This window comes from Teleopsis dalmanni, chromosome X (assembly GCF_002237135.1).
Source record: "Teleopsis dalmanni isolate 2A chromosome X, ASM223713v2, whole genome shotgun sequence".
Classification (NCBI taxonomy): Eukaryota; Metazoa; Arthropoda; class Insecta; order Diptera; family Diopsidae; genus Teleopsis; species Teleopsis dalmanni.
Genome location: NC_051848.1, coordinates 85,750,159 through 85,804,781, shown reverse-complemented (window position 1 = coordinate 85,804,781; position 54,623 = coordinate 85,750,159). Strand labels below are relative to the sequence as shown.

Genomic DNA, 54,623 nt, shown 5'->3' with positions numbered 1-54,623 from the left:
CAGAATAATAATAATAATGACAAAGAAATAAAGAATATAGTGAATGATATAATGGCGTACAAAATATTTAGAACTGATCCAACTCTAACTCTACAAACAAAAAATAATGCAATAGTTACAAAACATTTTAAAAATCAGATAATAAACAAAAAAGAGAAACAAAAATTATGCACATATACAGCAAATCCACTTTGAATATATAGGGTACCCAAAATATATAAAGAAAATATGTCTATTTGCTCTCCAATTAACTCACCATCTTACGGATGTCGAAACTTAGAAGTAGGGGGAATACGTTATAGTTGGAATTCTGTTTTGATTATATTGTGAACACCTTGCCAAAAAGCTGACGCCTCGTTACTGCTGTACGGAGATGACGTTCATACTCCACTATGGACGTTGAAGCGATAAGTAAATGAATAATTTAATTTTTTTTATAAATTTTTTAAATATATGAAATATGTATAAGTATTTATTTTTTGTTGTTTTTATTATTAATTTATAAGTTACTAGTTTTATTATTAGTTATTAATTAAAATAAAACTTACTGAAAATTCGAACTAAACATCGCCTTATTTTTTTTCCATTTGGATTTTGATTTTTTAGTGTTCAAAGTTGTTCTGAAGCCCCTGTTGTCTTCTCAGAACCGATATACGCGTCATTTTTTGGCAATCCTCTTCCCAAAATTTTTTCATTCTTTTCTCAAAAAGTAACTCATTTAAATTTTACTCTTTATTTAATAAAAATTACTGCCCAAATTTACCAAAGTCCAGCACTTTCTTCCGTTTCTAGAAATCAATGAAAAAAGCACTGTAATTAATTGTTTTTGAATAATTAGTAATTTTTTATAAATCGTTGCAAGTTGCAATTTAAATTTGCTGCGTTTTCTTCCATGCTGATATATTTTTTTCTGATAATATAACATTTAATATCATCTGCTTACAATTAAAATGTAAACAAAGAAAAGCTCTACAACTAAAAATTTTGACACATAAACGCTCTTTCCAATTGCTTAAGTATTTTGTGCTAATGTAAATGACAAGAAGCTCAATGTTACTAAGTAACTTACAAGGTAAGCAGTGGAAACGCAGTATAATACTACGTTTCCACTACGTACTTAGTAAGTCATATAGTAACATAGAGCTTTTTGAGTTTACATTATCATGAGTTACTTAAGGAATGGGAAAGAGATTTTATGTGTCAAAAAGTTCTAGTTTTAGAGCTTTTATGTGTCAAAAAGTTCTAGTTATAGAGCTTTTCTGTGTTTACATATTAATTGTGCGGAGAGTGATTACTCTAAGATTAGAAAATGGTAAGGAGGATAGCCTGTCAGTTTTCGCATATAACTTCAGGGCTCTGTCCCTTATGTATTTTTTGATCGGGTCTATTCTAAGGTCTCTTAGCATGTCGTTTATGCGGATGTACTAAGGCACTTTGAAGAGCCTTCGGAGAGCCTGACTTTGAGCGACTTGTAGCTTTTGTATAGTAGAGTCGGCAGCTTTGCTAAACGCGACACACCCATAAAGTAATGCTGGACTAATTATTTGTGTATAGATCAGTTTTCTGTTCTTCACGCTAAGGTTGTTGTATTTGAAAAGTGGTACGTACGTACTGGAAACATACTATAAGATTCATTTTTTGAGAAAACGTATTATTCGACAGATGGCAACAGTGATGTCAATTTGTTACTTCGCAATTTTAGCAACAACTTGTGTTTCGCCACACTTCAGAGCTCTTCGACATGCATCTATATTTAAGAGTAATGGATTTTTTATTTCACAGTCTTGGTTAAATAATATAGTTTTCATTAATTAAAACCCAATAAAACATTTCATATTTGTCGCAAGACTGCTTTATCGCACAATTCTTTTAGGTCGTGTGCGAGTTCGAGTTAATTGAGGTAAAGTAAATTGAAATTTTCTATTGATTTTTCGCACTGCATTTAAATAAATATGTAAATATTTATTTATTTATTGAACTCATTTATTATCTTTGGTTAAACATTTTCAAATTTATTTATTTATTTATAAAGAGGTTTTTTCGGACAGTAGTGAACTACAACAACAAAAATTTTATTATTTATATTATTTTAATTAATTGAATTTTTGGCTGACCATACAGCTGTTTTGAGTATTGCCAAATACCCATCATCAGTGGTCTTAGAAATAATTCTTGTATTTAATTGTTCGTAAATAATTATTTTTTGAGACTGCAAGTACCAGGAATCGAACTCGGGTCCTGCCAAATTTGAAGCTCAAAGTCAGCGCACCTCAACCAACTGATCCAAAGCCGTACTTAACTTTAATGTTCACATATTTTTCTGGAATTTTGTTACTTTGATGTGGAAGTTTTATGAACAAATTTTATTTGCTGTGTTTATATTAGAACGAAATCATAAACCAGCTGTAGAATAATTGAATTAATTCATTAATTATATTTTTATTTTTTAATTGTTAAATTTCAATACTATTCTGTTTGTAGAGGCATTTTTTTTTACATATTTATTTATTAAACATCTTATAAAATTTTCACAATTGTAACATCAAATTTACTTAATTTTTATCTAATTTACCCTTTTCGAAATTCTGGCAAATACCAACATTCGCTGCCATGTTGATATAATTTACTATTTCTCTCAATTTACCATCAATTTACTCGAACTCCCGCACGGCCTTAAATGAGATATATTGTAAAAAAAACACAAATTCTACTATAAAAGGTTATTAACAAATTTGTAACCAAACCTTCTTGAATTGATTTTTGATATTCATTTCAATTTAAATAAAAAATAAATTGTGAAAATATATACATATTTGATTTTTCATGAGGAAAAAAATATTCATTTCTATTTTGCACTTATCGTTGAGGCTGTCTCAACCCACTTGTGTTCTCTGCTTATAACAATCAAAGAACATCTGTACAAGTATTCTTTGTTGACAATCATATTCTCTTGCTAACAGCTGATTATGAACTGTCAATGCATAACAGCACCAAAAGTAAGAGAAAACACAATATAGAAGCGAATCAATTTGTGATAAAAGCATAATTTTGTTGAAACAAAATCTTGCAAAAATAGTGTACAAAAATTATGAGCGGTAACATACATGGCATTGGTTGGTTTCCAAATTTTTCTACAAAATTCGTAGCATGGGGCCAAGAAATCGGTTTGTATGAAGTTTGCGGAAAAGAAAACGCCTCTTCAAGAAGTAAGTATTTATATATTTTTATAAGTTATTTGTGTAAGCACTGCAAAGCTGTATTAAAGGTCGTCTACACAATATACCAGCAACATTTTTAGCAACAGAAGTACGTTATCAGTATGCGCGTTGTGTGCAACCTTCTTATCATCGTGATCGACCTATAATTGCAGTGGGTTTGAGTGATGGAAAAATTGGCATAAGTAATTTTTATGATGCAATTGATAGCAGTTGGGAATATAGTAAGTAACAGTTAAAATTTTCCTCACGTTTCAAATGATAATGTATTTAAACATTTAGCTCCTCGTCAGCAACGTATGTGTCTTTGTTTGGCTTGGAATGAGACAGAGCCCAATATATTAGCAATTGGACATGATCGACATCGTTCCGATTCGTGCATAACGATTTGGGATATTGAACGTGGCTTACCAAAAGATACAGGTACAGGTTTATTTAATTTATAAAATAAAATTAAAAGTTTTAATTAAAATTTTTTTTTAAAAGCGAATTTTTTTGGCGTGTCAGAGTCTGCACATTCAATTTGTTGGGATAAAAACTATCGATTACTAATAGCTGGCATGAGCCAAAAACATATTAAAATGTTTGATTTAAGACGTGAGTCAATTGTTTAACAGATTCCTTATCTTTAATTTTGATTTTGTACGCTATCTAGAGGCTAATGCCGCTAGCCAATATGTGCAAACAAAAACAGTACATGGGCTATCGGTAGCTCCAAATGGAAACTATTTATGCAGTTACGTGGATTCACTTATAATGTTATGGGATTTGCGGGCAATTGATCGTCCCCTTAAACAGATACAATCTGCAAAAAACCACTTACAGCTAAGTTGGTGTCCAACAAGGCGAGTTATTATTATTTTTTATTTTTAAGTAAAATAAATATTTTACAACACAATATTTATTGTATCTTACAGAACAAGTTTTCTTTCTTCATTGCAACGTGAATCACCTTTCATGACTTTATATGATGTACGATCCGTTGATGTAGAAAAAAGTCGTGAAGTTTATCATGTAAAGAAACAATTATTACCATTTAGTAATAAACTTCAATCGTCTATAAAGGGGTATTCCCTATCCTGCTTGTCCTGGCATCCAACTGATTTTGAACGTGCCTTAGTATTATCTGAAGCTGGTAAGTCTTTTTTTGAACTTAATATAGTATGGTACTTAAATATTAAATTAGGTAACATTTTGGACTTCAAGCTACCAGTCTCCATATTAACTGCCTACAGCAATCACAAAAAATTACCACTTCTATTGCAACGCCCATTATCCGCACCAAATACTCCAATACGTAGTAATTTATTAAATGAAAAACAAAGTATTGGAACAAATCCTGCCTTAAATTTTGATATAATAGATACGGATCTACTTGAGCGGGATCTCGTTGATATGACACGACAACGTGCGTTACGTGACTATGGTCTAAAGATTGAAGTCAAGCGTTTTAATGATCTTGATAACTATTTAAAAAATGTTTGGCTTAGTCTTAACAACTTGTATCGTGATGAATGCTTAACAGGACTAAAGTCAATATTAGGTATTAGTTTGAGCTATCAATCGGATCCCTTGTCAACATCCCGAATTGAATCACATGTGTTACAATGGCCAGAATTCATCAATAATTCGAATAGTTTAGTTTGTTATCGGTGAGAAACATTATTATTATCGTTTTTAAACAGTTAAAAAAATAAATAATTACAAATTAAAATGAATATCTCACATTCAAATTTGTATTTTTCAAGCAGAAGCGAACAACGAGATTTAGCCATTAAACTTTGTGGCTGGTCTACAGAACAGGATTTTGAAAGCTATATAACCTCACTGTGTGATAATAAGGTAATGATCGTGTACTATTATTATTATTATTGTTTTTTTACTGTCTTCATAAATTTCAAAGGAATACAGTCGCGCAGCAATGATAAGTGTTTTTCATTTAAAAATTCTTTCCGCTTGTGATATTTTATCAAAGACTGCAGATATTTTACGCGATCCCAGCATGTTTCGAATTGCTGCTATAGCCTTATCCAGTTTTAATGCGGATCGTTGTAGTTCGACATGGCGTAACCAACGTTCAAATGCAAACATGCAAATACAGGATGCACATCTACGTGCAATATTTTCTTTCCTTACAATAGAAAATGATAGTTTCGATGCTGTTTTGGTGAGTTTATTAGTTTCAATCTTATAATATCAATATGTTATAATTTTTCGAATGCGTTTACAGACTGAAGAAGGTGTATCACTAGCAGATCGGATCGCATTTGCCTGTAAATATTTATCTGAAAGCAAACTTTCTGAGTTCGTTAAACAGCAAATACAGAAATCAATAGAAAGGGGTGATTTAAATGGTTTGCTATTAACTGGAGAGTCTCTAGATGGTATTAATATATTACAAGCTTATTTGGATAGGACATTTGATGTACAAACAGTGGCTTTAATTGCAATTAATTACTTTCATAAAGAATATTTTAATAGTAAATCAATTCAATTTTGGATTTCCAGGTCAATAGTTACTAATTCTTACGCTACAGTTTTTGTGTTTAAATTCTTTTTTAATTTCTCAGCTATTTGGATTGCTTGAACTCATGGGGATTTTGGGAGAAACGTGCAGAGTTAGAAATAAAAATTGAAAATGCCCGCTCAACAAGTCGTACAGCACGCACTGTTTTTCTTTCATGTAATTTTTGTGGTAAATCTGTTTCGAATGCGCTGCAGGATGATAACCGCGTACGTACTGCTTCAACAAATGTAAATAAGGTAAGAAATGTGTATGTATTTACAAGCATTATAAAATATAGATTAAATCTTATATTAATATAGTTATCATCCTGTCCTAATTGCCGTAAGCCTCTGCCTCGCTGTTCATTGTGCCTTCTTCATATGGGTACCATGTTAAACAACTTTTCACCTATTGAGAATGGAACTGAAAATATTGGGTGGCAATCAAAACCATTTTCGAAATGGTTTTCTTGGTGTCAAACTTGTAGACATGGCGGTCATACAGAACATATTATGCAGTGGTTCAAGTGAGTATATGAAATACGATAGAATTATATGCATTAAAGACATTGCAAGTTAAAAATCATTTCAAAACAAACAAAATTTTTGTTGACCAATGGCATTTTAAGTGATTATAAATGAATTCTCTTGTAGTTGAGAGTTAGAAGAACACAAATAACAAAAATTATTTATTAAACATAACCCTGGTATAGAGGATTTTTGTAATAAAATTTCGAATGGAAGCAATGCTCAACGATAAAGCAAAGAAGTTTTCTCCTGATATGGTTGTTGTTATTGTTATAACCCGTGAGGATCTCCTTTATCCCTTTGGGTGGTAATGAACAGCACTTAGTCATCAAAATTAACGATGACTAAGTGCTCCTGGACGTAGATCCGGCAGTTCTACAAAATTAAAAGTATGTTTACTATACATGAATTTAATGTATGGTTACTTAAAAAATTTTCTCTACTCTCTTCATGATAATGGAGTTTCATTTTTTTTTTTAATTTGTATTTAACTTCACATTGGACGAGGAATTTATTATAATTCTTTGAAATATATCGAAACTTGATAAGTTGGACTAATTATTTTTTTTTAGTAATAGCATCAATCGCAGCGATTTATACTTTATACAGGGGCGTAACATTACAAAGACTTATTGTTTAATTTTTTCAGAAAAGTTTGTTCTTTTCTAAATAATTGATTTATTAATTAATTATTAATTATTATAAATTTAAAAAATTATTAAAAGTATTGATGTTATTTTTCTTTTCAGACAAAATGCTGAATGCCCAGTTTCTTCGTGCTCCTGCAGGTGCTTCGACATGGATACAATTGTACAAAATAATCATTGTCAGGAAATATAAGCCATACATTTTTATCTTCTTAAGAATTAACTTGATTTTTTGTGTGATTGCAATTTATTTACGACTTTCGCTAGGAGAACAAAATTTAAATATTGCAAACAAAGAGAAAAACAAATTTACAATTACAAAAATTCATTGATTATGACAAATGTCTATTTTCGTGAATGTTTCTTCATTTGTATTTATGATCTTAAGTTAGTTTTCAGAAATTAACCGAAAATATTTTTTTATTATTATTAGACATCGCAATTCTGCAAAATGGGATATTTATATTTTACATCCTAGCGATGTCGAGCCTATACACAAAGTCGATTCATAGAAAAATGAAGAGATTTAAAATTGTCGAATGGAGAAGATTTTCACAGCATTGAGGAAACTTCATTCCAGTAATCAGGGGAGAGAGATGTGAACATACATTAAGACCGAAAAGTTTTCGGAAATTCTCATTTAAAATTCGCGCGCTGTATATTTTTCGATATTTTAAGTTTATGTAGTTTGGCAGCAATTAAGGACAATTAATATGACAAAAATGAGCGCGATCTGTCAGACAGTTCGTTTACGGCAGCTGTTGAAACCAGTTCACCTCAGTAGTGCGTTGCGAAAAAAACAATGGAAAAAAATATTGAACAAAGAGTTTGCATCAAATTTTGTGTTTCGAACGAAATTTCGTGTGCAGAATCGTTGCGAATGCTACAAAAGGCTTATGGGGAATCAGTTTTATCGAAAACTCAAGTTTATGAGTGGTACAAAGCCTTTCAGGACGGTCGTACGACCGTCGAAGACATTTCGCAACGCACTACTGAGGGTGAACTGGTTTCAACAGCTGCCGTAAACGAACTGTCTGACAGATCGCGCTCATTTTTGGCATAGTAATTAAGGACAGTGCTGCCAAACTGCATAAACTTAAAATATCGAAAAATATACAGCGCGCGAATTTTAAATGAGAATTTCCGAAAACTTTTCAGTCTTAATGTATAGGCTTAATACTTAGTGAGCTAGGTTCATCTAAGCCAGAAAGCACGGGCATAAACTAGAGAGATAGGGTAATGGTGAAGAGAGTGGGGTTAAAGCTCATACACGCCGGTGAGATTAGCGATAAAGTTTGTGAATAGGGTCACGAATGCCGCGGAGGAATGGTGTGAAGATTACGGTCGCACTTATTGAAGTAGTGTACTCGTCAACACTAGTGATCTTGACATTGTCATAAAGAATAAATATGGGGAAGTGCTTGCGCTTGTAGTTGGTGCAATCCCGAAGAAGTTTCCGCTCAAATAGGCGAATTCTTTCTTTTTGGGCCAAAGAGATTACAGACTATATGGGAAATATGCAAACGAGTAGGGGCAAATAAGTTGTTTATAGCAGAGCAGCTTAACTTTGCAGCTAAGCTGATTGTGCCTTCGAAGAGCATTTTTGAGTTGAATGTGCCTAAAGCGGGCGTTACGGATAACGTAATCAACGTGAGGAATGAAATTATGTTGTGAAGAAAGGTCAATGCCAAGATATTTCAGCATAGGTACAAACTGAATGAAAGAACGGTTGAGCTTTAGCTTAGTATCAGAGGTAACAAAGGGTCTGGGGCGATCTCGCTGCTGGCCTAGAAGGCTATGTTATGTTTTCCCGTCCTGTTCAAAGGAAAATACACACGTTCAAGTTTATGACTTATTTTCGTTCAATATTTATTCACTCAAAAAATCAATTTGAAATGGGAATTCTTGTCCCACACTTTGGTATCGTAAGATTAATAAAAATGCAATTATTATTTTATTTAGTTTTTATTTTTTAATTATTTTATATAAATATTATATATTATATAAATATATAAATTCATTACATAAGTTTTCAACCATTTAAAAGTGTTTTATTTTATGTTTTTTAAGTTTTTCAATTTCTCCTCAGTACTTATCTTATTAGAGTTAACCGCGGGCCTTTAGTATTTATGCAATTAAAGTTAACCCCAGCACTTATGATTTCTTTCCATCGTCAAAGCCCACACTTTTTTAACAATCGCAAAACGCACTCTCCTCTCGAACAGACTAAAGAACTCTGAACTTCAAATACTTCCACCTATATTTTCACCTTTAGAAAAGAGTGAAAAACATTGATCATGGGCGGGAATTTCCATTACTTTTCCGCAATCACGCAGAAAAATAGAAAGTAAAATATTGACCTAATTACCTACTGATAACTGTCAATATTTGGAAAACATGCAACTCCTCATATAGTAAATGTTGAGGTCAATGGCTGAACTCAATAATATTTAGTAACAATACTTCCGCGTTGTTTGCAGAATTGACTTTAGTATTTTCTTATGTTAAATTACCTACCAAGAAAAATGGTTTGCAAATAACATAACTTTTATATTAATATATCAAGTGACATAACACAACAATAGCTATAGCAGAGATCTTGTCGGGGTTGAGCTTAATTTTCCACCTGGTGTAGTAGTCAGAAAGGAATCCAAGGTAGGCATTAAGCTCACTAGAAATGCGACTGGGATTGGGCGATCGCATGAAGACAATGCATTCGTCGTCGAAGCAGATATGCTTGACAGGGGCCTGCCGGAGAGGAATGTCTGCTATAAACAAACTAAAGAGTAGGGGGCCGAGAACCGAGCCCTGAGGGACACCGGCGTCAATGGAGGAATCGCGAGATTAAAAGGAACCGACTCGGACTTGAAAGGTCCTATAAGAAAGGAATTTCTGGACCACACTGCAGAATGTTGGGGAAAAGCCGAAATGGTGGAACAAATTTTAAAAACTTTAAATATTATGTCGATGTAAGAGTTTAATGCTGGAGTTAGATAATTTTCACAATACCTCTGTCTTTAAAGTTCATTTCTGCAGCACAAAATGACAAAAATAAATATAATAATTTATGAGCTTATAATAATAATTATAAGTAAATAATAAAAAAAATTTATTTTAAGTATTTATTTTAGTTTTTAAATATCAACATAATTTATTTTCTTTTTTAAACAATAAAACAAAGTAAAAAATCTTATATAATAATTGGAATTATTAATGGTTCAAACTAAAGTTTGAGTTCCTCTATTTTTAGGGTCGATAATCATTTTTATAATTAGGATAAAAATGTCCTTCAATTAATAACTATTATCAATTAATAATAATAGTTTCTGATAGCGCAAATATTACAATTTAAAAGAAGCAATGTTTTACCTGCGCATAATTACAAAAGATTATTTAAACTTATTCAAGGAGTCCCATTCATTGCAGAATTTGGGTGCCTTTCATTATTCTATTGTTTTAAATAACAATAGTTAAGAATAGTTTAATAAATAAAAATTTAAATATATTAAATTTATTATAATAATTTTATTATAATAATAATTTTATAATAATAATAATTTTATTATTATAATAATTTTATTAAAATATATTCGAAAAACTGACCAGTGTGGATAAAATAAAAACTTAAAAATTTAAAAATATTATATTTATTCTAATAATTTTATTATAATAATAATTTTATTATAATAATAATTTTATAATAGTAAAAATTTTATTAAAGTATGGTATATTCAAAAATCTGGTCGTTATAAGTTATTTACATATTAAATTAAACTCTTTTTAACTTATCTCCCACACAATTTGGTTGGAAAAGCTTTTGTGCAAAATAGGAAAAAAAAACTCCCATTCCCATTTGATTCAGAAAAAGGGTATATGTAATTACTAATATGTTAATTAAATAAATAACATTCAGTGATGGTATTTGTTATTTTTCAAATTTACTAGATGATAATTGCATTTAATAAATTCTTTTATAGGAACATGAAAATATAAAAATATGATGTAGGTGAGCCTGCTGGGGAATAATTCCAGATAAGTATTTATATATTATTTCGATGTAAATTTTATTGCACTTTATTTCTTGAAGGTAACGAATAAAGCCTTTGTATGTCCGGATGTAACTTAAATTAGTTTATGCTTTATTTAACACCAAACAAATACACCCTATTTTTCAGTAAAAAAAAGGCATGTATCAAACAATTTTTATTTTTATTATAAAAATATAATATATTATATTATCCCTATAAACCCATGGCTCTTGTTATTGAAGAGACAATGCAGCAAGCTGGTGGGCGCAGCTTTGCAGTGGTGCAGTTTAATCTATAGTATAAATTCAGATGTAACCAAAATATTTCTATATTTTTTTTATAACACCTATTCAACGGTTTGCCTGACCGAAAGTTTGGAGCTCTGTATAGCCGAACCCTCCCCTATTGAAGAATTTTTGTTTTTAGGTTCATTCAAACTTTAAACCCACGAGTTGCGGAGAAAAGGAAAGTCCATCCAGACAGAGAACAGCTATACCCACACAAGGGTAAATTACAACCGAAGAGCGCCAGTTATCAGGAGATATTCATTTAAATACACACTAACTTAGTGCAATTTGTCTCATGGGCGCGGGTTGAATAATACCGAAGATTACAGGTTTTATCGAGTTTTTCTCTAGATCCATGATCTTTTGCTATGTCGACGCGATAGTTAACATGAAAAACAGGTTCACCTCGAGGAGGATGTGATAAAGTATCAGGCATCATGGTCTTGATATACCATAGATTTAAGGTATTTACATACTGTATGTTATTACGCATAACCATATCCCGTTCAAAAAAGAATTTTTTATATTATTAAAACCCCAAAAGAGAGTAATTTGATGTTATCGTAGTAAGATCATATATATTCAATCCGGTGTGCCAAAATGTTAAAAAAATAATTTTTTTCAGTAATTTCTTTATATTACGGTAGAAGTGGGCGGAGTTTCCGTTCTTTGAAATGTGTTCTTTGGTATTTACTTAAAAAAAAAAACTATTTCCAATGAGGTATTTACTTAAAAAAAAAAACTATTTCCAATGAGGTTTCTAGACGTATTTAAAACAAATTGAAATAATTTTCTACAAAAAACGACAAAATGTTTATTTTCTATTTCTGAATTGAATGTATCACTATACTAGGTAGACATGGAAATAAAACATTTTAAATTAGTTCCACATCATCTTTTGTTTTAAATCACGAATTTTAAAAAATCTGAGGTACTAATTTCAAAAAGGTTCATTACGACACGCCTTGTGAACCTTTTTCTATATTGATGAATTAACAAAACTTCATTAATTCTATACGAGCTGTACACTATCGGAACTATTCGTCTACTGAAGACGTCAAACTTTTAAATATGATTCTGTTTTGACGAACCCTTTGTTTATATGTAATAGTTTTAATGATGTAATCAAAGAAGTTGTAATCCTGAAGTTGTTAATTTGTAGTTCCAGGATATTTAACGCCGGTTCAAAAAAAAATCCTGTGCGTAAATTACCGCAAATCATGCGGTGTAGCCAATCTTTATAGTCATTTATCGGATCTGTAGTGCACTAGTACAGTAAATGCAGTAAATGCTTTTGATGTGAGTTTGAAAGCTCCATCAGATTACTTAGAATGAGACATTTTTACATTTGTGTCCTTTTTCCATCAATTTTCACGACTTCGTAATCTTTTTCCCAGTCATTGTGTATCTGTTTTCATTACATTCGGAAAAGTTTAAAACCGCATCGGTTACATGTTTTCCTACAGATGGGTAGCTTAGTGAATCTGAAGCAATTTTTAAGCTACAGTTATTAATGCTTTGTAGCATTTGGGAATTGTGTCTTGAATTTTTAGAAAAACCAGTTACGTACTACTTAATTGTTTGAACTATTTTGAAATTGAAAGGATTAAAAGGTTCAATCAATTATTTTTAAAATGGAACAAATTTTAAATGTCAATAATTTACATAGCTTGAGATATGGCCGCTTAAAAATGTGTCTACAAAGATAGTTGGCAAAATACCCATGAGTCCAAAATTTTCTACCTATTTGTGGTCAGGACTTACCATGTTGTTTTGCGTTTAATAGTTTGGCGATTACTAGCTATACTGATTCACCTTTTACTGTTATTCTTAATCTGCCCATGACACAATATCGTAAGAGTCATTTCATTAGTGATGAATTTCCTGCAATGTCCTTTCAGTTCAATTTGCTATTATACACAGAACATTAATATTTGACGAGAAGAAACTATTTAAAAATTAGAAGAATTCAAATAGAAATGAATTCAATTCGTTGAACTTGTGTTTTCAATTAAAGCTATAGCTTATAAGCTCGTTCGACTTTATAAAAAGGCACAGCAAGTGCTTTGGTCAGTGTCACTTAGAAAGCAAAAAAGTGCCAAAATCCTGAAACTTCAGCACTCAAAGTTTGTGCAGCCTAGGCTACTTGTTGAAAAATAAGATTGGTCATCGCGAGTTCTAAGCTTGACACTTGCAGTCCAAACAAATTATATACGGACTATAAATTAATAAAGAAATTTGAATATTTCCTAAGACTACTGACGATGAGTACTTGGCAATACTCGAAACAGCGTTGTATGGTCAACCAAATTTCAATAAATTAAATAAAATTTTTGTTGTTATTATTTTCAATTTATTTTAAAAATTGTGATGGGCGACCTTAATGCTAAAATTGGAGAAGTAAATGAAAATTTAGAGCACATCATTGGGAAACATGGCCTTGGTGACATGAATGACAATGGCGAACGCCTTGTAGAGCTATGTGGTATGAATGAACTCAAAATTGGAGGCACACTTTTCCCGCATAAAACAATACATAAAGTAACTTGGGTATCACCTGATATGAGAACACAAAATCAAATAGACCATATTTGTGTTACGGCAAAGTGGAGTAACTGTTTAATTGATGTAAGAAATAAACGAGGTGCCGATATCAGCTCCGATCACCACCTATTAGTTGGAAAAATACTAGTGAACCCAATAAGAATTACGAAGGCGGTTAACTGTAGCAGAATTAAATACAAGGTCTCTAAATTGAAAATACCAAATATAAAGCAAAATTTTTCACGTTTCATCCCTGAAAAAGTGTCTGCTGCTACTGACAACGTAAATCCCCAACATTGCTGGAACAAAATAAAAATGGCTATTAATGAAACCTGTATGGAAACTTTAGGTAGAGCGTCAAATAATACCAAAGACGATTTCATCTCAGCACAAACTTGGATAATGCTAAAAACGAGCAAAACTTAAAAATGAAATAAATGCCATGAAGAAGCCTAATGATCGAAAGAGAGCCCAAACGGAGTACACACATCTGGACAAACTTGTCAAAAGGACAATTCGGGACGATAAGAAAGAATTCTCTAACAAAATGGCAAATGAAGCGGAAAATGCAGAGGCGTCAAATAATATGAAAAGTCTCTTTGATATAACAAAGAAACTAACAGGCGAGAGCGTCAAAAGAACACTACCTGTCAAGAATCTCTCTGGTGAGCTATTAACAAACATAAATGATCAGCTAAACCGATGGCGTCAACATTTTATTCAAATATTGAACCTAGAACGCGAAGGTATCGTGATAACGCAAAATGACAACGTAAATGAGTTACCGATTAGGGTTGATCATCCCTCAAAAAGAGAAATAACTAATGCAATAAAACTGCTGAAAAACGGAAAAGCTGCAGGTCTTGACAATATCCCGGCCGAAGCGTTGAAAGTTGATTTGCAACTAACAACGGATATCTTATACCCGCTCTTCAAAACTATTTGGGAAACAGAAACTTATCCTTCTGACTGGCTTCATGGCATTGTAATCAAAATACCCAAGAAAGGAGACCTAAGTGACTGTAAAAACTGGCGCGGCATTACGGTTCTAAGTTCTGTGATGAAAATATTTATGAAAATTATTCTAGAAAGAATGGTAAAAGTTGTTGAAGTACTACTTCGACCAGAGCAAACAACAAACTGTCTGAGCCCTTTTGTACAATTTCTGGCGTACGTCAAGGATGCGTCCTTTCCCCACTGCTGTTTCTACGAGGAATTGTATGGAACCCACTGTCACCGAACACTAGGCTAGAGTGTTTGGACTATGCTGACGACAAATGCGAGTTGTCACATCGTCTTGATGATATGCAACAGAAACTTAAACTTAACTGACCTATCTTTAGAGTCGTGCAAAGTCGGACTAAAAATCAATGCACAGAAAACAAAAGAAGCTCAAATAAACAATCGAATTGACGAACCTTTGAAGTTGGAAACGGAGACTATTGAGCGCGTAAATGAATTCCAGTATCTAGGGAGTATTGTGTCTGAAAATGGAGGTACAGCGCAAGATATGATAAGTAGAATAAAGAAAGCCCTTGGTGCTTTTACAAGGCTTCGTAAAGTGTGGAGCTCCAATACTTATAGTTTGAGCACAAAGATAAAAATCTTTAAAGCATGCGTTCTTTCAGTTCTCCTGTATGGTTGCGAAACCTGGTTTCTTACAGAAAACATACAAAGTAAGCTGAGAGTATTTGTTAACCGCTGTCTCCGCAGAATTTTACGTATCTTCTGGCCAAACAGAATATCAAATCACGATCTTTGGACCAAAACAAATGTTAGAGATGTCAATCTTAAAATTCGTAAAAGAAAATTTCGATGGATCGGACATACACTTCGAAAAGCTCCCACCGAAATTTGTCAACAGGCATTGGTATACAACCCGCAAGGTAGTAGAGGAAGAGGCCGTCCAAAAACAACATGGAGAAGGTCAACGTTGACTGAAATAAACACCATTTTGCAACCCCTAGGAAGAAACATAAGCAACATTACAGATATAAAGGACGTAGCGTTACGGCGCGAAAGGTGGAAGCGGGTTATAGACAGCCTATGCCCAGTATAAGAGGCTGCTCGAAATCATAGACGTCGAGCAAGGCGTATTATTATATTATTATTATTTTCAATAGCCATTGCACGCTCGAAGTTGCAGACTTATCGTCAGCCATTGTGATAGGAAAAAGAATTTTGATGGTGCGTTTACGACCACCATATAATAATAATAGTAAAATAAAATATAAAATAAAATATAATTATAATAATAATAACCATAGAATTAAGCATTGCACGGTATAAGTGTTAGCTGATATATTCTTTAAAGAGCTTTAATCTAGAGGTAAGAGGTACAGATATATTTTTCTTTTCCTTACATCTCAAAGACAGCTCAAAGAAATTACAAGAATCTAAAATTACTGCAACCAAGTAAATAGTATAAAGTTTTAATTATTGCATTTAGATGATATATGGTAAAGCAAACCCAATTTTCGACCTCCTCGTAGGAATCAAAGTGCTGCTCAGCCAATGCGTGTCCCATCGATGAAAACAAATGGTAGTCGGAAGGAGCCAAGTCTGATGAATACGGCGGGTGGGGTAGCAGCTCCCAGCCAAGTGTTTTGATTGCATCTTGAACCCGTTTTGCTATGTGTGCAGGTGCATTGTCATGGAACAGAATTACCTTGCCGTGTCTTCTGGCCCATTCTGGTCGTTTCTCGATCAATGCATGGTTCAAATTTATCATTTGTTGTTCATAGCGACCAGCATTGACGGTTTCACCAGGTTTTAGGAGCTCATGGTACACCACACCTTTCTGGTCCCACCAAACACACAGCATTGTCTTCTTGCCGAATCGATCTGGTTTTGCAGTCGATGTTGATGGTTGTCCCGGATTAACCCATGATTTTTTCCGTTTAGGATTCTTAAAATAAATCCATTTTTCATCGCCAGTAACAATCCGATGCAAAACCGATTTTCTTTCGTGTCTTTGAAGCAAAATTTCACAAGTGTTTTTTCGGTTTTCCATCTGTGTTTCATTCAATTCATGTGGCACCCATTTTCCACACTTTTGGATCTTTCCCATAGCTTTTAAACGGTCAGAATTTGTTAAATTGTTTGTTGTGCAACATTTAACATTTCTGCCATTTGCTTTTGACCCAAAGTGTCATCTCCATCCAATATCGTTTACAATTCGGCGTCTTCAAACTTTTTGGCGGTCTTCCACGTTCTTCATTTCTCCCATCAAAATCATTATTTCTGAACCGTTGAAACCATCTTTTGCATGTTGCTTCTGATAGAGCATGATCACCATATGCCTCGACAAGCATTCGATGCGACTCTGCACCGATTTTCTTCAAATGAAAACAAACAATCAATGCTTTCCGCAAATCATCACTTTCTGGTACAAAATTCAACATTTTTAACACGATGAAAAAATATGATGTTGTCTGTTCAATGACTTAATGTATACTAAATATATTTCACACATGTCATAGCAAACAAACAAAAAAATAATAAAGGTTCATTCACAACAAATGTTCCCTGTCGGAACATTTGTATCTTTACGCTCACTTCATACCGGTACACCTGGTATTAAAGAAAACTTTCCCAAGGATACTGATTGAAATGATGAAATCAGAAAAAACCAAAATGAAATCTATACCCGTCTTTCGTAAAGTGAACACAGTTTGATATCTTATATATTAGCAATACTGCAGGTTCCACTTTAGAATCTAGATCATATTTAGTTTTCTTATGTTTACTTAAAGTAATTATAATTTAATTTAGTAACTTCAACTTCAACGGTTTGCATGGTATAAATGTAATGACGACAATCAAAACAATGTATATACATTTCTATATATAAGATATAATTACAAAAGAAATCTACCAAAAGAAATCCATCAATAGTATTAGTTAGAAATACATCAAATATTATAATATCAGTAACATTTTCTATATATACGAAATATGTAAGATTGCAATTATTTACAACTTTGGAAATATATGTGATCACTGAAGGCTATCTATTACCTATAAGCTATGGACTGCAAAAATAAAAAATTCAACATAATAACTTTCAAGATTCTAATTTTCTCTTTATCATACTACCAGAACTTCTAATGACCTTCTTACTTCTTAGAATTTCGTACCGGAAAGCATTAAATATTATAATAATTATATTACCATTTAAGTGCTTGTAAAAAGTATTTTATTGCATTCTGAAATCAGTATTTAAGCATATTGACATGTTTGCTCTCAATATTATTTTTCGATTAAATAAAATAAAAAATTGTGCCACATACTCTATCAGTAAGGCATTATGGTATTATTATCATATATAGACAATTTTCTTAATATTTAATAACATTTCAAATTCAGCTTTAAATTTGCTATGGCGACTGTGATTATCTTATTGATTATTTTGATGTTGATGATGCTTTTTCTCATTTGACATACTCATTTGCGTTCCCTTGTCTATTTGTGAAGTATCGTGTTTTTCTGAGTTCGTATCGCCATCAATGCGTTCAGATCGAAATGATTTGAGGGAAAACATTGAACTGATTTTACGCAGCCTGTCGTGTACACTCAGTTGCCCCTCTGCTGAGCTTTTAATGCTCTTTAAACTATGTGTGGTAGACAATCCAAGTGACTTTGAAGAACTTTTCGAAGAACTGCTGGAGGAGCTCGAGTTGTCAGAACTACCGCGCACTGGTTTAGTAACAATCCAAACTTTAAGCGCAAACAAAGTCTCTAACTTGAGAGCTTCGCCCAAGGAAATCTATGAAATATTGTAAAAAATTATTTTTTAAAATATTTAACGGACTAAATACTTTTTCCTCGATTGCCACAGCTTTGACATTCCATAGAAATTCTACAACTCCAATTGCAATAGCAGAAAGTAAACCTATGCCTAGTACAAGAAATACTCCACCCACATTTTCCATTTCCAGTTCCGGTGTATCCACATTTGCTTTCGAAGTTTGTGTACAGCTTCCTCCTCCATGCATTTCTTTCCACCATTTACGCTTCAATTCAGCAAGTGTACCACTTTCTCCTAATTTCAATACTGCACCACTTATTTCCTTGCGATACGGGGAATCTATTATAAAGAAAATTTTAATAATTTCACTTTTTATGCAAAATAATAAAGAACTTACTGAATGGCATAGCTATACCATAAGTTTTATAATCCAACCAGCCACCAACTTGCATAAGTTCACACTTTCGCTCAATTATATATTCTAAGGTGGTAGATTCCATAAGAAAAGCGTAAAGTCCTTTGCCTTTCATAACACGTTCCACACCTTCGTCATTACTTTTTGTGAACACTGAAGGTGTGGCTGAGTCCATAGAAGCCCACATACGTTGAAAGGTGCTAAAATTGGATTCCTGTTGAATGTCATATTCATTATATTATTCATATTCACTTAATTTTTTGGGGTTATATAGTCCATTTATAAAGTAATCACTAAATGATACCTTAAAAAATGACAATGTACTGCCTCCTAATACAGCACCGTATTTTATTTTATTCTGCGCCGCCAAGTCCTCTGCGCTATTAATCGAGCTTTCCATACGTGACATGGTTAAGAAGGCCGCCAAGTTTGCAGTGTAAGAGTTTAACATCATTAGTGCAAAAAACCACCACATGCCAGTGACTAAACGAGTCGAGGCAGCTCTAAAATTTCAAATTCAAAACAAACAGAAGTTTTAGAATGATTAACGGAAACTAAAAGAAGGGCATTTAATGTGTGTACAACATGATATATTTTTTAAATAATTTATATTATTTCAGGGCACTATCACTTTATTAAATGCCCAATTTCAATGCTCATTATCTTATATTGGTTTGTTTGGAAAACAAAACCAACCAGCCCTTCTAAAAATAATGATTTCATGTCGCGAAGTTTAACTTCACAGCCTCATTATTGTTATTTACTCTCTCTTCTTTAATTACTTTGGTAATAGATCACATCCCTGACCCATAAGCGAACCCATCGTCAGCCAAGTTGTATTTGTTATGCACCATACATTTTCTACTTCTTCCGGTTCTTTGCATGGATGTGGATTTTCCCAATCATCCGGTGCCATCCGCGATAACGCTAAAAGTAGCAAGGATATAAACAAAGATGCGGTAGCCATATATATCCACACATCCAAAGAAAATGGTAAAAGAAACGAAAAGAGATCGGTATCAGGAATGGATGGTTTTTTGTACAAGATACTTATTCCCAAAGTCATAAATGGAGGTGTGAAATCGACTGCCATACGACGTGATGAGGTCATGGTAAGATCGCATATACCAAGATCAGCATTCTATGTGAATCAAAAAACACTCCGGCTAAAATTATTGATACAACTGAAATTAATTAACTTACACCATCCAATAATTGTTTAACCAACCCATCCCACTGCTTCGTTTGTTTATTTAAACTGCCATATTTCTTATCCGGAGTTAAATGAAATTCATACTTAAACTTCAAAAGCTTAGCAATAGCATCAATAAGATCCATTGAATAACCTTCATAACGTGCGTTACCTTCTAAAGTTTCACCTTCTTGTGGTTCTCTGCAGTAAAAATCAATTTTAAACATTATTTTAGTACGCATTTGTTGTTAATTATAACCTTTCAGATAAAAACGGAGCACCAATTCTGGATGTTATTATAAATGTTTTATTAGATATTTTTTCTCCTAGCCGTTTGGCAGTTGCAGCTTCGTTAGTTAGTAATTCAACTCTATTTACTGGATCCCAAGTAGCTAAATCCAAAAAACCTGTTGACGATAATTCCATACAACGCAAAGTAAAGTAACTGCGTTCACCATGCTCATTGAAATCAATACGACCTGTAGCTGCTTCTTCAGAGCGCTTTAAATATAGAACAAACTCTTGATAAGCATTTCATTGTGCCATTTATGTGGTATTATTATAACCTATATTATTATTATTTATATTTACCGCTCTCATAAACTCAATAATTCTTCTACCGAGAGCCCATTGTCGAGATTTATGGCATTCAATATTAGGTGTACGTAATTTTTCAGTAATACCCAATTCAGTAAGACCTTTAGAAAATATCCAAACTGCATCATTGATAAGAATCATATTTGTCTGCAATAAAACAAGTCACAAAATTTTAATCAATATGTATAATAAAATTATATCACAAACCTTAACTTTTTCAGGCAATACACGATAATACCGACTTTCTCGCTTTTCCCGCTCTTCCCAATCGTGCACAACATTTTTAACATGAAAATCAGTCGGATCCATTAGACGTACAGTGGTAATATTGGCACTTACCAACTCTAGTTCTTGCAGATCCAAAGTGTGAGCATCCAGTTGAGGCAAAAATATGCTCTATGAAATTGCAATACTAAAACCTATTGCAACATTTTTCACAACATCGGGAGAAGTCAATCTTACCTGATACTCGCCGAGCATTTTCAACTCGTTCGCCTGGCGTAGTATATTCAGTATTTTTTCAATTGAGACATGTAGTATTAAACAACTATCCGTTGATAATTTTATGCTTTTTAAAAATGGCCTATAATCCAAATCAGTGCCCAATTGTAAAATAGTTATAGGATTACCATCAGGTTCGGATATTTGCAGAACATCTTGTAGTTGTTGTAATTCTATATATGTAACACTCAAAGTAATTTTAAGTGAAATCTAAATATAACTTATATACCAAAACTATAAAGATCTAAAATGCTAACTATATATTATTATATTTGGAACAGCCAGTTTTGAAGTACAGTCAAACAACAAGAAGTAGTCAGTGTAAAATCATGTCAAATTATTTAAAATTTTTTGAAATAACTGTCTTTAACTTATATATGCATTTATTTGATATAATATTAGGCAGGGTAGACGTCGAAAAGCTAAGAAACATAATCAATTTTAGGAATACACATGTTTCACCCAAACAGTCAATATATATATATATATATACATAATACATATTAAATGTACGTATTAGAACACTAAATACGGAAATAATCAGAACTGTCATTGGAATAGATTTAAATTAAATCTAAATGCAAAGAGATCAAAGAATCGACTCAGTGAAAAAGTATATCAAGGACAGAGCCCTAAAATTATTTACAGAAGTTGATACGTTGTCCAACCCCGCTCTAACAAACCTTAAGTCCACCTCAGGACGCACAGGAAGATATGCTGATCTACGCTCCGTCATCAGTTAGAAAATAAATAAATGATAATGTTTCTAGTATAGCTAAAGTTTAGTGTGGGGCAAGGATAAGCCCCCAGCCACAATAGAGTAAAAGTGCACAATAGCACTAACTCAAATCACAACAACAACAACAAATATATATAAATATATTGGGCTAAAGGCCAGCATTTATAATCGAAATCACAAATGAAATATTTACTCTGTTAGTTTTTTATTAGAAGTAATGATGAAAATGTACTAATTGTGATGACATCAAAACTTTACTAATTGCAGAAGAAAAAAAGGAAGAATTCAATCTTGGTCATTTTATATTACCTTGGTCATAATAATTCTAATAAAGTTAACTTGAAAAACGTGAAAACGTAAGGGTAAAAAGAAAAGGAAAGAAAGTCTTTTATAATCGCAACATCGACAGCTCTTTGACAAATGACATTTTGACATTCTGAAATTTCGTTTTCGGCTCGGATCAATTAGGACTTTATTTTCTGGTAAAAACATATTTATTGTAAGGTCGCATCACACGGGTACGTTCAATTCTTTACTTCACATTTATAATGACTTCTGCATATAGCATATAGTTGTTCTGAAATTTAATTTTTAGGACAAACTATTCATTATCATCGATTTATTTACAGAAAACCACTACCTCAAATAACCCTATGTACATTTTTTTATTTATTCCATACTCACCGTTTTCGGACTCATAAACAACAGTAAAACTCCTCCAACCAAAACTTTGCACAATTTCGGCAATCCCACGAGCAAATTGTAGATTATCTGGATAAACATTTAATGTCATTGTTGAATGCTCTCGATCGGAAATTGCTTCACTGGGCGTCCAATCATATATAATATGTGGTAGATCAAGAGTGTTACAAATTGATGCAATGATTTCTGTAAAAAACGTATTATTACTCTAATGAAACAAAAAAATTATCTGATTTTTTTTCAAGAAACGAAAGAAATCATATGAAAATGGGGTACATTTTCAATAGTTACTTAGATACAAAGTGATTAGGAGACCTCTACCGAAAGAAAATGCTGCCAAAAATCCATTTACATCCGAAAAGTGGCTATATTCCACGTAACTTGCATTATTTTTATAGTTTATTAAATTAAGTCTAATTTATTATTCAATACGTCCTTTAACTTTAATGGATTCGGAAATTATGGTAGTTTAAAGTTTGTTTTATTGGATAATTTTCATTCATATCAGAAAATAAATTTTTTTGAAAATTTAATGGAAAAAATCACTACTGATGTTTTCAATAATAATTCTCAAATTCATTTGTTAGCTGACGTCGAATTATGATTGTCAGAAAATCGTGTATTAAATAAAAAAAATCGGACGCGATTCCGATTTTCTGGGCACGCCGATTTGAGAACCAGATGATATGCCTAATTGTTATTAACGGTTTTAATGAAAAAGTAACCAAATTTAAAACCCCATAACTCAAAATAAAGTATGAAAAGAGCTGTTACAACAGTTGTCTTTACTAAAATTCTTTGTCAAAAAGAAGAACCTGGAAAACTAAAAACTATGAAAGGCGTTGAGCAGAATATCTCTGTACGATAATAAGGGATTAAAACATGAAAAATTAACTAAGAAATATTTACAAAAACTTTGATTAGATTTTCAGCAATAAAAAATGAAAAATTTCCAAAAAATAAACTAAGATATTAGAATATATTAAAGATACGCCCCATTCCCATATGACTTGCAACATTTCTTGAAGCAATCATTTCCCGCATTTATGCCGAATAAGACGGACGCTTCCTATATAATTATATCAAGATAAAATTTTGAATACCGTAAAAGCGAATGGTTTTTATATGTATACATTATATGATTTCCAACGTCTTTATAGAGTATAAATAGAACTTAGCTATAACAAAATGTTTTGTACTATTGCACAAATTTTCTTTAAAGATATATTCATCGTCCACACCACTAAACAATTAGCAATTAGCAACAAATTGGACGTATCTATTTTGAAAATGTGTTCAAAGATCCTGATATAGTTGGAGCAGTCGATATTCAAGTTCGTCTGCTCATCCCAACTGGGTTGGAGAAAGCTTCAAAAGTTTTGCCATATATACGCATATATTGTAGTTCAGGATCAACTAATTATATAATTTTTACATTTGAAATTATTATATTCATTTAAAAATTCCTCACAGTAGAGAATATATTATTTGACGTGGAAACCTGGCCTTCTTTTATAATTTATACTACACACCTGAACTGCCTCCATTGTTTGGTCCAAACAGCGCAATCACACCTTTCGATATTAAACCACAAACTTAAATATTCAGAAAATATTTAATTAATCAATATTCTAATTAAAATTAGAATTACATTTTCAATACCCGTTTTTTCTATAATGAAGCTATCATCCGCATTTACATATTCCACAATTGGCACCAGCTCCACATTTCGATCATATATATTAACGCGTTCAATAGCTGTGTGAAATGCTATTTCTGCTTCATGGTTGTCGGATGAAAATATTGCACCTAAGGTACATGAAATTATATATATTATAATTATTAATATTTTATATATATTTTTATATATATATGTAGAGAAACAAATATATCCATAAACCTACCAATGAAAAATTGTTCCCGTCCTGCGACAAATCCGGTCGTCAAAACTAGTAGGATTAATTTTATCAAAAGCATTTTTGTTTGTTTTTCTATTAAATTTTAAGTTTTGAGATGTTTCATAATTGCAAAATATATTCCGCTTAATTCGGGTGATATATGCAAAAGCTGCACAATTTCAAGAGAAAATGCACTGAACTGCAATGTTGCGTTTTGCGCAGATATCGTCTACCTCAACCGAAACTATTTATGTATATGTATGTATGTAATTACCTATATATATATAAGAAAAATATATATATTCTATAAATAAAAGTATTATTCGTTTTCATAAGTTTGTTTTGCTATGAATTTTCTACACAAAATCATTTAAAGAATTTCCCAAAATTTTTTTCAAATACAGTAGGCAGCATGTGCAACAAAAATAATTGAACACTCGTACATGAAGCTTATAAATAAAATAATACCTATACATATATATGTACATCGCCTCATCCGATTTATTGCAGCACATGCCAACAAAGCAGCAGACTTCTTGCAGTGTACTAAATGTAGATTGTTTTGTCAACGGGGGGAATCAATCTTGAATACACCACCTTTACTGATCAGTATGAAAAGTATATTGAATTATTAAGTAAATCATGAGAGCTGTTTACTAAGGCCTCATAATTTTATCGAGTCCTCTTTATGCTTTAAACCTCAATGTGTTATTTATTGCAGCACATACCAACAAAGCAGCAGACTTCTTGCAGTGTACTATAGGTAGATTGTATTATCAACGGGGGGAATCAATCTTGAATACACCACCTTTGCTGATCAGTATGAAAAGTATATAGAATTATTAAATAAATCATGAGAGCTGGTTACTAAGGCCTCATAATTTTATCGAGTCCTCCTTATGCTCTAAACCTCAATTTTTTCTTATAGACTAGCTGATAGTAACAGATTTGTTTATATATTAACGGTTTCTTCCAAGCTAGAACAATGACAGTAAATAGAACGTTTAACAAGTGTTTAATATTGTGAATAATACAATAAAAATATTGGTTCTTAAACTAACAGCTAGGAAATAATCCTTTATGGATAATTAACTTCCTGTAATCAAATAGAGTATAACAAAATACGATTCCTGAAAAATTTTTTAACTTGTAATAATAATTTAAAAAATTTAAAAGAAAGACTATTTACGGTTTTAATTATACTACTTTTTCGTTTCTTTTATTATTATTTTTTTACATTATTCGCATTTTTATATTATTGCATATAATAATTATATTTTAATTTTGCTAAAAATTTATTCAATTTTTATTTTGTATCTTAGATACAATTCAAAACTTGTGATGTGTTTTCCATTGTTTTTTTTTCGATTTTAAATACTTTATCAATTAAGTGGATTTCATTATCTATGGTAAATTTTTAATTACATATACATTCAATGGGATACTCTTTAGGTACAAATATTATAATTATTAATCAACTTTTGTAATTATGTACTGTTTTCAATGTACTCAACTATTACATATTATAAATTTTAATCTAATTAAGATTTGATAATTACCATATGCTATATGCCATTAAATATCTACTACATGTATCTAATTTCATATATTCATGTCATTAATTCAAATCTAAAAACTTGCACTCCAGAAAGTAGCCAACCACAGAGTATACTTTGAACACAATTGCATACGGAATCATACGAATCATTTTACAGATACGCATGTTAGCATCTTTTTTTTTAAATCATAGCATATATATTGTATAACATATATATATATATATACATCCCAATAAAGAGCGTTTTTAATTTGTGAAACTTACATCCGTCATAATAAAAATTGTTTAGTTTGAATACGCAATTATGGATTGTCATAAAATCAAACTATTATATATATATATATATATATATATATATGCATAAAGTAAATATATTTATATATTATATATACAAATTATTTATGTACCTTTCAAATCACAAAAATTTTCTTTCAATGAACTAAATACTTAATTTTCGTAAACAAAAAATTACAACAAGCCCATATTAAGATATTTCATTAAATTATCAAACTTAAGTTTACACTTAAATTAATTGAACAATATTTTAAATGCTTTAATTAATTAATATTAGTGTTCGCTAGAAATATGATTTTACTATATCTACATATAAAATTGATTTATATAATTATGATTATTAAATTTCTCTAAGTAATTAACTCATAAAGTATAATTCTTGTTTTACTGAATTTTGTTAGGCACTACAATTGTGAAATATTGTTTTAGTATATAAAACTCATTACTGAATTTAACTAAAACAACCTTGAGATTGAAAACGTATTTAGTATTAGTAGATTTAGATACCTACTAAGACAAGAATGCACATAAGTTTTGAATTTTTATATAGATTGTAAAAAATTTTTATAAGATTTATTGCGGAAATATTGAAATAGTTAGATTTCACTAAACATATCTCATAAATATCAAGACTTAAATATTGCAGCTTCTACAAAACTTTATCACAAATTAATAAGACAGAAAAAAACTATCTGAGTATATCCGAAATTTTATTGCAAATATTATAGTGTTTCTGAGGATTTATTTTCCATAAATATAAATAACCATGAACCAAAAATGTCTCTAAAACATAAGAACCTAGTCTTAGTCTTAAAAACATAAATAAGAGCATAAGTTTTAACATGTGAAGAAATTTAAATATAAAGTTTATGTAGTTGTCCTATATATATATATATATATATATATATACACATATTTTAAATTATATAAGCTAAAAGGGGGCAGTAAAAAAATTTATTACTTTATGAATTGTATTAATTGAAATATAAATTTATGCTGTTTAATTGTTCAAAATTTCATCGTTAAATTATTAAAATACTTTAGTTTTCTATTTACTTTACAATATTTTGTTTATTTTTTTCTTTTTACATTCATTGATGAAAGTGTGGTTTATTTCTGTCAATCTTTTGCTGCAATCACAACAGGCGGAAACTGTCGTTCATCATAGAGTTTGTTTGGAGTATCGATAGCATCACAGAGTTTACGAAATTTGGCAGAATCTACTAAAATATACAAAGCAATTAATACTGATATTTATAAATGAAACAAAAAAAATTGTGCTAATTAAACATTTTTAAATATAAAACAATTTGCGATAACAGCAATTTCAAGACAATTTGCATACCAAAACAATTATAATTACTTTTTATCAGGGACCGAAAATAACAGTTATTTTAAAATTTTTTATGAAAAAAAGCAGCAACAAAAAGTTGTCTAGACTCATATTTAAGTATATAGTTATCATTCTAACAACTATTATCCTTAATATTATGCATGTTTTTTATATGTGTGAGCATTTTAAAATAAAACTCAAAAAATAATAATTAAATTTGTTTTATATTATATTCCTCAAAAATAATTATTTTATCTGCCTTTTATTTTTTCGCGGAGAAATAACTCTTAAAATTCTGCTTTTTATTTTAAAACGCACAAATAACTGTTACTTTTGCGTTATAAAAATAAAAAAATCATGAATACCTCGCACTGGCTGCCGAATATATTTAAAATGAAAATATAAAATGCATTTTTCATGTAAGGTAGTTGTTTTTGTAATTTCATACAAATCTTATTGAGATGCATAACCTAACCTAAGTGCTAATCATCACTATCAAAACGGACTAAACGAGTAGGTTTTTGGGCTCTTCATAATAGCATCATTGAAACTCTTTTTATGTATTGGTATGTATTATCTATGATTTATGTGTAGATAGTAGAAGTGTCTCTTTTACTATCTAACTGTTATGTTTCTATAATTTTTAAAAGGAATAAGAAAACAAAAATAAATAAATAAAAGAAAGTGAATTAAAATAAATAGCTAATAGATAATATTTGTGCAGATTAAAAAAACAAAGAGAACTGAACACAGACATTATTTTTGATAGGCTTTTGATACTTTTAGAATTAGTAGTATAATTTCAAAAAAAAATAAATTATTTATTAATTTATTGTAATAACTTAAATTAAAAATCGCGCAAGTAAGAATTAAGAATAAATAATACCTGTTAAAGTTGATTCCGTTTGATCTCCCTTCAGAATGCCAGCATATGAATTATCAGGCGCAGGATCTGGATTTTCAATTATTACACTGCTAGCACAAGTTTTTGGTACATCTTTTTGTGCTTGTTTTATTGTACATTTTGTTGATTCCCCAACTGGACTAGTAGGTATACTTGATGTAGGCAATTTCTCTATGCATTCATTTATATTCAGCTCTAGCAGATGAAAATTAAAATTTGTGAATATATATTTTTGTTATTCAACAATTACAATAAAAATTACCAACTACTCCTTCTAACACATTGCGTAAATCATGAACATGCTGCAGTTTACACTGTCCCCCTCGTTCGATATTAAAATCGAAAATATATAAGAAACCATCTTCACACACAATTAAGAGTTTCAATTCTTTTTGTACACGAGCCAAGCCTAACGCATGCTTAAGTCCTGGTTGTGCCAGAACAGCTGTGGCGAAAGCACGATCCTGTGCCAACACATCACTTACTTGGGAGGGTATAAAATACGATGTAACAGCCTTTGATAGATAACCTGACCAACCACATACTTCGGCAGCCATATGAGCGGAACTAGCCTCTTCCGTTTTTGGTTCATTTGTATTTGTATTTACAGTAGTATTTGCGGTTGCAGCTGTAGCATTATCAGTTTTAGAGGTGGCAGGTAAAGTTTTCTCTTCTGCTAGTTTCTGCCCTTTTTTTGAATCGCTTTCATTTGATTTCGTTACTAACAAAAGAGATATGAATAATTTAAAATTAAATAAAAATATAAGCATTAGAACACAACAACACTCACCTCTAATAATACCTTTTTGTTCTGCTATTTCTACAGCCTTTCCATCAATTTTAAATATGTGTACTGTTTCCGTATTGGATGAAGCACATAAATAGTCTCCATTGACTGAGAAAACAAGTGAAGCGATGCGCACACATCGTTTCACACCACGTCGAAATTCTTGTATGCGTTGACCGTTCTTGACACAGAAGACTCGTATCACAGTACCACGTTCTGAGGCAGTTGCCAACAGCGTACCACTTGACGAGAAATTTAATGCTGATAAAGCGGTATCATGTGCACGTATCGTGAGGCCCGGCCGTAATTTATTTGCATTGAAGATACGTAATTCACCAGTTGTGGTACAAATTGGAAATGCTAAATGTGAATGTAATGAAAGTGTGCACAAGCCCAGTTCATTGGGTGCAATATTATCAATGGAATGTAATATTTTCATATCCCGTATATCGTGTATGTGTATACTCTCAGCTAGACAAACCACCAAACGATGACGATTCATGCGCACACATAAAATCTCTGAAGGATAAACGCAATTGCAAATGTTTTGTTTTTTCTTGAAATGCAGCATTTTCAGGCAATTAGGTTTTTGTACGGTGACCAGTACTACCAGCGAACTGTTAAATAGGCGCTCAACCAATCGTATGTTTTCATTGTCCTTGGAAAATATTTCATCGATTTTATCACTGGAACTAATTGAGTAAAGACGAAAACCGACATGGCTGACAATAGAGATTGATCTGCAAAAAAAAAAAAACAAAATGTAGAAAATCATCTTATAATATACTTCAGAATGGAAAAAAATAATAGTACTAATGTAGTTGGAAAATGAATGCAGTCCAGCAAATAGTGAATTAATGCAAATGCGTGGAACTGTCCTCCTTAAAGCCAACATTAGCGACTTAATCTTGCTAAACAAAATTAAAGATTCAGAAAACTCTTAACCTCAAAGTGCAACGCCATCTCAAAACTAAATAAAATACTTAATACTTACTCTGTTAACAAAATCGATTTCAAATTAAACTAATACTGCAGAATATCTTTGGTATAGTACTTCAGGTACTTCAGGTGGTTTAAAAAGTAATGCGGATTATGCTAGGGAAAGGTACGAATCATATTTAATAGAACATTCATTATACTTGAAATCAACAACTAGTATTACCAACAGAGAACGCGTGAGCGATATACTACAGAGATACAGAATCATACCGCGGTAGAAATAAAGCCAAAAGACAACCTTTATATAGTGCTACCGACGTATTGTAACTGAAGTATACTGCAAATAAAATCGTTAAATATAGAGAAATAAATTGTATTTACCTTAGAGTTAATACAGTATCGACTATTGATTATTGTCTGATAACACATAACAGCACCATTGCAAATCTTGTCCAAATCCTTACTATAGCCATTAGCATCAATTCTCACAATATACAATATATGAAGGAACCACAACTCATATCCCAGCTAAAAGGCAGAGAACAACATACACCAAAACCTAGGTAAAAGTTTGGTACGAACATTGATCAACTCCTGTCTGCTTTGGGAGTGTGATAGAGAATTTATAAAACACTTAAGCCAGAAAAGAAATACGCCATAGAATGATGTAATCTCTACTAGTACATAATATTTGAGTAATATATCAGCACAATCCAAAATATATCTTAGATCATAAGGCTTACGATAGAATTTTTAAATCAGAAAACTCTGCTAATATTAAAAAAAAAACATATTGCCAATCTTTAGAAAAGATGATATATGCGACCTATTTATTGTAATTATGTTACAAAGATATACATAGTAGAAAAAGTCTACGGATATTCACAAAATTTTTCTAAAATTACGCATAACTTTTTCAATTTTTACTCAAATTCATTTATATTTCCTAATTTATTTTAACCAAAGAAACAACAATAAAGTTCCAATATTAAAACTAAACAGTTATTCTTTAAAAAAAAAAATTAAACACAATTATATGCAAAAGTAGCAATTTTTGAAGCAGAAAAAGTCTACGGATATTTCTTAATATTTACATTTACCGTTAATTTAAATTCGCTTGCAAGCATAAAAGTATCATTAAATGATATTTAATTATTAGTTGACTTCCTAAAGAGTCTAAAAATTAATCATTTAATAACATTTTTTTATATAAGCAATAAATTTTTACAATATAAAAAAAAGGACGTGAAATTAGTTTTAGTGAGCTACAAATAGCTGTTAAATTTTAGAAAGATGACGTAAGCCAAAGAAAAATTGCTGAAGATATTGGTCGTCAATATTCATCTGTGCAGAGAATTACAAATAACTTCAAAGAGACCAGCATTTCCGTTTCTAAACCTCGCACTCGCCGCTCCTCAATTCTGTTAAATAGAGAAAGACGTAGCATAATCAACCAGGTGAAAGTAAATGCAAGAGTAATAGCCTTCAAACTAGCTGAACATATTGCCGAAATACTTGAAAACAAAATATGTCCTAAAACTGTGCGGAAAATTTTGAAGAAATGCATGTATTATACCCTGATTGCAGGAAAGAAGCCATACATATCCTGATATAATAGAATAAAATGATTAAGCTTTGCAAGAAAGCATATAAATAAACCTATAAAGTTCTGAAAATGAGTTATTTTCTCCGATGAGAGTTAATTTTACATATTTTGAATCAAAGTTAAAAAATTTGTAAGGAGAAAATTATGTACAGCCTATGATAAACAAAACTTTATTTCAACAGTAAAACGTGGTGGTGAAGGCGTAATGATTTAGTGGTGTATAGCAAATAATGGTGCGGTCAGACTTGAATTTGTACAAGATACAATGGAGAAATATGGGTATCTAAATATTCTAAAAACAAATTTGAAAGAAAATGTCAGAATGTTAGGACTTGAGGCAACCTTTTTGTTTCAGCAGGGCAATGACTCTAAACATACAACAGTCATCGTACGGATTTGGATGCTGTACTATGCTCTCAGGCAACTTCAAACACAACCAGAATCACCAGACCTTAGTCCTTTCCACATCTGTGGGTTTATTTGGAAAATAAGATTCGCCAGCATATGTTTTCCAGCAAGGATATAGCAAGAAACGTCATCAAAGAAGAATGGCTAGAAATAAATGCACAGGATACTACAAAGCTAGTTGAGTCCATGCAAAGACGCTTAACAGAGGTTATTAAATGCAGAGGTTATCCCACAGGCTATTAAATTTAAGATTTTTGTGAATTTTATTGTTTTAATGTAGATATTAAGAAATATCCGTAGACTTTTTCTGTTTCAAAAATTGCTACTTTTGCATATAATTGTGTTTAATTTTTTTTTAAAGAATAACTGTTTAGTTTTAATATTGGAACTTTATTGTTGTTTCTTTGGTTAAAATAAATCAGGAAATAAAAATGAATTTGAGTAAAAATTAAAAAAGTTATGCGTAATTTAAGAAAAATTTTGTGAATATCCGTAGACTTTTTCTACTATGTGCATGTCTGTTCTTAATGTAATCACAAAAATGTGAACAATAAAAGATTTTTCCAAAATTTTTTTTACTGCCTGCTTGTAGACTTATGACTCCGACTGTATATACATATAACACATCTCATTAATACCTTGCAGCAATTTTTATTATTTTTAGTGCACAAACGTAGCAAAATCGACGCCTATTTAGAACCTGTTAGGAACCAGCGATCAGATTATCCCCTGGTAATTGATACGATGCTCGCACTGATACGCATATTTAGACAATGCGAAGGTCACATTTTCTGAGCAGCTAATTGAGATTGTTTAAGGTATTATTATTGGCAATTATTATTTATTACTATACTTTGTTCTATTGTGTTATGTGTGTTCTGTGGATTTCAATTCTAAAAAAAACGCTATTCAACAGAACACAAATAATCATGCAAATATTTAAACGACGTAGAAAACTCAAATACGTTACTGTGAACACTACAACTGAAGAGAGTAAGAGTAAGCATAATATAGACTATGTATTGACATTCATGTTTTCGTATTCAAACGAATACGACTTTTGGAACTGAGTAGAATTCTTTCACTCGTCTAATACTCTTTCACACCGCACACACATACACACACACACACACAAAATGAGTTTAGATAAAAAGAACAAAAGAAACAAACTTGTCCCAAGGCAACGCGATTAGCTCATCAAAGGAAACTGATCACACTGCAAACACACTGAACCCATCTTTTTTTCTTCTCTTTGGTTATTTATAATAATAAATAATTCGTTTTGTTTTTGTTTTTATTTTTATTTTGTTTCTATACTCAAACGAACACTAGCGTCAGTAAAAGTGATGACGCAGTGAATCTGAGCACAAAACAGAGAAACGAAAAAATAAATAAATGCGAAAATATATATATGTATGTCCATATATAGGTAACGAGGGCAACTGCCTGTATATGCCGTGGTTAAATTTGATGTTTGCTATTTGTGCTGTAGTTGTTGTTGATTTTACTAATACTATTGTAATTGCGTTTATAATTGCAATATTTTTTTTTTAGTTTTAATGAAACTCTAAGACAGCACAGCTGTTAAATTTGGTTTTGCAGTGGCAGAACGAATTTTTTTGCATTGTACAGTGTTTTAATTATATTTTTTTTATTAAACCAAAGTATAATATAATGCATAGTATAAGCTTATAAAAAACAAAATTCATATTCACATTGGGGAAATACAAATATTATAAGCCAACAATTTCGTCAATTGTTTTCTTCGCAATATTTCGTAGGCTTCGCATAGGAAAATCACACTTAAAAAAAATAACAAAAACAAAAAATTCGTTAACATCATTTGACTATAGCCGTAATTTTTTCTTTCAGAGTAGCAAAAAAATACTCGCAACTTACGAAAGAAAACATGTGAGGCAACAACAATACTCTTAAAATCTTCAGAGTTAGGTTTTACTCGCAAAAATTTTGACGTCTTAAAGTTTTAGTGCGGACAAATTTAAAAATCAGTCTGTTGTGAATGTTCACTGGAAATGTGTTGCAAAATTCCTGTCATCTGTTAAAATCTTATGAGCATTTCATTTACCAAGAAATTTAAATATATAAATAAATAAATAAACTTCTATTATTCAATTTGTTTTCTTTTATTTACATTATTTTAGTATTAAATAAATAAATAATTAATTAATAAATAAATAATTTAGTATTCATAATAAACAACTCTTCCCTGATCACGAGAATATGAAATCAAAAAAAAAAATTTGACATTGCTAAGCTGCAATCACGTTAAAAAGCTAACGCCATTGCGGCTCAATTTCATCTATCTTGACACCACCGCAATCAACAATAAAAATTTCAACCTGAAGATCGTGCAGAAAATGATCGTTGTCAATAAGTATTACTATTGTCTCAGGAAACAATTGAGATGTAAAGCTTACTCACGACCAAAAAATCTTACATTTTATACTTCGTTCAAGTGTTTTTCTATATAACTCCGAAGCTTGGTGTCTATAGAATGATAAAGCCTCACTGCAAGTTCAAGAGAAAAGTGTTTCGCAAGATCTTTAGCGTTTTATTAATTGTCGACAACGCATCTAAATCAATCAGAAATGTATCACAACATTAACGGTTTCACTAACTTAGTTATGTCGTGACATATATAGTTGTTTTATAAGGATGGTAAAGGCGTTACCCTAACAAAGGCGTCAGGACAGGAGTGCTGCATCATACCGAAACTTGAAAACGGGTCGATGTAGGCAATTAAAAAACTAGTATTATATGCACTTTATCTATATATTTCCACTTATCATTATTTAAGTAAATATAAGGTCTGCTCCACGAGCTACTCGTAGTAAAACTCAAGTAACAGAACACAAGTAAAGTACAAACTGATAGTGTAACACAAATAAAGTGCCAAATTATACTCTTTACACAGATTTTCATGGAACAGCTTTGTGTAAGGTCTGCTAAGAACACCAGTGCCCCACAAATACACAATACAAAAATTTAAATTCAAACCAAAACAGCTGATTCACACATCACACAAATTTTACTTGAAATAAAATGTACGAATAAAGTCTGTGTAACATTTTCAAATTTCGACAGGGATGTTACGCTCTCTCAAATGCTCTCATTTATTCGAAAATTTGCTGGTGGAACGCGCTTGTGTATAAACAGTGTTACTCAAAGTAACTACAAGTAGTTCGAGAAAAAGACCTATTTTGATAGTAATGGACATTGAATTATTGTAATAATTGTGCAAATAAAGTCAAGCGACAACACTTGTTTATAAGCCCAAAGATTTTTTTATCTCAAGCAAATGTACAATACAACTACATAATTTAACTGTCAGTATTAATTTATCTTCATTCACAATAATAATTTTTTAAATAGGTTTCCTCTATTGCCGGCAGGGCCAATTATTACGTGAGCCTAAAATTGGCTCATATTGAAGAGCTGCTCATCAACGTGAGCCTTCAATTTGCTCATATTGAAGAACTGCTCATGAGGTCCCACGACCCGAGAGCTCAACTGTTCAATAAAAAGCGATTTATTTTTGATTAGTTTATTTTCAAATTTTCCGAAACACAATATACTCTTGAATTAATATAAAACGACTAATTAAGTAAACGTACAAAATTCAGATAAATAGTGGCACGTGCCAAATTGTGCAAAGAAAACAACAACAACAATGCCATATATTTTTCATATTTTAGCATGCAACACCTTCTTGTAAACAACGCATGAGGCTCAGCTGTGCGCAGAATGAGCCGAAAAGAGCCGCTCATGCGTACGCAAATACGAAATACGAACTCTGATTGCCAGTGTGAACAGGTGAATTATGTTGTTTGATTGATACTTTCTTACTTCATCATGCAAACAGTCAACCAAGTTTGCATACTTCGTATAATTCCTATATAGTATATTTCGATGAAGAGAATGCAATTTTTTTTTTTAAAAACATGTTTCTTCTTGAGCTTTTTTTTCCCTCTTACAACAAACAATACCAAAAATTACCCGCTAATATTACAAAAGAAAGCTACCCCGTGAACGAAAAAATATTATGTTTCAAGGACAAACTTACCATAATTAGCCATTGCTGAGTTCACAACTTTTTGTTGATTTGTTATATAAATTTTATAATTAATTTATTTATTTTTATAAACTTATGCAGCACATCTGCTTGCATGAAGACTGATCGGCTAAGATGTACAACTTTTTTTACATAAATATACATATATGTATGTAGGTTTTTTATATGAAATGTTCTGGATAATTGAAACGATATGAAGCAGTGTAAGAGGCATTAAAGCTTTGGTTAAAGGTTGTAAGGATGGAAATTTTGTAATAATTTCCAACCTACATAAATTTAGTAACACCACCACTTTGAACAAAATACGTGAAGTAATCTGTAATTAGGAGGAAACATTTTAATAATAAATACAAAAAGGTATATGAATAAAAATAACAATATAACATACCTTCATTATTTTTCCACATAAATTTATTTAAATTAATAAATAATAATTTATTTATAAATTATTTATTATTTTATTTATAAATAATTCAACCATAAAAATAAAAACACGAGCACCGCCGCTTTTTATAAAAATGTAAACAAACATTTACAAACGTCAAAAACGTCAGAATGCAATTCGCTGCAAAAAGATGCACAAGGAAGCTTTTGTGCAAAAGTGTTAAAGTGCATTAAGTTCAATTAAGATCAACTCAAAGCTTTGTTACTTTACACAAAAAGTTCAAGAGTATGCGTGTAAAAGACGGCGCAATTTTCTAAGAATGGAGTGAGTCTTGTATGACCACTCGGTGGCATTGTATGTCAACATATAAAATAAATAAATATTTAAAAAATGTCTGACACAGTGGCGGTTTTAAGCCTAGTTGTATAAATTACTAAAATATATATATAATTGTGTACAAGTGCATGGGCGGTTTTAAGTCAAGACACTTAGACACTATTGTATAGATATTCCATAACCGAACAAGGAAATATATTTTTTTTTATATATACACTAACCCTTCTGTCCCTAACAGGTACGCCGAGAGTGGACAATCATACGAAGGTGCCAACCACGAAAGCAAACTAGAGATCATCGCGAACGCCAAAGAAACAATTACCGGATCCAGCTTGTCACCTGGGAAAGAATCTAAAGTTCATATCTACTTATCTTTAACTAACTTTTGTTTTTTTTTTTAATACGATTATAAAGAAATCTGAATATTTTATTAAAATCCACTTTGAAGTACATAATCAATGCCAGGTTATATCTAATTGCGTTTAATTAAATTCATTTTTTTTAATTATCATCTTAATGAATTAATTTTATTTTAAATAAATCTACATTTAAAATTTAACACACAATCTTTTATTTGAGAAGTCTTGTTCTTGTGAATACAAATTTATTGTAACGACTCCTGGAAACGGCTGAGGTTACCCCGGCAAAGGAAATAACGAAACGGAGAATCCGTGTCGTTACAAGGTGCATCCACACCAAAACGAACGCTTGCGAACGAACGAATATTCGCAGGTAATCGTACCTGCGAAAGTTCTTTCGAACGAATATTCGCAGGTAATCGTACGTGCGAAAGTTCTTTCGTTCGCAAGTCTTCGCTTTGGTGTGGATGCACCTTAAGATAAAGGCAAATTCTTCTAGTGCATATTTTTACCGTTTATGTCGAACAGTGGAAAAAGAAACGTGCTGAAATTGTCAACACAAACTGATGCAATTCAATTTCTATTTTATAACGTAAAATTCACAAATCACGACTATGTATATTCGCACATGAACTTATATAAATATTCACGCAACACTATATAATATATAAAGCTATATGCACATAATAAAAATAACCATTTTCAACAACTATTTTCTCTTCGACAAGGGTAAAAGATAATAGTACAGTAAATAATGAGGTAAATAGTATATTAAAATGATGATTATTACACAATCCATTTAAAATTATTACGGTAAATGTAAGATGACCCTATATTGTGCATACGACTTTTCTAATATATTTATTCTATTTACATTTACACATTTACACACATTTTTATTTAAAAAAGAAAAGGTTTTGGTAGAGCCTTTCACCTATCAAAACGAACGATTGATTACATTTTTATTTATTTTTTTTGTTGAAAAAATCTTAATTTCTTTATTCGGTTTTATTTGGGATTTCTTGACTTTGTTTTTATTTCATAAACACGATTTCTCATCTGTGACTGCAGTATCTTCTTTCGCGTTTCAAGCTGCGCTACTAGAAGTTAAAATAAATAACCTTGATAGGGCTCCAGAGATTTACTTAACAAAATAAATAAATATATTGACAAAATGACAGAAGAAGAATAACAAAAATAATAAACGAACTATAAAATTAGTTTAGCATATCAAAGAAATAAATATATGTAAATTAATTACATACATACATATGTATGTGTATATTTCAAAAGACATACCAGTAGCTATATCGTCTTATACATAGGGAAACAAATGCTATAAGAAATATAATAAGCAAATATTTTCTTTCATTTTTGAATTTTATAAAAAGTGATTTGCTTAAAGAAGAAAAAATTAACAACAATTTCCTTTGTCTAGAAAGAATCTAGAATCTCTTGATGGTCCACTTGGGCAAAAGCTCTAAGGATTTAAGAGCAAACTGTCACATCTTATAGCATTTATTATGTTTGGTTTATATTACAATAAACAATTTTAAAGAGAAAAAGCTATTGCAAGAAAGAGTAGAAGTAGTAGAGGAGAAGTGAAACGCTATTATAAATTCTACTAGTAACAAGTTTCCTAAGTACTACTCTAGGAATAATGTTATCACATACATAACATATAGGTATATAAGGAAATATCAATATAACAAACATTATTCAGCAAATACAGTGAGACCCCGCTCAACGCGGTTTCGGTTTAACTCTTTTTTAATTCAACCCGAACATTTAAGCAGATGGAGAAGAGAAGCAATCAATAAGAGAATCTAGAAAAACCACAATATCATGAATGCTGCAGAAAACATAAACCTTTCTTGGAATGAGATAACAGAAACATCTTTGAAAAGAGTAGTATGTAAGAACATTTGACCAGATTTAAGTAAGAGAGATGACATTGGACATTCTGTTGATATGGATAAAATAATGGAAGAAATAGTGTACTTAGCGAAACAAACCGGTTTAGATGAGGTAAATATGGAAGACGTTGAAGAAATAGTTCAAGAAGCGGCTCAAGAAATTAACTGAGCAATAAGAAAACAAAAATATTGATAGTAATGATTTCGAAGTAAAGCAAAAAGAACACTCGATGACGTTTGTAGAAAGGAGTTTGACCACTTTAACTGAAATTATGGACCAATTTGTTGAAAATAATTCAAATTTTAACAGAACTTTAAAAGCAAGACGGGGTGCTATAGACGCTTTATCCACTTATCAACAACTTCTTACAGAACGTAAAAGGAAAACCGCAAACTACATTAGATGCCTTCTTGACAAAAAAGCAAAAAATTCGAAACACAGAATAGACTGAATGATCTGACTGACTTACAATTTTTTTTTTTTATATATATTCTTTTACATTGTTTTTATTTTTGTAAAAAATAAATATTTGGTTTTATTATTATAAAAAAAACAATTATTAAATTAAATACCTAAGCAATTTTCTATCAATCTTCCCTTAACCCCATTATTTGCATGTTAAGATAGCCTCATTTAGCGCGGTTTCGCATTACGCTCTATTTTGATGGAGCGTATTCTACGCATTAAGCGGGGTCTTACTGTATGAATTAAATACCTGAGGAAAAAACTAAAAATGATATGATATTGGCTTAAATAGCTCATTATTTTTATATTAATTAGATAGGATCCAGGGCCCGTTACAATTATATTTAAAAAAAATAAAAATACACTAATAAATCTTACTTGTCTTTTCAAAATAAAACTACAAAAAATAGTAATTAAATTTGCTTTATATTATATTTTTCAAAAATAATTATTTTAATAATTAGTATGTGCATTTTATGTATGTGCACATAATAACGCATTCTATACAAATTGCTTTTTATTTTAAAATGCAAAAATAATTATTGTTTTTGCCTTAAAAATATAATAATCTAGAATAACTATTATTTTTCAAACACAAAAATAACTCCTTGTGTGTAACTTATTTTTGAAATCCAAAAATAACTTGCACGTCGGATTATTTATTTTTAGAAAGCGCAAACTAATTTGGCGTTTACACTGGACAAAAATGGTCATTTCAAATGAGTCATTTGAAAGTGTTTACATTCGTTGTAAATCATTTGGTCTCATTTCAAACAGCTAATTTTTCAACTTGCCTATTGATTTGATATTTGGCCTGTGCCAAAAAATGTTGGATGAAGGTTAAATATACCTCGAAGCCTTACAATATAAACTCAAAACTTATTTTTAGCTTTGATTAAGTAATTTTTGGAAAGTAGAAGTTCCAAAAAGAGGTGCATCGTTTTCAAGAAAATGCAACCCCCCAACATTTTTTTAATTTGTTTTGTATATATGTATGTCAAAAACAGTTTCTCATTGTCAAACTGCCATAAAATGCTTTTATTTAGGGTATGTTCAATGTATTCATTTGCATTTGAAACACATTTGGAACTCATTCTAACCTCGTTGGAACTCATTTATACAGAATGAGATTCAATGAATCTCATTTGCGCTTAAAATTTTGTATGCAAAAATGAATCATTTGCTTCTCATTTTTCACTTTCGACCAAAATGAGCCACTTGAGGCCAGTGTAAAAGCCATATAAAACGATTTTGTGCGCGTTGTAGTTGTTTTTGTAATCTCATACACAATGAATGAATGAAATGCTTTGTGCATTTAAAGAGTTAGTTTTGTCCTTATACTTAATAAGTATTGTAATTATAAATTCGATCTTATTTTTTTAAATATGATTTATGAATTGTGTTTAATTTATAAATGTTTAATAAATTTCATAAATTGTATTTTTATTAAATATAAATAGCTATATGAATTGATTGTAAACAAATAAAATCGGTTATTAAGAAAATCGATTTGGCAGTACTGGTACAATGATTTTAATCGTGACCAAAGTTCTCTCATACGCAGAGGAAGCTCGTGAAGGTCGTCCAAAATCAGTTTTTCTGCTAGAAAACATTAATGATGTGCAAAACCTGATAATACAAGATCATCATGCGACATACTGTGAAATTGAGGTTTTGGTGAGACCCTAAGTCGTATAAAATATTGCACGATCATTAAGTCGTATAAAATATTGCACGTGAGAAAGGTTTGTTCTCGTTGGGTCCCCTATCATTTAACAAAATCTGAAACAGACGCTCGTGTCGATTGGTGCACACAAATACTCTAGACGTACAATGGCGGTACTTTAAAAGCTGTATATAAGATTGTAACAGGTGACCAATCATGGATATATACGTAAACAACGTAAACAGCAGTCGACTGTATGGGTCTTTTAAGATGAACCAAATCCAACAAAATTTGTTTGTGTTTAAAGCACTTCAAAAAAAATGGTCGCTTGTATTTTTCGGGAAAACTGGTGATGTGGCAACCATACGAGTATCAAACAAGCGCCGTCGGATCATTCTCCATCAAGACAATATGAGTGCTCACACACCTCATCTAACAACCGACTATTGGAACATTCAAAAAATCGAATTAATGGGTCATCCGCTGTACAGTCCTGATTTGGCACCCAATGACTTTTTCTTGTTCCCGAACGTCAAGAATAAGTTGCGCTAATCGCATTTTTATCGGCGAAAGAAACAGACGCAGTTGTTGCATTTATAAATCATGTTTTGGAAATGTCTGAAGTAGATTGGAAAAATGCTTTGACAAATGGTTCGAGCGCATGCAAAAGTGCATTAAACATAAAGGAGAATACTTTGAGAAACAATATTTTTTCATTATTAGGCTCAATATAAATAGTGACCATCGTATTCTTTAAAGAAAATACATATTCACTTTTCTTAATGTTTTTTTTTTCTGTTTCATGTTTTCCGGTGGTAAGTTCTTTTTGAAGTGTTCGTTTTCCTTGTGACACAGCTGTCTATCTTAAAATAGGCATATGCTTGTCTGGAACGAGAAGTATTAAATTTATACGGGTTCATATTTTAAGTTATAAATGTCTAAGTTATGAGTGTCTTCATGTCTACCTAAGCATTCAATTAAAAATTATTGCAATAATGATTTCAAATAATATCATTATAATTTTCTTTATCTTTTAAAAATATTTTTTCTGAAGTTCTTGATAATAATTACTTACTTTTTTAGACAGTCACAGACCAATAATAAGTCAAAACCTAATAAATGTGAAAAAATTTATATCAAAACATTTGTTGAAATAAAAAAATAAAACCGAAAGTTCTAATCAGTAAAAATTTTTTTGTGAAGAGGTGAACGGCCCAAAGTTTCTTCATTGAAATGTTAAAAATTTTAAAGTTCAAGGTCAAGGCTTATGATATTTAGAAAATTGAAAAATAAAAGCAAATAATATAGACTCGTTTATAATAAGATGAGTGGAATAAACCCACTATCCGTATTTATTGTTCCACACAGTTTTATAGTAAGACTCGATTTAATTGACACTTTTACTTTCTCTTCTGCATTTTTTCATATTATTATTCATATTTTTTTATAAAGTTAATAAATTATTTTTTGTTTTTATAAAGCTTTAAGTTAATTTGTGATTTTTACTTTAGTATTCTATATTAATGTTTTAAGAATACAACACCATTAAGTACAATCGTTATATACTATGAAATCAAATGGTATCTCTTTTATACGTATTATTTATTTTATATGAACTTAGGGATATTTTCAGTCTCTGGCCTAATGATTGAAGTAAATAATGAGAAATATTAATTTTATATGGCGTTTACACTAACTGAAAATGACTCATTTCAAATGAGTCATTTGAGAGTGTTGACATTCATTGTAATTCATTTGTTCTCATTTCAAACAGCTGATTTTTCAACTTGCCTGTTGATTTAATATTTGGCCTGTGCCAAAAAATGTTGGATGAAGGTTAAATATACCTTCAAACCTAACAATATAAACTGAAAAATATTTTTAGCTTTGATTAAGTACTTTTTGGAAAGTAGAAGTTCCAAAAATGGGGTGCATCGTTTTGAAGGAAATCGTTAGAACACATTTATACAGAATAAGATCCAATGGATCTTATTTGCGTTTTGCTCTTTTCTTTTTTTGACTCCACTTAAATGTCATCACAACAAAAAGCGTTTCGTCCCACATTTGAGAAATTATTAAAAACAAATATAATGAGTACATGAATTTATAATGGGGCCCCCCTAAATTCGGGGGCCCGAAAGCGTTGCTTCCAGTCGCTTCCCTGTGTGTGAGGTGAAAAAAAAATATTTAGATCAAAAGAATAATTAAGATCAAAAGAATAAGTATTATAACACCTTGTTTCTTAACAACGATAGTTGGCAATTGTTCTTTATATAGTAGTCATAGAAAGTGTATTGGTTTATTTATTGACAATTGAGAGAAGATTATTTACCCGAAAATAAGAAACTATAAAACTAATGAAACTAAGCTCATTCAAAATATTTTATAATTATTTCATATTCTTATTATAGCTGCAAAAATATGGATAGTACATTTTTAATTTAAGTACAAGATTTTCCTTATAAAAAATGTAAAAACAGTGCAAATAATATTATATGATATGTTATTTTAAATTAAACATTCACGTATATAACATTTGAGTTTAAAAATCCATCACTTTTTCTCTGTACTAGTATTTAGTTTTAACAACAGTATAATGTTATTAACTTTAAACGTCATCAAACACAAAAAACATTGAAAAATTAAAAAAAATTTTTAAGCACATACTCAAGATTTATTATCGCCTTAAAATTATGGGTCATTCACCGAAAAAAATATATACATTCGATTTTGTTTTAAATTAAAATGCGCATGAATTTTCACTTCAAAGAGGATGTCAACGTTAAGATAAGTTTAATATTCTTATAAACAAAAGACATCACAATTTTATAATATGTATTATAATATGAAGCTGCAAGCAAAGAACATAGTCCATATTTAACTCTTCAAGTAGTCAAAGCAATGTAAAAATCTGCAATCCTTCACTAACTGTTATGTATCGGGTATTTTTCCAGATGCGTGAAAGCTATTGATATCGATAACTATGGTTTTATGGTTGAGAATGTCAAACTGTGTTGATATTTCTGTTAATTAAGGTTTGACAATTCATCATTATTGAAAAAAACAGATCTGTTCGCGAAGTTTATAGACCAATTCATCTATTTTACAGTCAACATAATGGCTACGTCAATAAGTAAAATTGCCGTATATAAAGCGAAGATCCTTGAACCGTTAACGAATCACCATTATATCCATTAAAATTAACTGTTTGGTGCGGTTTACACGATGGCGACATCATCGGTCCTATCGGTTCGATAGAAATAAGGAAAGAGCTGCTGTGTAATCGTTTTAAAAATATTCGGCAGCCAGTGCGAGTTATTCATGATTTTTATATTTATAACGCAAAAGAAACAGCTATTTGTGCGTTTTAAAATAAAAAGCAGAATTTTAAGAGTTATTTCTGCGCGGAAAAATAAAAAGCACATAAAATAATTATTTTTGAGAAATAAATTTGAAAGCAAATTTAACTACTATTTTTTGAGTTTTATTTTAAAATGCGAATGATAATAGTTAAAAAGTGATTTTTAATATTTTTATGGTAACTGTTACGGTCCCAGTTTTGCTCTAAAGTACTGTCAAGAAACACTAAAGTAAATGAATAACTTTTTAATATACAACAAAATTTATTGACGTATATACATAAAGCAAAAGCACATATAAAAAAATTTAACTAATTATTTAACTAATTTAATATTAAAAACGCATATTATCGCAATATAAGAAAAGATGTCATCTCTGGCTTTGCCGGAGCTTACACATTCTTCGAATTCATATTAAATCTCTTAAAAAATCTTTTAGGAATATAAGTTACTTCGATTTAAAAGCAACACACTCCTTAGGTGCCACATAAAAAAGTGAAAGTAATACAGAATTAAAATAAATAAAATATCAAGATGCATAAAATGCAAAATTTTTAAAATTAGAGAATTGCCTCATCAGCGTCTTTATATTTGAATTACTTGTTCGATGTATATGATTTATAGCCAATCTTGTTGAACAGCAGTTCGAAACCATATAATTGAGATAATATCAGACGCTTTTGGGCTAACGCAAATTTATTAACGAGTGCTCTTTTAGGTAGAAGAATATTTAGATTAGATTATATAGTCTTATAAACTAATTGAACTCAAAACAGTTTTATAATACTTAAAACTAATTGTGATAGCTCGATGTTGGTTAATGTTTCGCACCAAGTAAAACTTTAAGAGATCTTATAGCATTTATTATTTTCTACGTCCGTATTTTCATCTGTCTACGTGAAGAAAGAAATGACAACTCACAAACGCTATGTGAATATAGGTTCTACTAAATCCCTACGTTTATAAAAATCTTCATATTCTTGCCTGATTTAACGATTAATTGATAACAATTAGTAAAAAGGTATCGCTTATGTTTACACATGTATGTACATAGATGCTAACATAATATTAAATAAATTATGGAGCCAATGATTGCCTTGCTTTTGGATTGCCTTGCTCTTGAAAATTCTGAAAAAAAACGATAACTCGCAGTTTTGAATGCATAAAATTGATGTAATTAAATTTAAAATTGAAACTCCGTCGTTTATGTCTTTATGTATGTGAAAATAGTTGCAACTCCGATTTTTCAAAGACCAAGAAAGGAGAGACTTTATTTTTTCAATTAGTAATATCAAAAGAAACACTTGAAGATGAATAGTTAAATAAATTCTTGACAGGGTCAAATTAAATTTTTTGAAGACTATGAGTTCTTATCACGGATTTTGAAGTAACAGTTGGTGACTTAGAAGGGAATACATCTTCACAGAGTCATTTTTATTCTAATAGAATATTTTACATACATACGTAGATATTTGTGAAACGAATATTTATATTCAATAAATAAACACTCACTATTGTCCTTGGTAGGGAAACCGGTCTAGAAGATCATAGTTTCTTGAATATATCAGAAAAACCCATGCTGCATCCGTGCTATATATTTTTGTAGATTTAGTCGTGAAGTTCCAAAATTTTATTTTAAACAAAAAATTTTAAATATTCATTTTAAAAATATGTATTTCGTACTATGTGCTTCAGTATAGAAATGAATTATTCTCTAACGTTGTAATACAAATAACTCTTTTAGGGAACCATCATTAGTCAAACTTATAAAAATAAAAATATAGGTCATCAAACCCTAAATCTAATCTCATTTTCCTAGATTATGTTCCTAGATTAGGTTCCATACATAAGAAAGAATAAATCATGCAACAAATATTGCCTCTACGAACAGAATAGTATTGAAATTTAACAATTAAAAATAAAAATATAATTAATTAATTAATTCAATTATTCTACAGCTGTTTTATGATTTCGTTCTAATATAAACACAGCAAGTAAAATTGTTAATAAAAACTTTCATAGTAAAAGTAACAAAACTCCAGAAAAATATGCGAACATTAAAGTCAAGTACAGCTTTGGGTCAAGTTGGTTGAGGTGCGCTGACTCTGAGCTTCAAATTTGGCAGGACTCGAGTTCAATTCTTGGTTCTTGCAGTCTGAAAAATAATTATTTACGAATAATTAAATATAAGAATCATGTCCAAGACCACTGATGATGGATATTTGATAATATCGAAACAGGTGTATGGTCAGCCAAAAATTCAATTAATTAAAATAATATAAAATGAATTTTTGTTGTTGTCGTTTATTCTTTTGAAATAATAAAAAAAATTAAATAATACTATTAAATGTTAATATTTAATTTATTATCTACTTAAAACTATATACATATGTACATAATTTCTGTAATAAAATATATTGATTCCATTTTTACGCGGTTTTCATTAGTTTGCGAAATATTTCGCATTTACGCGGTTTTCATTACTTTGCGAAATGTTTTCTTAAAAAAATTAGTAATGTTTAGTTTTTTGTTAATTATTTAATCTAATCAACACTGACACTGACATTATTGCGCACAAGTTTGTTTAAATATATATTCTCATTTTTTGTTTATAAGTATTTTTTTACACTTTTACAGATGCGTCATCAGATCTTGTTTTTGTTTTGTTTTGTTTTGTTTTTATTCATATTTGTAATATTTGTAAATAACAATCAAATATCAACTTTTATTATTGAATGTCGATTTAATGAAATTTTTTGTTATTGTAAAATCAAACTGTAAACGTAAATTGTTTACAAAAATTAGTGACATATTAAAATTAATGAAATACTTTTTATTCCAAAAGTCCACATAATTTTTACTACATAACCAACAAAATATTCCAGAGAAATAATTAACAATTATACCTTAAATTATAGGTTAAAATACCTTTATACAGAACCAAATTGCTACGTCAGTCATACGTAATCTTTGAACTCTGAAAGATCTTATACACTGTTGTTTGATCATCATAACTTTTTGAAAAAAAAAATAGAAACCATTTTTTGAAGTAATAAAATTTTTTTTTACAAAATCTGAAGTACATACTTTTTATAGTGTTTTGTGTTCAGTAATAACATACATATGTGACTCCAAACGTTGAGATGTATGTATTTATCAAAAAAAAAAACTAACTTCTTTATATGATGAACCCTTCTTCTGGACCCTTCTACATTGGTCCAGAGCCCTACTGCGGGGTAACAAATAGCTTCACAAATATCTTATTACGTTCACGGCAGAAACAATATCTACTTGAACACTGGAAAGCCCAAACAGGCATGCGGCAGTGCAGAAGATTCATTGATTTTGAACACATCAAAGTTGATGCCATCCTTGGCCTTAGCAGAGACGATATTAAAATCTACACTGAACTTCTTACAGGACACTGTAGACTTAATCACCACATGAAGATTATAGGTGCAGTAGAAAATGATTCCTGTCGACTCTCTCATGAGGAGAAGGAAACATCAGAACAAATTCTATCCAAATGCCCAGCAGCGGTAAGACGTAGACTCGACTAACTTGAAAGCGGAATCTTAGTCCCAAATCGAATAAGTAAAATTAAGCTTACAGCAGCCTTTAGGTGCACAATAGATCTTTTAGGTCAGAGGGCATTCATAGCCTATTATTTAATAATAATAATAATATGATAAATAGTTTTTTGTATTATCATATAGATTTTGATTACTATAATTATACATACATATACAACCTACTGCAATAGATTATTCACTGCTGCTTTCCAAAGTTTTGTATTTTAGTAATATATACACATAACATATATATATATATGTAGAGATTATATTACAACTATTGTAGAACATAACAATTAAATACCATCTGATTAGAACGCTCAATTGGAACTCTTATCTAAAAATTGCATAGGACCTGTCTTAAAGTCCTACTATTTAACGAATAGTCAATATACTAAATAAAAGTAGATGTTGGCTTAAAAAATTAACTAAGTGTAAAGAGCTTGAGATAGAAAAGTTTTTCAAAAATTCTTTATTTTGTTGGAAATAAATGTTTTCATTGTCTAAAGAAGAAAAAGGGATGTTTTAAACTATGCATACAAAAATAATTTCTAAGCTCAATATATTTAAAACTATAAATAATTAACTAACAAAAAATCATAATTTCTAGATATTACTTTTTACACTTCCACTAGTAAGCAAAACTCGAAAATAATAAAAACAAGATACAACATCTAGTGTAATCCGATTGGACTTATACAACGAGGGATTATCTGTATCCCTAAAGTCATTTATTGGGGAAATAATGGATTTCTTTTTACTATACCTAATGTCATAGTCTTGAAAAGCACTCCAGTGGCAAGCTGTAATTATTTTCAAAATAAAAGCAGAACTCTTAACTTGTTATAAGACCAGCGTACTCTCGAACCATGAACTTCAATGAACTTTAAATGCATATTTATATATATACCTTGTGATCAAAAAAGAACTTTAATTTTTAATTCTTAAATTCCCGCGCTTATCCAATCGGTAAATTTTTCTTATTTTCACGCTGGCAACACTATTATACACATTCTGTCAAAGTTGTACGATTAGTTTTTGTTTGGCGTCTATATAAAGAAGTTGAAAAATTTTCGTGTGGCCAATTGGATACCGATTGGATAAGTGCGGGAATTCAAAAATAGGCCTCTCGTTCTTTTTTGATCAGAAGGTACATATGTATATACTAGGGTGCACAGCACCAGCGTTATATTCATACATCGTCTTTCATATTGAACAATTTTTGAATACTTTTACTATTCTCTGAAAGAAACATCAAATTTTATTCTAGTTTGAAGTTCTTAAAAAAATTTGATGTTTCTTCTAGAGTTTGTTAAAAGCACATATGTACATATTGTTGAGTATGAAAGAGTACGTATAAAAATAACGTTTGTCCTTCTTCATGTAATCCCAATATTAAACATTATTTTTTGATACAAATCAAATAAAAATGACATGACATTGCATGATAACGATAAAATAATAATGACCCGGCACATATGTATATATATATATAAACAACTTTAAAGCTTAGAGCCTTAACATTTGACCGATTTTTTGTTTGGAAAACTAGCTGTTGAAAAAACGAAAACGTGCTTCTTTCTCTTAATCACTTACTTCTAACTTAAGTAAAGTATAATCTATATTGTTTATAGTCTTCTCGTTTTATTTGTACTTCAAAAATAGAACCAAATACTTCACTGACTATGGTGATATATGCTGTTTGCAGATATTGAACATTGGCATCAAAGCCACTTCTCAATATAAAATATGAAATGCTTTTGATGCTTTAATACCTTAGTGTTATTAGTGTCAGCTGAATCCAATGAATCTAAGTATATTCAGTCTGGTGAAGGCTATCAAAATATTAAAATCTTACATTTCTGTTTATATAAAGATTAGAAGCGCATAATCTTTACAAGAAAAGCGCGATATGTTATTTACAACGACTTTTAACTGTAAGTCTATTTTACATGACTGAACACACATACATACACATGTGTATAGTTATATCGATTTCCATCTTAAGCTTTATAAGGTTTTATAAATTCTAATCCACACTAAGTGGAACACACATGAGCCAGAGATCTATTATAGACATGATATGCATTAATTAAAATTTTTAGAATATTTTATCTATGCATGTATAAAGCAACCAGTATATATAAATTATAATTTATTAAAATATTTGGCAAACAACATATAACTATTTTAACACTAATCGATTACAATTTGTCATCTACATCTACGAGTTACATCCACGTCAATCTTCAATTTATACTGAGGAATGTTTCCTATCTCTGTTTCCTTCGTTAAGACACAAAATATTTAAAAACATATATTTAAAATTTCTAATATACAATATAAAATAAAACTCTTCTGCGTTAATTCGATTTAAAAAACATACCATTTTTGAGATGTAATAGATTTGTATGTTTCAGTGCTTGTTTGTACAGTATTAAAATATTTAAATGACATCATTTGTATTTTAAAAGAAACACTAAATTTTTTTAAGCAATTTATTAAAATAATATGTGTTACTAGAAAAATTCAAAAACAAAAAAAAAAAAAAAATAAAAATACACCCAACAACAACATAACCAAATCAATAATAATAATACTAATAATAATAATTAATAAAAATATTAAAATGAGACAAAATTGAACAAAGCATAATACAATAATAATAATAATAAAAAACAATAACAAAAAAACACACTTCGTAGAAGATAAAGTTGATTATATTGCATCAACTCTTGCTTCTGCCATTTTGTACTCCCCCCACTAAGCCTCTCGATATCTGTACTACGTTTTATAGTTATGAAAATAGCAAAATATTTAAATTAATTATAATTTAAAATTAACCTCAAGTTGAGCTTTTCAAGTACGAAAAGTCACAACAATGGTATGTACCTATATGGTATATATTAGTTGGCCAAGCAGTACACATATTTCAACTAATAGAATACAGTCAAAATTGTGTCTTAATGCACCACTTCTACATTCTACATATAAAATATAATTGGTATTCAGACGAGCTTAGCAACTCGGTAACCTGGTGAAGTGATAAAGCTCTATGAATATTCGCTCTTGTGAAGTCACAGCGTTACCTAGTCACCAAGTTTAATCACTTTTTTGGTATTCTGTAAAATATCAGCTGATTTTTACATATTGTTGAGAAATATTGTACAAAATTTATATTTAACATAATTTGAAATTTAAAATGCTTACCAAGTTCCAAGTTATCGAATTACCGAATTACCGAGTTAAATTATTTCACTGTCTTCTCAGTTTTACAATAGGTCAGTTTCATATGGAATAATTAACTTATACAAAATAATGTCTTTGGTTATCTTATAATATTTTTTAAATACTTTTCTAATTTATATTATTAGATACAAAACATACGGTTAATTGTCCTATAGTGTATAGAGAACTCACCTAACTCACCTAGTCGTCTGGCCGAAATTAGGTGTTTTTATTGAACAGTATTGTGCAGCTAAATTTGCTTGCTAGGATATAAATATTTCAACAAAAGTTCTTAGTGTTTTTTAGTAAGCCGACAGTTGCACGAAATCATATTATAAAAGGCATTACAAACTCAAAAAGTACTATACCAAGTATGAATATATGTACATATATTATTAAAAATCCACGACTATTGGGCAATAAAAAATAGTTCTGGGCAGTACCTAGTTAAGTATACAATGTATACAACATATACATATATTATATAAATAGTGTTTTAAAAAAGAACCAGTTTACATTTTTGAAAATTGAAATTAAATTACATTTAAATAATAAATAACAAAACAAATTAAATGTTTAAAAAATTGTAGAAAAATTTGATGTGTAATGGCAAGCGACGACATCGATCGCTGACAGCGGACGATGCTGTGTAAGAGGCGCTGTATTTATCGTTGCACGTCCAAAATCACATTAAAAATTTATTAAATTTGGTTGCAAGTACTTTAAAAATATTACGGGAAAAAAAATCCCGTTGCACAGCGCGACATACTAGCGACTAAGTGCAAATGATAATTTGGATGAAATAAGTTGTGAATTATAATTCTGTTACACGATCGGGGTTTTCCCCTTTGAGCGAAACAAAAACAAATTTTATGTACTTTGTTTCATTTGTTACATTCAATAAGCGTTCCTCAGTTATATTAAAAACATGATTGTTTTCTAATTCATTTTTAAAATACAGTGTTTTAAAAATTTAAAACAGTGTTGGATGAAATAAGCTGGGAGCCACTGTATATGTAAGTAAATATTTATAATAATATAATACCTGGACTATTCCACTCCAAACAATAACTTTTTATCTTACATTTTAAAATATGGATATTTTAGTTAGTTAAGTGACAAAATTAGAAAGCAATAACTAATTAAGGTCGTGTGCGAGTTAGGCTAAGTTGATGCTAAACCAAATGGGAGATTTTTTGGGATTTTTTGCACTGCACACATTTAGCCATTTATCAACACGTATCGACACATCACTACATTATCGGCTCATCTTAGAATTTCCCTTATTTAGAACGCAACTTAGCCTAACTCGCACACGTCCTAAGTATCAACATCTCAGACAAGAATCAATGCGTTAAATTTACCGCACATCCTTTAAATAATGCAAAATAATAGGAATACACAAGTTGTGTAAACAGTTACTTGACAGTCTAAAAATGACACATGATTTGTTTTTGTTGTAGATTTCATTTATTTTACAACAAACTACTAAATGTTTTTTATATTTACATTCTTAATATAATAATTATTGAAAATTGATTACCAAAAATATTTACATATATTTAAACAAAAATCAGTATTATTATACCAATTAGTATAATAATACAAAACACTTTAAACATTATTTCACTCATACAAAATGCGTAAAAAACACGCTGTCAGTAAAGGGTTAAACTAACTCAGCAAAAACAAAGCGTACTCGACTCCTCCAGCAATTTTGCTTTTACATATTATTTTAGAGTTTCGTGCTGACCTTCTTTTTCGAATTATTTTATTATCATAATGTCTTTCTACTATTTTTGTTTGCAGTACAAAAACAGCATTGGCTTATTTTATTGTTTTTATTTTCCAAGGTAATTTTAATAAAAAAAAAATTGTTTTGCATACAAACAACATAAAGCAGTATTGGTTTTGTTTCTTTTGTCTTATTTCTTTCTTGATTTTTTAGTAATGAAAATACTTCTCTTTAACTTACGTAAAATCCTGATTGAAATTCACTAGATATCCTGCCATGTTCGTCCTTTGTTTTTGCGATATTTGTTTGTAGAATCAAAACTTCTGCTGTCTTTATAAAATTACTAAAAATTTTTACTTTCAATTTATATTTATTTCTGTATATGTATATATTTATTATTTATATATGTTAATATTTGTGTGCCCAAAAAATTTGTTTATTTGTACTCTTTATTTTGTTTAATTATTTTTAACTCGAAATCTTTGTTTTCGTAATTTGTGTATCAAAAATATTCGATTTCACTCTTTGTTATTTTTTCTATTGTATTTCCACACAAATTTTTTCGCGTTTCTAAGCTCAATTGCTTCCACTTAGTTTATTGTTTCTGTACGATTAACAAATTTGACTTATATTTGCTTGCTTCACTCTTTCATTTTCTGCTTTGTTTTTATACTACTTTTTCTGTATTCCAACAGCTGTTTCCTATATTGATTTATGTGCGCAGATAGTGCTACCAAAATCACATTCGCAGTGTTGTGTTTGGTATTGAAACAGAGGCACAAATCATAAATATTTTTATTAAAATTGCATATGTATGTGTTCCAAGTATTAATGAAAGTATTTTATTTAAAAATATATAACCGTTTTTGTTTTAATGTATGTAATATTTACTATTATAATTTACTATTATAATCACATAATATTTTCAAGTAAAAATCTAGTAAATTTATAAATGAAAATGAAATCATATGGTCTCTGAGAAAAGCAATTCAGACATGAAGTTCTCAACTAAAATCTAATAAATCAAATGTTTTTATTGCTACTGACTGTTTTGTTAGTATTACGAAACAATATTTCTTAAATTTTATATTATTTTTTTTAATTAATATTAGTTTTAATTAACATATAACT

General features: G+C 30.3%; 3 protein-coding genes across 4 annotated transcripts; 1 reads left to right on the top strand and 2 right to left on the bottom strand.

Moving 5' to 3' along the window:
• The first annotated feature begins 2,882 nt into the window (after positions 1 to 2,882).
• Positions 2,883 to 7,118, top strand: LOC119690254 (GATOR complex protein MIOS). Its single transcript, XM_038105274.1, has 13 exons — positions 2,883 to 3,206; positions 3,266 to 3,439; positions 3,498 to 3,638; positions 3,702 to 3,812; positions 3,871 to 4,060; positions 4,133 to 4,350; positions 4,402 to 4,867; positions 4,967 to 5,057; positions 5,119 to 5,382; positions 5,446 to 5,723; positions 5,786 to 5,978; positions 6,042 to 6,247; positions 6,998 to 7,118. The coding sequence occupies exons 1-13, from the start codon at positions 3,089 to 3,091 to the stop codon at positions 7,086 to 7,088; spliced, it is 2,541 nt and encodes an 846-aa protein (XP_037961202.1). The 5' UTR covers positions 2,883 to 3,088; the 3' UTR covers positions 7,089 to 7,118.
• A 10,828-nt stretch (positions 7,119 to 17,946) lies between these two features.
• LOC119690252 (glutamate receptor ionotropic, kainate 2) lies at positions 17,947 to 24,735 on the bottom strand. The gene is made up of 14 exons (XM_038105271.1): positions 24,555 to 24,735; positions 24,313 to 24,459; positions 24,183 to 24,245; positions 22,633 to 22,836; positions 21,171 to 21,382; positions 20,916 to 21,104; positions 20,703 to 20,855; positions 20,371 to 20,612; positions 20,123 to 20,312; positions 19,702 to 20,060; positions 19,224 to 19,422; positions 18,902 to 19,133; positions 18,575 to 18,843; positions 17,947 to 18,522 (listed from the first exon to the last, which is right to left on the bottom strand). The coding sequence occupies exons 1-14, from the start codon at positions 24,625 to 24,627 to the stop codon at positions 18,154 to 18,156; spliced, it is 2,901 nt and encodes a 966-aa protein (XP_037961199.1). The 5' UTR covers positions 24,628 to 24,735; the 3' UTR covers positions 17,947 to 18,153.
• Positions 24,736 to 27,427: 2,692 nt separating this feature from the next.
• Positions 27,428 to 54,172, bottom strand: LOC119688002 (WD repeat domain phosphoinositide-interacting protein 1). 2 transcript variants are annotated; one of them, XM_038102598.1, is made up of 5 exons: positions 53,733 to 54,172; positions 29,428 to 30,164; positions 28,900 to 29,358; positions 28,620 to 28,832; positions 27,428 to 27,623 (listed from the first exon to the last, which is right to left on the bottom strand). In XM_038102598.1, the coding sequence occupies exons 1-5, from the start codon at positions 53,768 to 53,770 to the stop codon at positions 27,520 to 27,522; spliced, it is 1,551 nt and encodes a 516-aa protein (XP_037958526.1). In that variant the 5' UTR covers positions 53,771 to 54,172; the 3' UTR covers positions 27,428 to 27,519. The 2 variants fall into 2 exon arrangements, with proteins under 2 accessions (XP_037958526.1, XP_037958527.1); XM_038102599.1 differs by having other exon boundaries at positions 27,428 to 27,620.
• Between the last annotated feature and the right edge of the window lie 451 nt (positions 54,173 to 54,623).

Coding starts and splice junctions, on each gene's coding strand:
- LOC119690254 (XM_038105274.1), top strand. CDS start 3,089: ATGAGCGGTAACATACATGGCATTGGTTGGTTTCCAAATTTTTCTACA. Junction 5,058..5,118: donor CCTCACTGTGTGATAATAAG/GTAATGATCGTG, acceptor TAAATTTCAAAG/GAATACAGTCGCGCAGCAAT. Junction 5,979..6,041: donor CTTCAACAAATGTAAATAAG/GTAAGAAATGTG, acceptor ATATTAATATAG/TTATCATCCTGTCCTAATTG.
- LOC119690252 (XM_038105271.1), bottom strand. CDS start 24,627: ATGCTTTTGATAAAATTAATCCTACTAGTTTTGACGACCGGATTTGTC. Junction 20,856..20,915: donor TATTGCCTGAAAAAGTTAAG/GTTTGTGATATA, acceptor GTTTTATTGCAG/ACAAATATGATTCTTATCAA. Junction 19,134..19,223: donor GTACATTGTCATTTTTTAAG/GTATCATTTAGT, acceptor GACATTCAACAG/GAATCCAATTTTAGCACCTT.
- LOC119688002 (XM_038102598.1), bottom strand. CDS start 53,770: ATGGCAGGATATCTAGTGAATTTCAATCAGGATTTTAC. Junction 30,165..53,732: donor AATTTCAATCAGGATTTTAC/GTAAGTTAAAGA, acceptor TTTTTTTTGCAG/ATCAATCTCTATTGTCAGCC. Junction 28,833..28,899: donor TGTGTTAGAAGGAGTAGTTG/GTAATTTTTATT, acceptor TTCATCTGCTAG/AGCTGAATATAAATGAATGC.